Here is a 72089-nt window from a genome sequence, read left to right as displayed (position 1 = left end):
ATTATAAAAGTGTCAAGATAATGTTAAAGTCATTTAATATAGTAGCATGACTAATATCTGAATGCAATCATAATTCAGAGAAATCTGTGTTGAAGCATTGCTAATTCTTACTCAGGTAGTCTAATTGCATAAGCGAAAAGTAAATTGAATAGGTTAATTCGTGACGGAAGTCTAGGAGATTAATGTAGGTGGTAGTCTCCGTCATGAGTGCCTGACAGACGAGTCATTTGAAAACAGTGACGTGTTCATGAAAGAGGAAAATAGTAAAATACACCTCAATTTAGAGCAGTTCTTGCAAAAAAGAAGAGACTTTGAACAATACCAGATTTCTATTGACTGAAGGCATGAAAGTAACAAAATTCTTTCTTCATATGTATTAAAATTGTCTTCTGGCAGATATAAATTAAAATGTGATCTTAGTATTTCGAAGGAAATTTACATTTAAGTAAAACCTCTACATTCTAAATGTAATGTACATGAAACTATGATAACTTTAACAATGACTGTCTATGTAACACGTATTGGTGATAATTTCTGAAATTAGTGACAGAAGTACCTGACAGAGTATCTGTAATTTTTTAGTGTCACTGAAAAGTAACTTCGATGTGTAAATTTATATTTAATAAAATCTAAAACGACAGGTAACGTAGAGAAGTCACATAAACTCGTATTTCTTCAAATCCCTTGTTTACTAACAAATAATCAGCTCTTAAAATTTAAATGATATAAACGTACGTTACGTATTTAAATGCTACAAACCGTCTCTAACATATTCGATCGACCTTTTATAATGCTGCTACGGTGTAAACTTAACAATGTATGTTTGCAACAGATCCTGCTGTTTTCAAACATACTCTACAAAATTATAAATATTATAGAGGTATTATTCATATATCGAAATAATGTCACTATATTAATAGAAAAAAGAATTCCAAATTAAGTCTTATTGATGCGTATGTTGCAAAAAGCTTTTACAAAACATTGCAAGGTGTAATACTCATGGAAAGTCTGGAAGATTGTTACATAAATAATTAAAAATTTATTATACAATGTAACAACGTTGCTAAAATGTAAACTTCAAATATTAACAGTCCCATTTTCGTTTATCTCTAAATAATAAAATACTTTCCATTTTAATATCCGCGAACACTTGTACACATGCATAAGTAATTATACTATTACATACTCAAAGGATTATAATTTTCATTTTATTAATGTGCGTTACAAAATACAAAGTCCTTTGTGGTTATGCTTATCCTTGTTGTAAATTAGAACTCTACTTAAATAACTGGATGCTTACTACGTAGTTTTAGAAATTATTTTTAGAAATTACTTTTAACGAATTTCATCGAAATGACTTATGTTTGTCATTTTTATCGCAATACAACGCGTATGTCGCATGACACTGTTTAAATGCATAGTGATAATTTATCGTTGCATACGTTATTATTTACTAACCACCACAATCATATTAAACAATAAAATGTCAAGATATTAATGACAGACCAACTCGTTAACTTGATACTGGTTCCACCAACGAAGGACGTTTTCGCATAAACCATCGTAAAACATGTGCTATATCTTCCTAGAGAACATTTATTTTATGTCAAAAAAAATATTGAAAAGTGCAGTAATTGCCTCACCCTATGTATATATTTCCATTGTTTTACAAAGGTTTCGTCGATTTTTGCGTTTAAATCGTTGCTTTTGACTGAAACTTGGATAAAAATGTCATTTTGACCACGCAATATATTTTTTATATTCACCACTTATGTTCAATCATGTGCTAATGCCATTCTGATATCTACATGTGATCCTTTGTCTGTAATAATCTAACCATACGTTAATGTAAAATACGGAAGAAGTGGGGTGCTGTCTTAGGGAAGGAAGAACACCTTAACTGAAGAACTGTTTCATCCTAAACTACGAACATTAACAAATAGTCATTGTTTAATAATTTGCAACGAAGTAAAATTTATTCCATATAGAAGTTTATAAAACGATTCATTTCTTACAAATTTCTATATACCTCGATTTCTGTTCGTTATAACCAATAACAGTTTGCATTAAAAAACAGTTGTTAGAATGTTTAAGAACCTAAACCGAAAATGTTATTGTTATAAATATTTCATTGTCGAAAATATTTAATTTATTGTGAAATAATTTAGAATAAGCCAAATATTCTATGCTCAAAATTATAACAGTGATTGTCAAGGACCACAAACAATCAAACGTCGATCGAGGAATTCCCATTTTCGACAAATTTTTACGAATATGTCGCATGAAACTCTAAAAAGACACATTTAAATTAAATAACATTTAGTTAACAATCACCATAAACATTAAGACATAATTGTTGTTTAATAGTTTGCAGTGAAGTAAAAGTAATTACATGTAACATTACACTAAACGACTATACAATTCATATCTTACAAGTTTCTGTGTATCTCGATTCGTATTTGTTATCAACAATAACAATTTGCATTATAAAACAGCTGACAGATTGTTTAACAATATCCCCCAGAAAGGTAATTGTTATAACAATTACTATGTTAGATATAATAAATTAATCGAGAAATAGTCTTTTGTGTGCTCGATTTTCCACTGCGCTTGATTTTTATGCACCTGTCCGCGTACCTGTCCGCGCAAACTCGCGACCTCGCATTAGCCGCGAACCCGTAAATACAGGCGCGTAACGGAAAATCCTCAGTTTACTCGCGTCCGCGGACCTCGTCGGGGTCTTCCCACGTCTTCATCTCCGATTGCTGACCATTGGTGGACACTGGTCAAGAGGATTCAAGGGGTCTTCACTATTATCCGAACTCGACTAACAGGTTCGATTTTTTTTTTTATTATTCACGTTCACTGGTAGTCATTGGTGGCCAGTGGTCAGGTGATTTCCATTTTCTAATAAGTTCTAATCAACTTCTTTTAGCATCACCAACCATTGGCGGTCATTGGAGGTTGTAGGACAGAGGGTTTACGAGGCTATCTCTCTTATCCGAACTCGACGAATTTGTTCGCAACACCTTTTTCTTCATAGCTAATTTTAATTAATTGTTACTTATATTGTTTTTTTAAATTAATTATGTTTTATTTTGATTGGTTTTAATTACTTGTGTTTTACTTTGGTTTATTTTAATTAACTGTGTTTTACTTTGATTTATTCTAATTAATCGTGTTTCATTTTTTGATTTATTTTAATTAACTGTGATTTATTTTGAATTATTCTAATTATGTTATATTATCATTTATTTTAATTAATTACGTTTGACTATGATTTATTTTAACTCAATTTAATGATTTTAATTTGACACATTTTAACTACATAGGTTCATCGTCATCGAACGAAGATATCGCGTCCACCGTTGGACTTTACGTTTAAAATGTGGTTAGATTAAGTTTATTATGTTAGTTATAAGATATTGTCAAATAATTGTAATGTATACCGAGCAGTTATTAGATATTTTCGCTTCTTTTTTTCGCTTAGCCCGCTTCTTCCGGTCACTCTGCAATGTATGTGAGTGATCGGCCGTGTTGCAGGTCCAGAGCGATCGGTTCCACGATCCGGCGATCTGTTCGAGGGGGTGGTGGACACGCACTGTAGGGCGGTGTCTGTGCTTGCGCGGCCGTAATGTGGATTAAGGCTACATATACGATAGAAAATCTTTGTTTATTATAAGGATACGTAAAATAAAAATTTGTGTTTCCATTATTTTTTCGATAAATATTATGTGTGATAATGCAGAATAGAAGTATACTATTTGTATTTGAAAACGTATAAGCCTTTGTAGTCACTGTTAAACTGTTGTATGAACAATGGAAAAATATGTACTTCGATTAAATTTACATAATAATATTAGCGTGTTTATAATAGCAATAACAATCGTTATTAGTTTTTTGTACTCGAAAGAAAAAAATAATAGGTCTGGCAGGATTTGAACACAAAACCTCTTTCTAATACGTTCACTTTTCAGCGAATGAACAAAAGAATTTGCGATCATGGTTCCTTCGATGATTTTCGAAGATATTGAGCACTCAAAGTTACTGGACCATTTTTTATAATGCACGTATGATTAAATAGTACTTTTATTTATTCTTCTGTATTGAAAACAATGTAATCAATAGTGTGAATAAAATTGTACCATACAAAATGATTAATAACTAAATTTGCTTTGTTATCTTATTTATGTATACAAGTGTAGAAAAGCACGGGATAGTGATTTCAACAAATAATGTACTGGACGATAGAGTGGGGTGCGCGCACGTGGTTGAGAAATACGTGTGAGCGAAGGGTATTCCTATGCTACAATAAAATAGTCTGCAATAAACGAGCGCCTACTGTACGACGTCATACCTAACCTGTATGCAACAACATTATTTCAATTGCTCCTTGTTAATGTTGTTATTAAGATATCTGACCATTGAATGTTATAAAACAGATCAGGAGCAATTTTTTGGTATCATAATATTTGTATAAAAAGACCATTTACTATCTATTTTGCTGACAACAAATTTTTGCTTTTTCATATGTGCAGTTTCAGATTCCGAGGGAGCAAATTGGGAGCAATTTTTTAAGATAAAAATTGTTAAGAAATATCTACTAATATTCCACGCCCACTATTCTTCCGTGAGAGATTGCAACGTCGATAGGGTGGCGCCACCTTACAACATGCAGAACTAGATCAAGAAGTTCCAAATATAGTTCCACTTCCACTTTCCAGTACCTTAAATATTATTGCACTTATGTATAATAAGATTTGCATACATTCAGTAAATAATAAGATTAAACATTATTTGAATTTATAAATAGTTACAAAAAAACAAATTTATCCATCGCAAATAATTCGAATCCGAAAACTTGCGAATCTTCCATTTCATCTTCAAAGTTTCGTAAAGTTTTAGTATGTTTGTCGCCTCATTTTCCATTTCTGTCGGCATACGATAGATGTGTGAATAAATTTTAGTATTCCTCTGCAATATTCAGTCTGTCATGTAATAACCGCAACAATGATGGCAGTTTCTCCATACACATACTACTATGTAACTTCCTGTAATCAAAATTCATTCCACAACTCAGTGAAATTACTAACATCACAAGAACCATTTATTAAAAATTTAAATGACAATGAAACACACTCCTATCAGGTATATTCGTTATTCATTATATAAATATAACTGAATTATACCAATTAATTGATAAAGTAGCAATAACGTTACTTTTTCAAAATTATTTGTAAGTTATCTGGATTTCAATGTAACGACATGCTTTATTTTTGTCACAAAAGAAAGAAATAGTAGTTACCTTCGACTGATTCAATGTCAGGGAAGCGTTAAAGTTGTAGACAAACCAAGGTGTTCGACGTACTTACAGAAAGTGCTCGAAACTTAGGCGGATCACACGTTTAAATACATTTCCTTCTTCTGCAACTTTGAATTCTTCGAAGGTCACGTCACTGAACTTATTCTTCTCACATCTGTCTATTATATTAAAGCAATCATAATTTCGTTGAAAATATACATGTGAAGCATTACCATTAAAATAATTTGTCTCTATTACGATTTCAAACTCGTACACAGAAACAAGGCAAAAGAAATTTTAAATCCTTCTAGGTTCCAGATGACACATCAAAAGAATATTCTTCTCGTTTCATTACAATGAAACAGTAATCGTGAAGTCGGATTTTTTATACTTATTAGCCATTATAGGAGCTTGTGGTCCGTGATAATATTCAATTTTCTTCTGTAAAGATTGGAGGATATTATTTGGTCCCGTATATTATTGCTAGTAGCTCTTTTTCTGCAGTGGAGTAACGTTTCTCTGCCTTATTCAAATTCCTTGCTGCGAATGACATAGAACCATTCAAAGTTAAGATTCAAAGGTATCGTAAAATTTGGATATGCTAAAATAGGTGGATCACTTATTACATTTTTTGGTAATTATTTACTTTACCGACTCCTCACCGATGTTGATGACCTTGGAATATGTTATCATGGCTACATCGTAAAAATCTTAAAATCAAAGTAAAAGATTTTAGAAATATTTGACATGTACAGCAATGTCTCGATGAGTCCGACGTACTCGTGTCCACGTCGGAGCAATCATGGCAAGCCGGAAGAGTTTTCAGCCCCTTATAAATTTGTTTTCTGTCCAAAGCTGAGCCTCTGCTTAGCTTCTGTTTACTCCGTATTCATTGGTTCCACATGGAGACTCCTCCAGTAGTGCGAATAATGCTGTTGCTCATGTCGCATTCATCGAGGAATCACTGTAACTCGGAAACTAAGACCGAGCAACGGTATCATGTACAGGGAAAAATTTTTCAGAATGATGACTTTGGGAATATATTTCAAGGTCCTAGAAATTGGCGGCGAGTACTCTTTTGTAAATAATTACAAAGACAAAAAACATTTTTTGCGAATATCTCGAAAACTAGAGCCGAGCTGTTGTAACATGTAGAGAAAAAGTTGATCGGAATGATTACCTTGACAACATATGTATATCAAGGTCATCAAAATCGGTGAGGAATCGTTAAATTTACTTTAATTATTTTACTTAATAAAATAATTACCATTAATGGTTGAAAATGGATAAATTTAAGTAAAATATAATTAGTGTTTACAATACTGACATTTTTCATGTATAGTAACCTTTCCAAATCTTAAAAAATAAAAATTTTGCATGAAAGAATCTTAACATAAATGTTTTTTGCTCAAACTTTCTCTTTTCCGAATACAAATACCCGACAATCGCATAAACAAGTTTACTATGGTTAATTATGTTCTGGTATATAACGAAAGTGATCATTTAAAATAACTGCGTTTTAGTCGTTATCTGTTGTTTAGTGATAATAACAAGAATATTTCAAGAAATTCCAAAGTATCGGTACCATACTGATAAAAAAGACCTGCGTGAGTTCCCTTGAAGTTAATGTAAAAAATTATTATTCCTTCATTAATATTTGTTCCATAAAGTACGGAAGTGTATTTATTATATTTATATTACTAGGTATTACCGACTTGGTGTGTCCTACCAGTTTAATGAATTGTATCCCTTTACTTACGATTTGATGCATAAACATTGAAACTTAATTTTATGGTCATTATTTTAGAAAGAAGTAGAATTATAAAAACGCCTAGATAATGTTCTCGTTTCAACTCATCTCACATAGTATGTGGTATGACTAATATCTAAATGCTATCATCGGAGATATCTGTGCTGAAGTATTGCTTAATTCTCACGTACGCAGTTTAATTGCAATTTAAAGCAGTTTGTGCAAAACTAAACAGACTTTAATTAATAATAGATTTCTGTATTGAAAGTGAAACAAATATAATTCTTTCTTCGTATTGAAATTGACTATTGACAGACATAAATTAAAATGGGTTCTGAGTATCACAAAGGAAATTTAAATGTTAGAAAATTGTTACACTTTTGAATGGACATTTAAGACCTTTTCGTTTCAAATGTGAATATACCTACATACCGCTCGAAAGTATTCGAACACGCATTGATTTAAACACACAAAGTTCTTTTTATTCACCACACTAGTGGTCTTTTCTTTCATCTTGATGGTAATCCATAAGCTACACTTCGATAACTTTAGTTTATTTGCAATATCACTGATCAAATAGCCTTCACCACGAAGAACATACGCTGCAGAACGTTTTTCAATAGAAATTCATTGCAACTGTAGGCACTTTCAGCACATTAGAGCAAATCTTGGTTCGCCAAGGGACGAACAAGAAATGGTTAAGGAATGGGTGAAAATAGAACGTAACACATTTCTCTGGTACATTATGGTAAGTGAGTGCGAAATTACCGGAAAAACCGTTCACAGTAGTCACGAGACAGTATATTAGTATAACATTAACATTCTTGTTTTATTACACATTTATGAAAAGCATCTGATTAAAACGATACGCCCTGTTCCCTAAATAATACATATCATCGGCTAAGGCCCATCAAATTTATAACTGAATCTAAACATTGTCATAAACTCCAAAAATCATATCGACGTTAACTAGTGAAATTAGTGACAGAAGAACATGACAGAGCATCTGTGATTCTTAAGTGTCATGGGAACGTAACTGCGATGTGTCTCCTTATATTCAGTAAACCTAAAGGGACATAGAACAAATAAAATGAAGAAGTCACATAAACTCGTATTTCTTCAAATCCCTTGTTTATTAACAAGTAATTAGTTCTTAAAATTTGTAGAAAACATGTATTTAAACGCTGCAAACCATCTCTAACATATTCGATCGAGCTTTCATATTGCCATTAATGCTGCTACTGTGTAAAGTTAACAATGTATGTATGAAACGGGCCCTGCTGTTTTCAAACGTACTCTAAAAAATTGTAAATATTATAGAGGCATTATTCACAAATCGAAATAAGGTCACTGTATTAAAGGAAAGAATAATTCCAAATTAAATATTATTGATACATATGTTGCAAAAAACTTGTACAAAACATTGCAAGGTTGAATTCAATATCCACGGAAAGCTTGGAAGATTGTTCCATAAATAATTAAAAAGTTATTATAAAATATAACAACGTTGCTAAAATGTAAACGTCAAATATTAACAGTCCCATTTTCATTTATCTCTAAATAATAAAATACTTTCCATCTGAATATCCGCGAACACTTGTACATATGCATAAGTAATTATATTATTACATACTTAAAAAATTGTAATTTATATTCTATTAATGTGCGTTGTAAAACACGAAGCCTTTTGTGCTTATATTTATCCTCGTTATAAATTAGTACTCTTCTTAAATAATTAGATGTTTACTAATTAGCTTACGTATATGATTACTATGAATAATTCTAAGTTAAAATGCTAAAAAATACATCAACTTATATTATTTACAATACTGGAACGAACACTTAAATATGTCCTTTCATGTGCACGAAAGAGAAAAAGATATTCTACAATTCAAAGAAGTGATCTACAAATGCTTAGAGTATTAAAATTGTACAAAACGCTTCGTACACACTCCTGACATTACTTTAAATGACCTTCATCAAAATGACTTATTGTTGGACATTTTTCTCGCGATACAATGTGTATGTCGTATGAAAATTGTTATTATGTACTAACAATGATAGACACACTTCCATTCCTAAAATAACAATTTTAATTACACAATAAAATAATTTTTTATTCTGCTTATAGAATCGATTCAAATAATTCTTCAGTCCAAAAAGGATCATGAATATAAAATTTTATGCGCTGTCATTCGTCATGAATTAGTAAATGATTACAGGTTTTGTCAGCTCTGTTGAGATAAACATTGTTAGCATATAATCTGTGGAACTTTTGTAATTTATAACAATTGCTTGAAGAGCATTTCTATGATATTTACCGACATCTCAACTGCATCGGGCGATATTATTATTTACAGTTAGTGGTACACTAGTCGAAGTAATTTTCAAGTCAACGCAATATTACTTGTTTAATTAACTTCAAAATTAAGTTGGCTTCCCATGTTAGTCAGTTCATCAAGGACCAGACGACGATGCAAATTACTAACCGTGAAAGAGTAATAAATTACTAACTGAAACACAGTAATATAACAATTTCTTCTGTAATCTTTATTTAAAGGTAAATTAAGAGACTGCTTTTAATTGGCTACCGGTCAGTAAGATGATGAATTGGAGAGTAGACCTTAGGTCTGTTTTCACCGTTAAGTATTATTCGAGAGAGAAACTACGAGTAGTAGTACTGATCAGTCGACACTTGATATTTGAAAGGGTGTCTGATCTATGATTGGCTGATGCTCCTAGCTGTACATGCTTTTACTTACAATTAAGCTATCGACACTGCCATTATCTCTTCCAATAATTTTCTACACATACGAAAACTTAAATTTTCATTAGTCTTTCATTCTACGTATCGTGAATATCATCAAGACATGACATGTGAAAAAATCTGCCTAAAGCTTTTACAAAATTGGATTGCGGATATTTATGCATTTGTAGCAAACTTTAATAAAGAACTAAATTTTCATCTAATTTTCATGTTTATAAATTTTTGTTAAAAATTGTGAATTTACATAAATATCCGCAGTTTAATAATAAACTTCCACGATTATTATACGAAGATGCTATCGGTGAAGCAACCATGAAACTGTGTACTATATTCTTTTTAGTTTAGTATGTACTTCAGAATTTCTTTCCCAACTCTTCGTTGGAATTGTTTATAGACTATGGGTCATAAGGAGATTGCGCACTTCATACACGTGTAATACATGTTATCTTACTTCCTATCACAGTTCAATAAGAAAGAGTTGTTACATTATTTATACTTTATACGAGTCCTGTGATCAACGAAATAAGTTGGCATGAACGTTTTGTTACATATATTTTGTTTAATAAACTTATTCCGATGCTTTTACATGGAACTTCATGCATTTAATGTATATTTGTTGTAGTGGAACGAATGTCAACCTAATCATGTAGCGCATTGCGATTTTGAGACGACTGAAAGCGTTACAAATTTGTAAATTGTGTAGTTTACAATCGAAGTATAAAAACTGTGTTACATTAATACGTTGACTGCGATGGTAGTTACCGATGTTCGACGCTATTGTATGCAAAATATTCGATACCTGAACATTTATATATAGAATCGATGAATATACACATTAGTAAAGTAATAATTTAAACAATTAGTGTCTAAAATTAAACATGAATATTTACATTTTCTGACAGCATAAACTGACAGAGATGTGCTTTAATACGGTTTAATCCGAATAAACAAAATTTAAGCAGTCAACATGTTAAGACGAATATTTCAAATGAATTAATAAGCAACGTTCATATTAAATTGAATATAAAATGTATACTCAGATTTTTGCATCGTTATTACACACTAGTTTAGTTCCAAATTACTGGAGCCTTAGAAGATCTACAGTTCTGAATATTGTAGACAGTTGTATCAGGAACGCTATGCTCAAATACATACTGAGTTTTGGGACTAAACATTCTGTTTACATTAACGCTCAGTTACTACTTTATTTAGTAAATCTTATCTGTTATTCGGCGCAAGTGATTTCTATATAATTATTCTTAAATGCTTTCTAAGGTAAAAATTTTGGATTTTTAAAAACTACTTCTACTTGCTGACATTCACCGATTTTCAAATAAGATATGTATGTCACAATTTTAACAACTGATATTTTGCATATCTTGATTAAACAAACGTATTTAAAAGGTATTAAAATTAATTTTGTATCATCCAATAGAATTTAAATAACGTACTGCAGAAATTTAATATCATATATGTATATGTAATATAAACACCTATATGCTTGCTTTATTGTGGTAAGTAATAGTAATTCGAACTTTCAGTTTGCAACTAATATCAATAGAATATAATCAATTAGAATAAAATATCAATTGAATTGATTCGAGAAACGAGTTCTGAAAAATAGAAGCTTTTATGCGTACAAATGAAGTCGACCTAAAAACAATAGTTTCCACTGTACAATTACACTGTACTATACATTAAAATTAGTATGATTCTATAGGTCGTTTTATATAACTCTGTACACTAAATGCCTACACTGCTTATTAAATATGCTTAACAATATTCGGTATACTCGAAGATCTTTACTTCAGAAAAGCTTTAAACCTTGAACATATGCGGTATAAGTATCGTTCACTTTAGAGAAAGCTTCTTGTATTCTACAAGGTGTTTCAGAACCATGGTTTCATATTCAATCATTTAATAATATTCACAAAAACTCATCTGGTACTTTCTTAATGATTTCCAAGTAATGATTTTAATGACCAGAATTTCCAGAAAATTGCAATATACTCTGAATGATTGATGCTAGAAGGAACTTATATAAAATTGAAAGCGTGAGCATCTCGACAACGATTAGTCACCGAAAGTTTCCAGTGGTTTGTTAACATTTTCTCTATTACAATTCTACATTCTATTCATTCAGAAGCACCCTATTTATCAATACTATAACAAAGCGTGCAAAATAACCAACCGCGCCGTTTCTTACCATATCGACGTGCAAATGCAGTCCAGTGTTCTTCTTTTGGAAGAGTCAGTTTGAACATTGTTTTAAAACCACTATAATTTTCACAGGTGTTCATACTACTATAAATAACGGTTAACGTTCCTTACAACTCAATAAAAGTCATTGTGCTTCAATTCCTTTCGGTCGAAACAATCTAATCGACAGTTCTTCCTAATGTTTTTGAGTTATTCTTTCGATTAAAGTCTTATCGAACACATTTCAATTTGCAACCGTTCGTTATCGTGTGTAAAAAATAGTTCTCTTTAACGTGTAAAAGCGCACTCTTAACGCCGACACTATTCACTGTCCCCCTCGTAAAATGTGTCAGGCGTTAAGGAGGCCTCCTGCTAGTCTTCGTCCACGATTTCACAGCTGTGATACTTGCTCGAGGAATCGAGCCAGCTTTCTACACCGCTGGAGGCCAGATCGTCGCAGGAGGGCATTTCTGGCAGGGGTTCCATATTCGGTGCTCCTTTCTTCGAGAGATTGTTCACTGGACGATCTTTCATATTGGTGGATCCTGAAACAGATAACAGTGTTGTGCACATTTCTGTTTATAAAATTATAATTTATATATTAACTTTACAAATGCGCACGATACTATGCGCGACATCCAACATCTTAAATATTCGAGAGAATCGATTTAAATGATTTGTCCTATATATTTCCATTGTTTTACATAGCTTCGGTACATTTTTGTATGTAAACCGTTCTTTTCGACTGGAATTTTGATAAGATTGCTAGTCTTGGCAACTTTATATATGTATATATTGTATAAACTACCATTTTCAGTGGACATGGAGGTATCTTTTCTACGGATCAACGCCTGCCTGGACGCTCTTGGACTTCTGTATTCACCACTTATGTTCAATCCTGCGCTGATGCTAGGAAGTCTGATGTCCAGATGTGACCCTTTGTCTGTAACAATCTAACCACACGTTAATGTAAAAAACTGAGGAACTGTGGTGTTGTCTTAGGGAAGGAAGTTCGAAGAGGGCACTACTAAGACTGTAGAGGGTGTACCCAATAATAATTTTGTGTGCTTACGAAACGTATACCTTAACTTAACACATTCGCAGACGGTGGTTTTGAGGAAAAACACTTAGCTGAATACCGTGTACAATTTTCAAAAGTCTATAGCTGAATACCGCAGGGTTCTGCTACTTATAATGGATTACAATTCACGTTCTAAGACATTGAACAGCTTTAGCTAGTTAATATACGAAGAATAAATCAAACCTAACGAAAATTTAAAACCAAGGTAATAATCATCTTGCTAAAGAGAAACGAATCAACAATTCTGCAGATTTTAAAATGACGTAGGACTACGTTGGCAGTTACGAATGTGTTAAGAACTATTACATTCTAAAAAGTCACTAAAAGTCAATCGATTGTTCGAATTTCTGGGTATTTTGTAAAAAGTGATTCTTATCGATTACTCTATACTGTTATTTTGAAATCTTCTCAGACTCCAGTTACCTTCTGCACTTCTTTCAATTTTCATATGAGTTATGTATTAAAAATCAATATAAGGCAAATGTAATAAAGAAGTTGGAGTAACAGGGGAAAGCTTTACAATTGTTACCTTGTTATTCATTGCATACAGTTTGGTGGCTATGTCCCTAGCAACCAGCGTCGTTAAGACTGTGGCGAGATATGCTTCTTTAACAAGAAGGTATTCCAGCGCAGATCTTTGCCAATATAAGTACCTGCATGAGCTGGCCGCAACAATTGATACCTAAAGCAGACACAAATTTCACCTATTCTAACCACTGCTTTAAACCAAATACTCGTTCAAAAATGAACAGTACCTTCCGACTGAAAATGAACCAGGTGTATAATTCATTAAGAGATCGAATGGTACGAGATACTATGTTCTTACCTTAAATTTATCATCGACAGACGCTCTAGAGCTCTCGAATTCTGGCGAATCGAGAAACTCACAAGGCAATATAGGGTGCAAGAAATTTGAATCGCTGAGAACATTCACTTTCCCATTTAGTAACAGGCCTAATCTGTCGGTTCGGGTTAAATTTTGCATGGCGTACGCTTCTCCAGCATGAAGTGACATTATAGACGCAAATTCTGGAGACACGAGTCTTTTAAATTGCAGCCGAGACACCTGTTGCCATTGGACAGAATTAACAGGCTATTAAAGCAACGTATTTTTAAATGGATATTTAAACTAAATATTTAAAAGAAGTACTTTGAACCATATACACGTTTTCTTCAAATATTTATTACTATTTTCACGAGCAAACTGTATTTACCTGTGAAGTTTCAATATGAAAATATTTATTGATTCTTATTTACACGACGAATTATAGTAAAAAAAGTGGGCTATCTACGTATTTTTATGGAAAACTAACAAAATTTTATTAGCTTCAGAGACAGAAAATGTTATATTTCGAAAAAAATGTTTCCTGCCGAAACTGAACATATTCGTGATTGGAACTTCTTTCCAGTATTCGACTATACTCGAAACTTTTTTGTTCTTATGGGATATTACATTGCAAAAATAAAGATCTTCTTCATGTTGACAGTATAGAAATGCTTTAATACGCTTGTTGGCAAATTTTTTCGACTACTTACTTTAAAGGGGTAGAAAAGTGTATGGTACACCTCCTCCAATTCAGGATCGAATCGAACAGGTCTCATTTGATAGACAATGTAAACGAGTTGTCCAATGTTCAACACCAAGAAACTGAAGTTCCAGGAAAATATATCCGGTGCGCATATCACGTGCCATGCCCAACCAGAAAGCAACATGAACCCTTGAAGGAAAACATTATTCTACTAACACCAATGTATGCTCAAATCATGAAAGCTAAAATGTGTTTCTTTCTATGACTCTAACTTTCAGAAACTCAAAATACAAACATATACTACAATAAAAGTTTGCCACAGGAAATATAATTTTATAAAACCTCGTGTAATTATTATTAAACAAAATTTCATTTTGAATTTATCTCCAGCTACAAAACACTCCCAGGTATCAAAACAATATCTTTTAATAATTTTTAATAACGCAGACGAATAAATTAATTAATTAAACCGCGTCAAAATTATTTGATTATAACTGCCTTTACCAGGATTACACAGAAATTTTATTAAAAAAAAATTTTCAAAAGAAAGAAAACTACTTACAAGTGTAATATAACTTAGCATTGTCATCGCTAATAATCTTTGGTAGTTGATGTGATGTGAAAGAATGAAAAAAAATTGAGACAACATTCATTGGAACGTACACTGACGAATAAAAGTTTCGAACCAAAATAGTTTTTATCAACATCATATTTGTTACTCACATTTATGTACGAGTAATATGTCAATTTCATATATTTCATTGCATGCTCGCGGATTAGGATGTATACGTATCATACACATTAAGCGAATAAATATACATACGAATAATAAAAGAAAATATATACATTACATAGCCCTTAATCAATTATTTCTTCCGTAAATTTTACGAGTAAATGTATCTTTAAAGTTAGGAGAAGAAATTTATCCATCTAACGTGTCGTTTAATCCCACAGATAACAATCAGACTGAAATGACCGAACCAGTCCTATCTTACTGAAATAGGCTCACCAATTATCAGGACGGAGTGCATAAACAGTATTCCTTTTCTGGAGGATGGAGCCGAATAAGACAACGCGAAACAAAAATTCGCCAGCTGGAACAACATATGCTGCGGTTGCTGCCATAGGCACAGGGCTGTGTTTCCTGTAACGATAATATTAATCAAAGTTAAACACCTACGATGTACAGAGATGTATCAGAAATAGTGTCCAGACTTTACCTAATGCGGTGATATTGTATGAGGGAAGAGGGTCGTGTCCAAGACCGGGACTCATCTTCACTATCGGTGATTGGAGTTAAAGGGGGAGGAAGAACGACGCCTAAAACACTACTTAGGTGTCCATGCTCACTAGTTTGTTTTGGTCAAATTTGCAAGTATTCTCGTGACTTAGCAGGGGCGCGGTGTACGCCTCCCTTTGGAGCGCCTGCGCCGGCACCAGGGATCGATTGTTCTCCAGGTTGGTCGTGCAGAGTCGAAAACTACACTTCTTGGAACAGCAGTATCTACCGAAGGCATGAAAGTGTTTTGTCGGTCATTATATTGAGAGAAAGGTACAATACTTTTAGGTTACCACTGCAGGATACGATGTCCCGAAACTATGTCGGGTTGGATGAATTCAGGATTAACCCTCGAACAACTATGTCGTGTCCATTTTGACCTACCTTTCAGAGTGCTCCGTCGGACTCTTCAGCGTACGATGGCTGTTTTAGGTTGACGATTATGAGAGCCTATAAGGCGAGTCCGATGTCTCGAAGAAATTAATTCTTTCAGTTCTGAATCTCAAAGGGAAGACGTCTTCGTTCGGTATGGAAATATAGATTGAATTTGTTCTTTTCCAGTAAGATTTGTTCGAATGACATGAAAATGTGCATCAATTTCTATTTCTATTATTTATGCGACTTTTTGAATTCACAATGTCTAAAACACAATCAACAAGCTGTGAAATATTTAGAAATTTTGTAAGGACTAAGGTGGCATAATATCGGTATCAAAATCATACCAGTGTGGAGTCCCTGAAGTGAAGATAGTGCAGTGGCGAAATTTATATTTTGTTGTCTATTTACATTCTTTGGAAAAATAAACTTCGGAATTGGAAGGGTGATAAGAAAGAAGGGGGAGCGCGTGGGTCAATATTGACCCATTAGGGGCTTCTGAGAGGGTCGCCGAACCGTTGGCACTTACTGTTAGACGGTCAAAGGAGGCGTACACTTTGCCTGCGCACAATAAGTAAAGGAAGTACGGTAAAACGTCAGTTGTCGGAATATCCATCACTTCGACAATTCCGTTACTGGAACACAGAACGAGCCACGAGTGTTTCATAATAGAATTAATGCAAATGGTTGTATCTATACGTTACACTAAAGCGTAGGACCAAATACCAGTTCTAATCGGAAACGAGCTTGAATTAAATTTTTAACCAAATTGGACCAAATGAAGTAAATCTTATAGTCCGGTATTGAATTACCTGATATTCATGATACATACTATACATGATACACATTTAACCTGATTCCAGTGCTACATTTCGAACCACCGCAATTGTCCTAAATTCCTCCTACGCTATACCGTCAGTAGTACGGAAACGTTGACTTCGTTAAATTAAAGAGAAGTATCGTGGAGACTGCCAGATGATATTCAGTTAATGTGTCATCATAAATAAACCCTTTAGTAGCAAACTTAAATTTGAACTCAAAAACAAGTCGTGTTACAGGTGTATTCGTGCTTTCGGTTCAAATTGTGTTTTCAAAGTTTGCGAGATATTTGATTTTATCGATACATGTTTGCGCTTATATAGAATTGGTTTTGATTACGATTGATTGGTTTACGAGTGTAAAAATTCGGGGGATTATGTGTTCTGTGATTGGTATATGTAATGTGTGTGATCCTGGCGTAGTTTTTTGAGTTAGAATGGAAACGTGTTGTTATAAATCTAGTGCTATTGTTCATGAAAATCTGATGTGACGAAAGGGACTGTAAGGGGAAACGATCGTCACATAGTGCCCAAATGTTTTGTACGTACTAAGTGGAACATCGAGTGGTCATAAAATAATTAACCAGACTGTAAAAAGCTTTCTGATCGCTTTAGTCTTTCAAGTCATTAGAAATTGACGGGAAAAACGAGTGATTTCAATACTCTATTGTGCATCGTTCGCGGACGAATGCACGTGTTCCCTAGTTCAGTCTTTGGCACTGCACAACTATTATTAATATAATCTTCAGAAACACATAACAGGTAGGTACATGAATTGCAAATAGACCACTCATTAGGGGTTATAACAGAAATATACATATATGCAGAACACTTTCTTTTAAAGGTTTAGTATTCACTGTGAAAATTGTATACCGGAATACCGCTCAAAAATTCAAGCAGGTTACGTATACTTTGTATGCAATAATCGATTCAAGTTATTACTATTTAACAAATTCAGGGCTTCTAGGATAAAAGAAGAAGATATTTTTTATTTTTCAATTTTTGTTCGAACATTTATTACTTACAGGGTGCATCACACAAGAATAATTAGAACAAAAGAAAAACTAAAATACCTTCATGAACTGTAATGATATCAGAAAATGTCTAAGAAAAATAAACATCTTCCCATAGGGTAACTATTAAACCAATGGTAAAGTATGTTAAATACTATTACCTCGTAAAGATGTGAAATTTTTTAAAGTATTACTACTTTCTTTTATTTTCGTGAAATACCTGGTGCAAAGGTACAGATGTTGTTTCCTTGAAGCAAATATTCTCATATAAATCCGGGAAAATATCAAGGTGATTAAGAAAACTTCGATGGAGGGAGTTATAAACTTTAAGTTACGATGTTCTGGCCAGTATAAGCGGAGTTTATAAGGTATGCATAGTCCTAAAAGGTATGCTAGACCTAACCCTTCTAATCCCCTTTCGAACCTGCACCCAGCTTTGCATATAAGGATGGTCACTAAAGTAACGAAATTTACGAACTAATTTACACTAAACTGTACTAATAAACCAATTTCATTAATACTACATTGCGATAAATTGTATCTTTAAAAAGACTACGTCAAATTAAAATTTATTAAATTACATTCTAATACACCTGGATGGTCTTACAGCTACGTTAGGTCTCACCTGAACGTATTTGGGAACTTTCTGAGATCGCTGAGCTCTCCCAAATACGGCATTAGCATCGATCCTAACATGAGATTGTTTCGTTGGTAACATCATTCGAACCATTAGTTTCTTCTCGGGTTTTTCAACTATTTCCTCAGAATGAATGTTACTGAGAAAGTCTTCCAACATTTTCCTCTCGACGCGTCGCTTGTGGTGTCTGGCAGTACGTCTGAGGTTCCGATCAAACCTACACACGTTCAACCAGTTTCTTGACACCTGTGCAGCGCAAAAAAGAGATTCAGGATCCAACTTACGTAGAATTAACTGTGATACCTCCAGCGGCAGATCAGAAATGAAATCCACCTTAGCAGGCTCAAGCAATCCAATCACGCGAAGGAAAGATCTGAAGTACTCCATGTTGTCGTTGTACAAACACAGAGTTGAATGTCTAACATCTGAAAAATCAGAGCTTATATACCCATTATCACGGATGAGTGCACTTTCCGCATGAGTGAATTGGCCAATCACGTTCGAGAACGGATGGAGACGCCTCAGAACAGTTTTTCACACTATTTTCATAACGACATGGACAATGTATTTCTTCCGAGGTAATAATTTTACTTGTTAATAATTGTCAAATTTCAATTTTTATTTTGTAGCAATTGATGTGAGTCTACTTGAATTTATCATTCATACAATATAATAGTGAAGTACATATGTACTATGTTCACATGTATATGTTGTAATTGGAAAGTACAATAGAAACGCTGATGAGAAGTGGGATTGATCGCTGATTTTAGCTGAGTATTCTATCAATGTACAGTACGCAGAAAACATTAAGCTTATAAATTCGGAGCAACCGTTTAGGCTGTTTACTTGAGTTGTATTCGACTTTAGCTTCTATTTTCTATAGAGGTGTGAGTAAAAATGTTATCATTCCAATTGCTATTTTATAATTGCAACGCTTTATCAGTATATTTAGTCGTTTTAATGTGGTAGTTAAAGCGACTCTAAAATACCTCAATTGGTTCACGAAGTAGTTGATGAAAAAGATATGCACGTACAATATCAGGGAACGGTAGTAACAATTGATGAACTGTCTCATTTCTGAACGCAACCGAAGTGGCAGTTAACTATATCTATCACTATACAATGCCTAGAACAGGTCAAAGAGGAATGTCATATATTTACCTTAACGTGGTGGAAGATACACATGTTACCCTGAATATTCAACCAAATTGCAATGTTCATATTACACATTGTCTGTTGTTAATAGTAAAAGGAATGGTTAAAGTTATGAAGCTGTGTAATACTATATTTACAAACTTTCAATATTGTGCAAAGTAATATTGTATTCATTATAAATCCTTCGAGTCCGTGTACGTATGTATAGTAATATTGACTACCTATAAACTATAACTTTATTACTATTAAATTCAATAATTTAATTTATTAAGTATTTATTTTAATTATTTAATGTGTTGCTCAACTTATTATATTTATATAAGTTGCTTGTCGAAATTTATTAAATTACATTCTAATACATCTAGATGGTCTTACAGCTACATTAGATCTCACCTGAACGTATTTAGGAAGTTTTCGATGTCGCTGCACTCTCCCAAATAGAGCATTAACTTCGATCCTAACATGAGATTGTTGCCTTGGTATCATCATTCGAACGGGCAGCTTGTTCTCGGTTTTTACTACCTTTTCCTCGGAATGAACGTTTCCGAGGAAGTCTTCCATCATTTTCCTCTCGACGCGTTGCTTGTGATGTCTGGCAGTTCGTCTGAGGATCCGATCAGACCTGCAAACGTTCAACCAGTTTCTTGACACCTGTGCAGCGCAAAAAAGAGATTCAGGATCCAACGTACGTAGAATTAACTGTGAAACCTCTGGCGGAAGATCAGAAATGAAATCCACCTTAGCAGGCTCAAGCAATCCAATCACGCGAAGGAAAGATCTGAAATACTCCATCTTGTTGCTTTAACCACAAGGGTCTGAATGAAGGACTGCCGAAAAATACGGAGTATATATACCTCTCGTCACGGTTGATTTCACGTTCCGGATCATTAATTCGACCAATCACGTTTGTTGTGGTATAAACGTTTCGCGAGAATGAACTTAAGCTTGCAAATCATGCGATTGTTATGAACCTAAAAGATATCTGATGAAGTCAATATTATCTATGAAAACAGGAAACAGGTACATAACGATAGTTTTTCATTCAAGGATGGCATTCGATGAGAACTGATTTTGGTGTAGGTTGAAGAAATGGGCATTATTTAGTTGTGTATATTATTATGTATAAAGACTTGCATCATGTTTAACCCTTTGAGGAGTTCACAGTTTTTTACGAATGTAACTATCGTAAGCACTTTTCGTTTTGTTTTAGTAGAAATTTTCACATATGTTCCGAATATAGTGTTTTATTTTTAAACATTCCTCTAAAATTAACGAATATATGTAAGAGAATGCAAAACATGTTGAGCACAGTAAAGTACCTAGACGAGACCGGGGCAAAGTGGCCCTAAAAAAGTTTAAAGGAGAATAAAATGTTTTCTTTTCAATAAAAATGTGTACGCATAATTTTATAATGTAATTTAAACATTACTGTTGACAAATTACGAGCAGCCATACTTTGGACAAACTGGAAATATTTTAAAACTCTTGAAAACAACAAGCCAAAAGGCTCACTTTACCCCATGTATGCGGTAAAGGGAGCTATTATGTGGGGTAAAGTGAGCTGAAATAAAATATGATTTTTAACCCATAACCGGCGTCGTCCCATTTTTGTATCTTAAATAATTTGAAATCGTCAAGCCTACACTTATTTCTTATATATATTGGAGTTATATATCATGTTTAATTTTTAATATTTTTAGAACGGGACGGAAATCTATGTGGCCGATAGACCGTAGAAATAAGTGTGACAAAAAACAAACATTTTGGGGGAGTCGCCTAGACTCCACGACCCAGGTTACGGATTAATTAAGGTCATAATTATTGAATCAACTATATTAGAATTTTTTAATACAAATTTAACGTCACTAAATTTTAATTAGATAAACACATTTTCTTCTGAAATTAAATTAAAATTAATAAAAAAATCATAATTATTATTAATAAAAATTAATAAATTAAAAATTATAAATAATCATTAATAGAATCTTAATTATTACTTGAAATTACTAATGAAATTGAATCAAAATTTATAATATCTAATATTTAAGACGAAGTGTTACTTATAATACATTAATTAATGACGTAATGAAAAACAGGAATTTATATTACCTTGGAGATCTCTAGAAAATAAATAATTATCAGCGCAAGCTGCAACTGTCGTAGTTTCGCGTGGTTTCGCGCTAGTTAACGAGATTAAGCTATTGTTCTCTTCATTCGCGCACGCGCATCTTTTCTCGCACTCCAGGTAACTTTACTCCTGTCAGTTTACCCTAAATACATACTCAGTGGAAAATGGTTTATTTATTTAATCATGTTTGAGGTATTTATTTTCAAATGCATGCACATATATGTTTACAAGCTTTAGTATGTTTTTAGATTCATTTATCCAAAAAGCTAACCTGAAAAGAGTCATTCAAAAGTATCTAGAACTAATTCCTTAATTTCCTATATGAATTTACATCGTTTAGTAACCAAATATGCATAATTATCATTGTTATATTATATAAATTCAGCATGTTACAAAAATTTGTAAATATATTCTATTCTCAAATAAACAATTAAAAAAGCTTACTTTATCCCAAGGCTCATTTTGCCCCGGCCTCCCCTATTCTCGTCAAAATGGATATATAGACAATTTCATTAATATTACATTCTAATAAACAATCTGTATGTCTAAAAAGACTACGTCAAAATAAAATTTACTAAATTACATCCTAATACATCTAGATGGTCTTACAGCTACGTTAGGTCTCACCTGAACGTACTTGGGAACTTTCTGAAGTCGCTGCGCTCTCCCAAATACGGCATTAGCATCGATTCTACTATGAGGTAGATTCCTGGGCGCCATAATTGAAACTGGTAGTTTTCTCTGGATGTTCACTGTGGTTTGCACAGGAGGAACGTTTCCGAGAAAATTTACCACCCTCTTTCTCTCGATGCGCCGCTTGTGATGTCTGGCAGTTCGTCTGAGGATCCGATCAGACCTGCAAACGTTCAACCAGTTTCTTGACACCTGTGCAGCGCAAAAAAGAGATTCAGGATCCAACTTACGTAGAATTAAGTGTGATACTTCTGGCGGGAGATCAGAAATGAAATCCACCTTAGCAGGCTCAAGCAATCCAATCACGCGAAGGAAAGATCTGAAATACTCCATGTTATCGCTATAAACACAAGGGTCTGAATGATGGACTGTCGGAAAATACGGAGTATACATATATACCTCTCGTCACGGTTGATTTTACGTTCCGGATCATTAATTCGACCAATCACGTTCGATCTAGGATAAACGATCCGCGAGGTTGAATTTAAATTCAAACCACGTATGAGTGCCGTGATGCTAACAGGAGATTGGTGAAGTCAATATTATCTTTGTAAATCGGAAGCATGTAGTAACGAAAGTGCTTCTTTAAGGAAGCACGTTCTGCAAAAAGTAAGTACAGTGGAGGAAGTAGAATTAAACAGTATTGGGTTATATGTACGTCATTATCTTTAAACAATTATTTCTTGTTTATCCGTTTAACGGCGGACGTGGTTTTATTGGCGGCACCATAGTTGCAATAGTATGAAACAATAAACACGTGGTGATTTTGTAAATATAGTTATCAGAAGTTACTTTCATTTTCTTCCAGTTGGAATGAATACACATATTCAAAATTGATTGCTTTTTCTGAAAGAAACAGTAAACTTACATGGGAAATATGTAAAACGTACTTAAGTATTAATTTAAGTAAGGACCGCGATCGTGGTTTGTGATATCGTTTAATGATTCGTAAGGAATGTAAAAATGTTGGAACTATCTTATTATGGAAGAAATCAGAAGTGGGTAACTTTTGGTGTTTCAGAAAGACGTAATAAGATATCTGTACACACTTAGTTCTCAAGTATACATCTGAATACGAAATGTACCATGTTTCACACTTAAGAATGAAAACGACTATTCTGATAGAAATGGAAAAATGCAGAAACAGTAAGAATATGGAAGAATCATTGGAAAATGAATTACTTTTTATATTTTTAGAATATTATCTGGCTTAAGTATATTAAGCATGGTCTATGGTACGTGAAAATATAATTTTGGCCTTGTTGAAACTTTCATGTGCCGATAAACGGTTATACTATTATTAAGTGCAATATAGACTAAGCACTATCTTTTAACAATCGTCGGTCTAAAGTACACTAGATAAGTAAATTACTGTATATAATATTTATTACTATTATTACTGTGATAATTTCAATTTCTCCGAAAAAATTGTAATCACAACATGAACATATTAAATTTCGGAAAGAGCCAAAATGATACAAGGTTTTCACAAAATTTTTCATATGTTCTCCTAACAGAGAGGCTCGTGTAATGTAAAATATATAATTAATCTCGTCATAACGAAAGCAGTCGTAGGCGAAACTCGAACTTGTAACGTTTCAAGTGAAACTTAAATCATAATTGTTCCCCACACCACAGTTCAATTTGTAATGAAAAATAAATGCACATTATATTTATATAATATAATCTAACGTAGACGACAACAAAATTTATTTCAAACTATTACAATTTATTCACTTATAAATCATAGTTGTAGTTGTTCACCTTGTCCGTTAAGACAGTGGAGTCAAGAAATTGTCTCTGAATATATTTCTGTTTCCTCATACAATACTAGAATTCATTAAAACACTTGTCATAGCAAGCATATTACAACAAATTTCATCTTTAAAATAAATCTTAGTACATCTACTACGTCTTACAGTCAAGGCGCTCACTTCAGTGCGGTTTGGAAGATTCCGAGGAATTCTCTGAAACATGGCATTCAACCTCGAACCTCATATAAGACAGAATTTTGCACCTGTGCAGGATTAAGTAATTTCCCCGGGAAATCCGTCTTAGGTCCAGGGGTGGGTTATCTTACAATGTAGGCTAGCATTCTTCAGCAGTGACTGAAGAAGTACATCGTAGTCTGAAATTATTCCCAACCACAATCTTGAAACTGAGGATATTTCAATTATGTCGGTGCAAGATTGTTCCACTTGAAGTCTTTAAGTATTAACTTTATCCTCTTCGAAATTATTAGTTGCGATTATACTGATTTAAATATTATTTTTCAAGTATGACTATAAATATTAATAATCTTATGCTCGATGAATAAAGTTTATGAAGGATGGTTCGAACTGTCACTATCTGCAAATCTATAGAATTTAACGCGATCATAATGATGAGCCATAGAAACTATGCTGAATTTCCATTGTCTTCAACATGTACAACATACGTCTGGTGGACGGGAAAAGTAGTATAGTCGGAATTAAATATTCTACGTGTTTCCGTATAAAACTAATAAGACTTACACTCTTTTGCCCGTCCACCGGAAATATCATAGATACACTTCCGCTCATACGTGTTGGAACACTTACTGAATATATAGTAAATGTTAAAGGACCTTCCAAAATGGCTAAATGACTGAAATAAGTATTTTTTAGGTTATATTAAAGGTTAATGAACAACGTTTAAGCTACTATGAAATGTTAAACGTGACTTAATGTGTATAATCTTTACGAAACATGACATTTCATACATACAGATCGTATGTCCTAATACTTCTGACCGGTATTACATCTAGATACAATTCCTTATTATTCCAAACCTATACGCTTCGTGATATATGTATATTCGCTCAATAGGTACATACGACCAAATAAATATATAGTAGTATGGAGTAAAAGCAATTCCGTTCCTAAATGAAAACAGTGAATATATCAATATTATGTTGCTGTATATTGTAAAACTCGCTAAAGTAAATAAGTTATAAAAAATGTATTAAATTCCATTCTAATACATCTAGATGGTCTTATAGCTACATTTCATCTTACTCTAGAACGTCTCAGAATGATGAAAGGATGCTAAGTACTCCCAAAGATGACATCGGCTTTGAAGCTCGTATGAGGTAGACGCTTCGGTGCGTGTATCGGAATTGGGAGCTTTCTCAAGATTTCCATTCTGGCTTGCTCAGAAGGATGGTTTCCGAGAATAACTCCCAACCCTTTCGTCTGGACGCTTCGTTTGTTATATCTGACAGTCCGCCGCAGGCTCCTGATGGAGATATAGATATGCAACCAGCTCCTTGACACTAGCACGGCACAGAGTAGTGACTCGGGATCCAACTTGAAATTAACTGCGATACCGATGGCGGAAGTTCAGAAATGAAATCCACATTGGCAGGCTCGAGCAGGCCAACTACACGAAGGAATAATCTGAAGTACTCCATGTCATCGCTGTATAAAAGCAGATATGAATGTCTCACATCCGAAAGATCAGAGCTTATATAGACATTGTCACGGATGAGTGCACTTTCCGCATGAGTGAATTGGCCAATCATGTTAGAGATTAGGAAGTCAATGCGACTTTAAAATACTTCAACTGGTTCATAAAATAGTACATGAAAAAAAAATACACGTACATTATCAGGGGACGGTAGTAACAATCAATGAAGAGTGTAATTTCTGAACGCAACTGAGGTAGCAGTTAAATTTATCTATCACTATACAATGCCTAGAACACGTCAAACAGTAATGTTATATGTCATATATTTACCTTAACGTGGAGGTAGATACGCATGTTACCCTGAATATCCAACCACATGCACCGTTCGGATGCAACGAGTCTTCCTTTTTGTTCTGAACTCAATAAGATGCTTAAGAAGCACAATAAATTTCCACAATTGCTCCTGTCTTTATAAATTGCTTTAGAAACTTTTATTTACATAAAAATCTGCAGTCTACTAATGATGCTGGTAATCTATATAGAAGTCGTATTGCACAAAAACATTTGCAAAAGTAAGTATGTCAAAGTAAGCTTAATGAACCTTCGTTCTAATACATTTTGATTTTATTAAACTACATTCTAATACATCTAGATGACTTTATAGCTACATTGGGTCTTACCTGAGCGTATTTTTCGAGTTTCCGAGGTCGCAGTTTCAGAGAACTGTCTCATTTCTGAATGCAACCGAGGTGGCAGTTAACTATATCTATCACTACACAATGCCTAGAACAGGTCAAACAGTAATGTCATATATTTACCTTAACGTGGTAGAAGATACGCATGTTACCCAGAATATTCAAGCAAATGCAATGTTCAGATTACACATTGTCTGTTATTAATAATAAAAGGAATGGTCAAAAGTATGAAGCTGTGTATTACTATATTTAAAAACTTTTAACATTATGTACAGTAACAATGTATCCATTATACATCCTCCGAGTCCGCGTATATATGTATTATAATATTGACCACCAATAAACTATTACAACATTGTTTTTGTATTTATTTTAATTATTTAAATAATGTGTTGCTCAACATATTATATTGATATAAGTTGCTTGTCAAAATTTATTAAATTACATTCTAATACATCTAGATGGTCTTACATTTACATTAGGTCTCACCTGAACGTATTTAGGAAGTTTCCGCGGTCGCTCAATTCTCCCAAACATGGCGTTAGCTTCAATCCTACTATGAGGTAGAATCCTGGGCGCCATAATTGAAACTGGTATTTGTCTCTGGATGTTCACTGTGGTTTGCACAGGAGGAACGTTTCCGAGAAAGTTTACCACCCCCTTTCTCTCGATGCGCCGCTTGTGACGTCTGGCAGTTCGTCTGAGGTTCCGATCAGACCTACACACGTTCAACCAGATTCTTGACACCTGTGCAGCGCAAAAAAGAGATTCAGGATCCAACTTACGTAGAAGTAACTGTGATACTTCTGGCGGAAGATCAGAAATGAAATCTACCTTGGCAGGCTCAAGCAATCCAATCACGCGAAGGAAGGATCTGAAGTACTCCATGTTGTCGTTGTACAAACGCAGAGTTGAATGTCTGACATCTGAAAGATCAGAGTTTATATACCCATTATCACGGATGATTGCACTTTCCGCATGAGTGCATTAGCCAATCACGTTCGAGAACGGATGGATGCGTCTCAGAACAGAGTTTTTAACGCAGTATGTTCTTAATGAAATGGACAATACAATTTATTCCGTGGTAATAATTCTACTTTTTGATAACTGTCAAAATTAAAATATTTAGTTTAAAGCAATTAATTTGGGTGTACTTGAATTTGTCATTCATACAGATGAAAATGAGCTACATATACCATGTATGCATGTATACGTTGCAACTGGCAACGACAATAATAACGCTGACAAGAAGTGACATCGATCGCTGATTCTAGCTACGGGATCTATCAATGTACAGGACACAGAGCACACAACATTAAGCTTGGAGGAAGTTCTTATGCCGTTTACTTGAGTTTTATTAGACTTTACTTTCCACTTCATATAAACGAGTGAGTAAAAATTTTAATTTTTTTACTATTATATTCTAATTGTAACTGTGTATCATCAGATGTCGTTTTATTTACGTGGTAGTAAATGCGAGTCTAAAACATTTCAATTGGTTAACTAAGTAGTTTCTAGCTAAAAAATGTACATAAAATATGATGAGGCGATAGTAGCAATCGATGAAGCGAATTGAAACTGTGAAATACTATAATCACATATTTATAACATAATTCATAGTAACTTTATATCCACTATAAATTCTGCGAGTCCGTATATTTATTGTATGATAATATACATTACCGATAAAATATAAATATATTATTATTGTATTTATTCAAATTATTTAACTAATTTATTCCTCTAATTATATAATGTTTCCTGAGCTACTTGTCAAAATTTATTGATTACATTCTAATACATCTAGAAGGTCTTATAGCTACATTGGATCTCGCCTGAACGCATTTTCGAGGCGTCCCATAACGGGTGATTCTCCCGGAAATTGTGTCTGCTTCAAACCTAGCATGAACTACAATTCTCGGTGCTTGAACAGGTTTCGGAAGTTTTCTATGAATTTCCATCCTCACCTGTTCAGGACCGAGGAAATCTCTCATTCGCCGTTCGAAACGCTTTTTATGATGCCTGGCCGTTCGTCTGAGGTGTTTGTGGGACCTGCAGACATTTAACCATCTTCTTGACACCTGCATAGCACACACTAGGGATTTAGGATCCAACTTACCTAGAATTAACTGCGATACCTCGGGTGGAAGATCAGAAATGAAATCCACTTTCGCAGATTCGAGCAATCCAATTACGCGAAGGAAGGATCTGAAATACTCCATATTGTCTCTGTGTAATAGCAGACTTGAATGTCGGACATCTGAAAGGTGACAGCTTATATACCCATTATCACGGATGGGTGCACTTTCCGGATGAGTGAACCGGCCAATCACCTTCGAGAACCCATGGTGACGTCACACAACAGTTTTTCACAGAGTATGTACCTAACTACATGGACAATGTATTCCTTCTGATGAGATAATCTTACAAATTGATGATTGCTTTTGAAAAAAATGTACACGCAACTTTATAGATCTCAAGAAACGATATAACTTTTATTTCAACCATTTTTCTATATCTTTTGTTATTTACGACTTATAAGCACGTATAGTATACTTATTGAAAGGGCGGTTCGGATAAAAGGGTTGATATCTCTCTCAAAGTGAAAAACCGGCACGAACGAGTTACAGCTATCTCCTTAGATAAGTCTAATAATAGTCTAAGTTTTATCAAAATCGGCGTGTATCAGTTAGAGATGGGCAAACTTATTATCTAGATAAGAAATTTCGAATAACGAATAAAAACTAAATCAAGTATTTCGTCATTTTTCATTGTTTAAACATGGAAATTTAAATTGTTATAATATAATAATACTTCCTTACGAATGAATCAACATTTGTCGAATAATAATTTAATCTCATTAACTGTTTAAAGCTCAGAACGACACCCTTAGATACTGCTGCTTTTCACTGTGTATTATTCGAATAAAATTCTGCCTAACTCTAGTATCAGTCCGGGTAGACGTTAACGTACCACTGATGACGAGGATGAATGATTCCGCGTACGTTTACGGCTCGATCGAAATTCCGGCTCTCGTTTGGGCAGAAGATTCGCTGGCTCTTAGGGGTCGCTGGAGAGGATCGCTGCACTTGAGAGATATATGATCACCATGTCGAATGTTACACTTTGCAGGTTTGGAGTTTTACGAGAATCACCTGTCTGCTCGCGCGTAGACACGATGTCGCGTTGCCGAAGGTAGAGAGAATGTCGTAGAACCTCGAAATCGTACAGTTAAGTGACCGTTGCTCTTAGCTCGCCGCCGCGCGGTGATGATAATCGCAGAACCGAAAAGCGCGGCTACGAAAAAGAAAAGAAGTCTTGTGTTATTTTCCGTGGGCTTATATTGCCTCGATGACCGAACGAAATCGTGTAGAGATTTTTCCAGGTCGCCGGTGCGACGCATAACAAGGAATATCAATTAATTCCCTATCCAATGATTTTCGCGATTACCGATGGGTTAATGATCTCATTGAGTGTCGACATTTCTCGTCATGATTTTGGAGAAATGAAATTGGGATGTGAACGCCCTGAAAAGAGGCTTTGAAACTATGAGATAAAACACAGCGATTAATGTAGTTCTATTAAGTATTTTTATTAAATGTTTGTATTTTTTATAAACTTATATTACAATTAGATGTTTATGCATGGGAGCCCATTATATTCAGATGATTATTTCGAAAATAATGGGAAACTTTGACCGTGGTAGAAGAGTTTCAAATAAATAAAAATCCACTTTGTTAATTCTTATATGTCGGTCATACGTATACCGTGCACGTGTATACTATGCATATTTACATTATTGATTTTCTAACTTTAGATCATAGGGGACTGCTATGATAAGTATATTGTAGCATTGATAATGATAACAATGTAATTGTTTGTTTTTTGCTTATCAGCTGTTGATTTCCTAGGCATTATGTGATAATAATTTCCGCTTTGCATTTGACGGGTAAATACCCACGCTTTATCATCCACAAGGCGATAATGAGTTTGTAATGTCACATGTGGTGTTGCCAGTATATATTTTTTCTGGAGAATTTCAGTTATTCAACGTTTGTATATATTTTATCTCTGTGGGTGGAATGGAAGTCCCCTCACTAAATGCATAAAGAATGATTCTAATTATCATTTACAACCAAAATACGTACATTAACAGAATAAGTTCTTTACTATTAGATTCCCAAATAGCACAAAAACGTCCTATGTACGTCCGACGGACGTACGTTCTGGACGTTCTGTACATTCGGAGGATGTCCCGAAAAGGTCCATATGTTCTCGTTAGGTCCTCGTTAAGATCTTTAAACATCCTAGGAAGGTCCTACCTATTTACAAAGTGGAACGTCCTGAGGACGTCCTGTGTCAACATTCTCAGAACGTTTCCCGAATGTGTAAAAGTAACATTCCCTGTACGTTTTGGGAACGTTTAAAGAGATTTTAGAAACGCTATGGTAATGTCTTAAAAGACGTATAAGAAATGTTTCCCAAATGTTTAAAATTGCGGTTAGCGTTCATTCGGTGCAAGGTGACAGGAGTTAAGTTAGGTTGGTTTGTGTTTAACAAATAAAAGATTAACTTTTCTGCGATTTCCGCACTCAGTAGAAATTAGATCTAGTTAGTTTCTGTTAATAAATAAAAGGTTAAATTTCCTATAAGGAATTATAATGAAAATATAGGTCTGGGGATTATGATCTCCAAGTACATTGTGTTTATTTCTGTTTTCACAGCAAAACTCTGATTCGGTGTTGGTTAGAGACAGTTTAAGAAGAAACATGTTTTTTCAACTTTCTTGAGGCTTTTGCACAAAGCCACTAGTATCGTTACACTTCTCTATTGATTCTTTAAAGACTGACACTTTGTTCATGGGGTTCCATCACCTTACACGGTATGATATTGGCAACAATACTAAACGAAACCATCTAAAATTTAAGTTTTGAGAACATCCGTAGGACTTTTGGGACGAACGTTCCTAGAACATCCGAAATTTAAGTCTTACAAACGTCCTAGGGATGTCCAAAATGGACGTAGGACATTCGGATATAAACTGGACATGAAACGGACGTCCTTAGAATGTACGGTGCTATCTGGGTTACTTACATTGAAACAGATACTTTTCTTGACACAAGAGTTTCAAATTGATCTATTCTATGGAAAGTGTAGTATGGTGAAATAATCGAAAAATGAAATATTGTTCGCAAGACATTTAAAATAATTGTCTTTATTAGAGATGGTACTCAGACGCTCATTTAGTACGTGATCAATAACTTTGACTTACTTTTAGAACTTATATACTTTTAATATGATGAATAATTTTTTGTACAGTATATCGAAAGAAATTGATCTATCTAATAAGAATTTCTTTTCTAACATTTCTTTTTAAGTAAAACCAGATCATCCTATTATGGAATTATAACACAAAATACATGATTAGAGATCCATCATTTATATTTCCGACAACTCAATACTATATTTATTGTAAATACACATTATGATATATTCAAATCCCAAAGACCACAATTTCTGGTTCTTATATGTCATTTTGTATTCCGTACATTTTTATTTACTGCTTACAGAATTACACCGTTCTCGTATCGCTACGGCCAGGAATTATTGTATAAATTAAACGAAGGAAATGCTAATACAAATACCAGGTCTCATTATTATACTTTCGAAAGAAAAATACACGTTACTTCCATTATCAATGCCTTGTCAACTGGTGGGACATTTTGCACCTATCAAGGAATATTTTATACACTATATTTATGTTAATATATCCCGTCACCTTATGGTATATAAGTCTGTAATAAGTCGAACGATCCAGAGTTCTCCTATTTTTATACGAAGGGACGACTGTCGCTGATTGGCTACAAGTTGAGAACAATCACGATGAAACGACTATTATGGCTGCTATTTCTGGGATTCTGCGTAGCGAGCACTATCGCCGATTGTACAGTGGAAACGCATCTAGGCCTTATACAAGGTACAGAAATACAGTCCGATTCCGGTAAGGTGATTCGTGCATATAAAGGAATACCTTATGCGGAACCACCCGTTGGAAAACTGAGGTTTGTACCCTTATAGTTAAAAAATGTAAACCTACTCTTTAATACGTTTACTGCCACAGTTTTTATAGTTACGACAGTACCATATTTAAATAGACTGAAATAGTTGACTTAAAAACTTATGATTTTTGTTATTACTTTACTATTAATTATATTTACGAGATGGTAAAGCCTGATGTTTAGAAATTTAATATTTCGTCGTGTAAATTATGAGCTCCAGTCAACAGTGGCCACAATGATAGTCAATATGTTAACTATTAGGTTGGCGGCAATAAATTGCTCTTTCGAATCGCAAAATTCAGTACAGTATAACCTAGATCAGAATACCTTTTAGTACTCGACATATAATGTGTTAGTATCTACACATTTTCGCCAACGAGATACAATTCTGTTTATTCACGATAGAATGCTGAAGTTTAATGAAAGTCGATGAACTTGTCAAGGGCGTTGCATTAAAAAACAGCACTTTTGTTCCGAGCGCTAAGAATACTGCTGTTGGTTCGGTATAACGACAACGCTTTCAGGTTGATAACACAGAATAATGTAAGAAAAAACGAATTATTGTACAAAGTCCGGAGTTAACGTACAAAAGACAGAGTTCGCAAGGTACTTAGAGTTCAGTTTGTTAGTTCTAGTTGCAAGTTCAGTTTGTTCACACTTGGAAGTTCAGTTCAATTCTGTTTGGTGGGCCAGTTCATTTTATCCTGGAAGTTCAGGCAATTCACTTTGGCGATCCAATTCGTCCTGATCAGAAGTCCAGTTTCTTATGACTCTAGCTAAAATTCTACTTAAAAATTGTAAACCTAATTTATCTAATCCCTGTTCAACGAGACGTTAGGGGGATGAGTTCAGTGGTGGATGAAAAAAAGGACGAATCTTAATCCAGGACGATTTCCGAATTGTGCAACGTCTACTGACCCTGTGGTTTCCTTTTCTCGCGTGGACCACGCAGGACGTTGCGCAAAGGTTCCTTATTCATGGAAACCGGTTCATAAATCATGATCGTCTTTTCGATGCGTGTGGGCTTAAGATGTAAAAGTAGTCAAAACGAAACTGTTATTTTCCAGGTATATCCAAGTCCATAACAAAGAATCCGATGTGTCTCAAATAAGCTAATAAATATCTCAAAAATTGGCTGTGTCTATCTGAATCTCAAAGCAAACCCAGACAACTGTCTAGACATACCTAAACAATTCCAAACACGTTTATTTGCTGGCAATCTGACGAATGACTTTGTCGCAATGTGTACATCACAATACTGATGGACACCTGAGTTCACGTATACCCACAGCATCTGTATAAACACTTTAAATTGAAATTTTCTGATTAGTAGAGTTAATTTTAATTGCCTCTTCTTATGCCTAAAGTAGCATTGTCTGTAAGTTACTTCTCATTATCGTTGTCGAGTGGAATCAATATTACGTGGTACATTCATTTTGCATTTCCCTTCGACATCTATAAAAATACTTTTGCCCTCCATTTTGGTTGTTACATGGATGCGTAATTGAGTGTACCGAAATCGTTTTATAATTAGTTTGAATTATATATAATGTATTCTATAAATGAAATTAAGTGTGATAAAGATTACTGTGCTTAACAATAATTCTTAAAATTAACATCGATGAAAATATTCTACTGAGACTGTTTTAATTCTTTAACTCAAATTGAAGTTGACTTATGTAGAATTCTAAATTAATAAAAGAGGGGACATTATCTGGCGTAAAGAGCTCGAATAGAGCTACGGAACAGCAGTTTAAAAATAAAAGATATTTCTCATTTTCTAGATATTATTGAACTAGTAAATTATACTAGGTTACTAATATCTAGGAAATGAGAAATATTAACTGGTGGAATTAAAAAAAATTACTGGAAACCGGAAATATTTAGGTCTATAAAAATCAGTAGCTAATAATTTCTATTGGTACTTGCATTCATTCCACCGTCACCACAAAACATATCTAAACACTTTCAGCGAAGTTGTGCCCCAGAGTGTTGATTAGATATAGACATACTCAACGTTTCACAATATGGTTCTTGCAGAGTAGTTGATTTAGCCATCTATTTTTCAATTTTCTGTTAGTATAGCTATACAATATTATTTCATGTACATATAATTAGTCATTTAACTTTCTTCAATCATGTTCGTATCATTTATAATCAACAAAAAACACTATACATAAACGTTTTCATTTAGTTTCGAATATACAAAGGATAAAGCAATGCGTACCTTTTTCTAACACACGGATCAATATAATTTGTAGTTTTGTACGAAATAAAATTTGTAGAGAGTAACGACACATTCGGACATACGTCAATCATATGCTAACGCTGCTAAATCAACCAATTTCCAAAATTTCTTTGAAGAACATTACTTCAAGAAAGACACAAAGATTTTCACTATCAATAATACAGTTGTGAGACATTTTGACAACCGAGGCTTATTATCTAGTCTTTTCCTACGATAAAGTATTGCGAATAAGTAAGTTAATATTTTCTGAATAGGTTTCAGCCTCCAGTTCCAAAGAAACCATGGGACGATGTTCTGAACGCAAATAAAGACCATTGCCAGTGCCCACAGTTCGACCAAGGGAGGGTAAAAGGAAGTGAGGACTGCTTGTTCTTAAATGTGTACACTCCAGAGGTAATGACTGAGCTTTTTTAAATTAATGAACTCACAAAAGGTTGTGTAAATATTGGTGGTACATGTTATAGCTTCACGGGTGTAAGAACTTAAAGACAGTGGATAGATAATTGCATAACTTACATATACAGGATGTTAATAAATCGTGGGACATTTTCATAGGATGAATTCTACGTGGCAAACTAAGACGAGAATAAAGAACGACGAAATTGCTTTCGAGACTTTATTTTCAAGTTATTAATTGTTAAAAATAAGCGAATTTTTCTACTTGAGAGGTGCGCTCCTCGACTGTTCGACGAGATCGGTCGGTATCTGTCAGTGCCGTAGCCATCTAGAAAGATCTACTTACCGTCTAGACTCCTCGTGGAATTGCAATAATTTTTCTTAAATTTATTCCACTATTAAATTCATAATTGTTTTATTTTTTTACAATTTCATTAAATTTGCCAACTCTCTGAAATCCACAAGGGTTTATCGAATACCGCCGTATAGGACTTTGAAATACACATGGCTTTTACACAAATTCACTGATAATTGTCACGCACACGCGCATACAAGTATGCAATTAAATCAACACAAAGCATCATATATCACCACTTCAGTTGCAACGTACGTGGGTCTTTTTAGAGGTTACGACACTGAATTGACCGACCCCGTGTATCAACTGGGGCAGCGTCTGCTCGAGTAGTATAACTCGGTTGGTCAGACACATTTCACACATACTTTGCTAATATTTTTAGCAATTAATAAGTAAGAAACAAAACCTCGAACGTAATTTCATCATTCTTGATTTTTGTCTCAGTTTAGTACGTAGACTCCATCCTGTGAAATTGTCCCACAATTTTATTAACAACCTGTATAATATAAATTACTCATTCGGTGGATGGCTCTTATTAGCGGATTGCAGACTCATGTCAAATGTGCCATTCAAGGATTATCGATGATCCACTATAGTATAATTCAAAAACTACGGTGTCATGTGTTAAATGTTCATGGAACATCTTTTATTTATCATAACGTCTGTATTAATATTTACTGTATCATTACCATGAATTACTAAATTGTCCTATTCGGTTAAAAGTATCTGTACTATATTCACTCCAATACCAGTAATTTCGTATTTTGGTTTTGCTAAAAGCGACTATCAACTCACGGGTTCATATAACAAACGACTTTAGTCGATTTTTTTTTTATCAGTACAATAAAGTAATACTTTGGCATCTTTAATTTTTGTTCAATCAATTTCAATTTTCTTTTCGGAATAAATCAAGTCATAGGTCGTGTTTAATAGTATAGATTCCACCACATTGTGTATCCTGCTTCCGACCACTAGAATCTGTTTTCATAAAAACCGAAATATTTTGAGAATGTCGTTTTTGTTATGAGCACCTCAGTTCTCTCCTCGCTTTTCATTTCAGTCGGGGGATATTTGTCACTAAAAGCAATAAAATTTCGTACACTGACTTAATTTTACGTGTTCTGAATATTATAGAGATGACGAAAGAAATTTGTATAAGGAGATATGTTGCTGAAATGTACGCACGTTTCTTTACGTAAATTATGCTCCATTCATGAGCACTTGGTGTGAAAGTACAAATGAACCATCTATTAACATGTCGGTTCTTTGCACGATTTTTCGTGTTGCAGGATAAACCGGCGTCTCTGTTACCTGTTTTCGTGTTTATACACGGTGGCAATTTCGTGAGTGGAAATGCCAGTACACACTCCGTCGGACCAAAATACTTGCTCGACAAACCAATCGTGGTCGTGACTATCAATTATCGGTTGAACATCCTTGGATTTTCTAATTCCGGTGATAATGAGGCGCCTGGGAATTGCGGTTTGAAGGATCAACAGCTGGCGCTTCAGTGGGTAAAAGTTTTCGCCGAAATCACAAGGTATGTAACATCTACTCAATAATAACACAATATTCAGTATTTGTTTTTCTTTAGAGTAATGACTTTATTATTAATAAGTATTCATACATTTTTTGTATCGATGTAACATAATACTGATTATAAATATTTGCGCTGTCTAAAAAATAGAGTACATTGAGATCATACGCTTCTTTATCGACAACAATTCTAATGAAAGCTGTGGATGATAGTGTGGCAGAAAAAGGTGTTAGTACACCGATGATTTTTAGATTCATTTGATAATAATATTTTCATTTATTTATGTCAAGAATAAATTTTTAATATTTTAATTGCACAGTTCTACAGGGCGTAATAGACTATTGCATTTTCATTCAAACAATTTTTTTTATACCTATTATAGTTTTCCAGAGATACAGGAAAATAGAAAAATACATGTTTACCTTCAAAGATGTTTATACCCTGAAAAATCAAAAAGTAACAAAACAATTGCCTGGTACTTCTCTTTAAGTTTCTTAGAAACCTGGAACATATTGTAAAAAAAAATCTGAATATTCGATTCACCGAAGTTCCCTTGTTTTGATAATAAGCTCAGAAGATTTTCATATCTTTGTATTGGTGTGTAGACCTAATAGTCTAATAGTAAATTCAAATCAATTCTTTCGGTACACCGTATACATATATGATCCGAAATGACAGTTTGATTACTCCTCAATTTTATTTTTCAACCGCATCTACAAATGATTCTTAACATAAATTACGATTTAATTCAGCGTATAAATAACTGGAATCATTGAAACTTAATGTAACACTAAAGACCAGATACTAAATTACATGTTCAGTGTATTTCTATGATCGCTCAATTGCTGGACGATTTCATGAAAATGGAATAAACACACAACTAAAAATAAATTATTGGTAAACATCGAGGGATGTGTATATTGTTCATCTGCTTATCTGTATAAATTGATGTTAGTGGTTTCAACACCACAAAATACGAGTACTTCACAATATCACCATTATTGGGTGTACCAATGGGTACAATAATCCACTATATTTTGTCAAATTAAATACTGATTTTTTAGAAAGTCAGGTGGCTATAGTGTTTTAGTGACAATATGTCTTCTATCTTCAATTCTCACGACCATTCTGAAAGAAAATAAGGGTAAACAAATTTTTTTAGTTTAATTCTGAACTACCAGAGACTCATTTCAGGGATATGTCTGAAATTTTTATTTCACTATCGCAACTTGGTAGACAATTTTATAAAATCTACCGTTTGAGTACCTACCATTGACAGTAAGTGGCACACTATTTCCATCACAGTACTGAAAGTTAACGTTCAGTTGGTTATTAAAACTGTGGCAAAGTAGTCGTCAGACGACTCGTGTCTGAGACGAGCCGTCTGTAGTTAAAAATTGAAAAGCGTCAAGTCCGTGACAAAGAAATGATGACTTATTTATTGCACCTAATCCTTTAATCAACGAAGCACTTTCCCTTTCAATAGAAGAGTAATAGAAGTAAATTAATACGAATCATTTGTTGCAGACTTATTTAGATCTTGGATTGGGGAAAGTGGAAACGTTCTTTGTCCACAAGCTTTCAACGATGATCCATCGTACTATGAGCTTCCGAAGAAAGTTGCGAAAATTTGCAATTGCACGACAAGCAATAACCGCGAGATGGTCGAATGTCTTCAAAATGTAAATGTGTCGACATTATTAGAAGCATCGTTGTTGATCTTCGATGACATAGATATCGCGGCAGAGACGACATGGGCACCCAGTAAGGAAAAAGTTGCACCCGACGCGTTCATAACGGACACTCCAGAGAATTTGTTACGGAAACATAAGATGAAGTACAGCCCGGTGATACTCGGAAATGTCCAGGACGAGGGAACGTTCTTCACCAAAAGTAAGATCGGAAAATTCATTAAAAGAATTTCCAGGCTTTCCAGGAATGATTTATAATGGTTCAGAAATTGGCGTGTGAATTCAACCTTCCGATGAAAGATATTTTAATACTCTGTTTATCGATTGTTATACAATTTCTATAAATCAGCCTTGCGTAATTTTGGAATAAGTAAGTAATTGAGCACATGAATTTTCAGAGTTGCTAGATGATCAGAAATTATATGATCAGTGTGTAAAGGAGCCAGTGTCTGTAATAGCAAAATTGCTCCGTTCCTACTCGCCAGCGAGGGGAAAGAATCGTACTAAACTAGCTGTGGAGTTAAAGAATTTCTATCTGGGCGCTGAACTGCCGACCGACAAGGAAACTGTAAGTATATATATACGATATGGTAATGATAATCATGCAACTGCACATGTGTATCATAATGCAAATATTAGTTAATGGATTGATATCATTTGTATTCAAGAGTTGTCGACGAGCAGGTCTGGTCCCATATCATACAAAAACTTATATTCCTATCCGACAATTGCCAATTTATATACGCAGCATGGTATAAACATTGTTACACATTTTTGGATGGTCTTATAATATAATATACAGGCTGAGTCATTTAAATAGAGCCCCGCAAATACCTTCGAAGCTGCTGCTGGTACCGAAAAATATGTTAAATAAAAGTTTGATAATTTCAGAGGAGAAATAAATTGATGCAGGAAATTTTTTGTAGATGAACGAGTAGAGAACATATAAATCTCAAATTGTGTGTTTTTTACACATATATATTTTGTATGCTTTTGTTGATACAGCTAATCATTCGCTATAAAAGATTGTAGCTACTTATGCCGAAAAACTATTAGTTTAGGAGATATTGTAATTTCAAAATTGCGAAGGGGTACTACGTGTTACATCTGAGGACGTACTTTTGAACACAAATTTTAAGAAAGTAAACATCGTATTATTAGTACTATTTCGCAATTTTGAAATTAAAGGTTCTCCTAAACTAATAATTTTCCGGCATAAATAGTTTAACATGTTTTTACAGGGAATAACAAACTGTATCTTTAAATGCATTAAAAAGTTATGATTCCATTGAAAAAACAAATTCGACCTTCAGATGTCCCCTACAAAAGAACTGCTTACATTAAATTATTCCCTCCTCGGAACTATTTAATTTTTACTCGAAACATTTTTCGATATCATTAATGATTTCGAAGATATACGAGGGGGTAGTTGAACTGACTCTCCCTTTACAACAACTGTAATACCAACATTGTTATGTCCTTTTGGATTATGCAGACATATTTGGAATAATATTACATAGTTGCATATGAATTGTCGATTTTTTTTAGTGTAATTTCATACTTTATCTAATTACAAAGAATTTTAATAGTTACGTTCCACAATGGAATTCACGTGTATGTATGTCTTTACACTTATTATTGACATCCGCAAGTTCTTTCATAGAGATTTTTAAATTTGAAATTAATTTGTGGGCAACAGCATTAGTTGCAGTGGTCTTTTCAATGTTGCTTTGTTGAAAAATAATATGCACTGACACCATAAATAAAGTTTTATGTAGTTTACCTTTGAGTCTCACATGAAAATTTTAGATTGAATGGGTACAATGATTTCAACTGAGTTTCATTTTAAGCAATCATCTGTTACAATTGATTGCAAATACTTATATGTGGACCCCAGAGCCAGAGTGTATTAACTCTCACTTTTCAAACTTTAGAGTAGAGCAAATCAAAGGTGCGAAAACCTTGTAACTTTGGAACCGTTCAGTAAGAATTGAGGGAGCAATAATCGCTACCTTCGAATTATTCAATAGATTTAAGACAAGTTTCTATATCTATAAATGGTGAACTTTGCATTAATTCCCTTATGTGATGAACTTTACACTGTTTTAACAATATGAAACTAGACGACTTAGAACGGAATAATTTTTACCACCGGAGAGAATGAAATATTCGTTACCGGAATCATGTAAAATGTCATTGTTTTAAAAAGTGGACTTAATTCACTCTGGCTCTGGAATCCAGATATGTATAATAGTTTCGTTGGTAACATAACGCGTCGAAAAAACTACAAATCCTAAGTTAACATGCAAGAAAAAAGCCACTATTAATAATTTTCACTCACAAATATGTAATATAATGTAGCAATCAATGGAAACGATATTTCCTATACGACAACCTAATAATATTGTAATAAATAATAATATGTACGTAGTGTTTAACAAACCGAAACAGTAACCGCAATATTTATGTACAAGAAATCACATGACCACCAATGGTGGTCTATAAGCCTCCTGTCTGTTATGTCACGTTGCGTTATTGAACATTGTGGTTAACTGTGAATAGCATTAAATGAAAATCGTATTATACTCGTCCTGGATTAAATGTGCAGTACGCCATGTCCATTCCACAGCTCACAACCAAGGAAAGTAATTATTTTATAATTATCGAAGCTGTAACAATTATGAACATAGAAGAGATTTTTCTCACATTATTTTACGTTGCATCAACTACCAAAGTTACATTGCACTTGTATTGCAGATTCTTGTAGATCAGTTAAAGATATGGAAGTTTGTAATTTAGTAAAATTTTGGATATTATTCGTACAGTAAAGACTCGATTAGAGTGCGGTACGAAATTCCTCGTCAGAGTTTCTACTTCGTCCCCACCACTGGGGAGGAAAGAGGAAACGTGCCAAGCGCAGAATTTATACCCCACCCCCCTTGTGTTTATTGCCGAGGGTTGGGCTTCGGCCAAACAATAGATTTGCGAGGAGTTGATACAATTCGCGACGCACCGTGAAAGTTCTTAAGCGGAAGAGTGTTTCCAACTCTCACGGACTCTTTATTGTATTGTGAAAATAACATATTTTCTGCATATGAGGTTTAAAAATTGTTTTCTGGTTTGGTTATAGGTAATCAGAAAATACACGGAACTTGCGTCAGATCTCTTCTATTGGAATCCGTTACAGCAGTTGTTGAGATATCTCCGAAACATCAACGGGGAGTCACTGTACGCTTACAACTTCTGCTATCACGGAACTCTTACTGGAACTTTACCATTCGGAGGCGAATTGAGTAAAACTGGCGTCGCACATGGGGATGACCTGTTTTACGAACTCTCCATTTCCGGGGCATTCCTCGGCTCGCAGTACGCTAACTTGAAGCGGTCAGAAAATGATCTCAAAATCCGCGATATCTATATCGACTTGTGGATCAGCTTTGTTTCTTCCGGGTACGAACAATGAATACATTCGCTTATATTTGTTCTTATACAGATTCATATAAAAAACGATTATTACAATATAATTAACAACTTTTATTTTTAGTAAACCTACGTCACGTCGATTGGACGGTCCGAATGCATGGCAGCCACAAGGAAACAATACCGAGAGAAATCTTCAAATCGGAGATGGCACCAGCACAACGGTCACTATGAAAGAGAAATATCCCGGTAGATTCAAATTTTGGGACAAGAATATGCCGAAATATTGTTTGTAGTCGAATTAAGATGTGCAATATACGAAACCAACGTCTCCTCGAATTAGAAGCAACTGGCGGAATATACCTCTGAAGAATAATATTAACCATGCTTATTAAACCAAATTATATTTACAATAAAGGGGACATAATTATTAGCATATGACATGAGCGTGTTTCATTTATAACTTTGTTGAAGTATGTGTACTCTATATTGCAATAACAAAATTATTCTTCTCTTGTACTAATTTCCCTGAATGCGTACTAGGGGAGAGTTGCCAATAGTGTACAGGTCTCCTAAAGCGTGCCTCAGCAATTTCTTTATAATTAATAAATATAAGCAGCATCTAATGGTAAAAATATGCAAGAAATCAGTCGTGAGAAATAAAAACAAACTATTTCGTAGATAACACGTAGAGTTACAACTACCACTATTTAAAAAATGAGATTCGACCGATACATATAACCCAGGACTCAAGACGAATGCACTTTAGGTGGCAATAATCTAACAACACAGTTTAATTCTGTATTTTTTTATTTTCCTCAAAGTAATGTTTCTTGTAGAATATTATACATTCGCGTTATGTAGCTATGACAGCTATTATAAAGGTTCAATTGACATTTATAAATCAATTGATCACGTTTACTAAATGGTACCAACACAAGATTCTTTCAATCGTACCGATACGATTATGTCGTATTATTCTAAACTATTATACAGTACAAGAAAAATTAAAGCCAAATGTTTATTAAATGAAAATTTATTTGTTATATAATATCATTTAATATCTCATACAACTCAATAGTAATATTGTATTTCATATTACATGTTCAACGTCTCTTTATTCGTTCATAATAATTATAAATATATTAATAAGCAATCCTTGTTTTCCGTAATATCTTACTCATTACTTCCCTTTATAAATATGTATACTAATTCTAAAGAAGGTATAATGTGATATACAATAAAAACAAAACTTTAATTGGATCCGACGAGTTTTCCATTTTATTCTGAACTCAATAAGATGCTTAAGAAGGACAATAAACTTCCACAATTGCTCCTGTCTTTATAAATTCCATTAGACACTTTTATTTTGCATAAAAATCAGCACTCTACTAATGATGCAGGGTAATCTATATAAAACTCGTATTGCACAAAAACATTTGCAAAAGTAAGTATGTCAAAGTAAGCTTAATGAACCTTCGTTCTAATACATTTAGATTTTATTAAACTACATTCTAATACATCTAGATGATTTTATAGCTACATTGGGTCTTACTAGAGCGCATTTTTCGAGTATCCCAGGTCGCAGTTTCAGAGAACTGTCTCTTTTCTGAACGGAACCGAGGTGGCAGTTAACTTAAAAAAAAAAATCTATCTATCACCATACAATGCCTAGAACTCGTCAAACAGTAATGTCATATATTTACCTTAACGTGGAGGAAAATACGCATGTTACTCTGAATATTCAACCACATGCAAAGTTCACATCACACATTGTCTGGTATTAATAGTAAAATGAATGGTGAAAACTACAAAGCTGTGTATTACTATATTTCAAAACTTTCAACATTATTTTAAGGAACAATGTATCCATTATACATCCTCCGAGTCCGTGTATATATGTATAATAATATGCACTACCAATAAACTATAACAACATTGTTTTTGGATTTACTTTAATTATTTAAATAATGTGTTGCTCAACTTATTATATTTACATAAGATGCTTGTCAAAAATTTATTAAATTACATTCTAATACACCTACGTGGTCTTACAGCTACATTAAATCTCACCTGAACGAATTTAGGAAGTTTCCGAGGTCGCTCAATTCTCCCAAATATGGCGTTAGCTTCAATCCTACTATGAGGTAGAATCCTGGGCGCCATAATTGAAACTGGTAGTTTTCTCTGGATGTTCACTGTGTTTTGCATAGGAGGAACGTTTACAAGAAAGTTTACCACCCTCTTTCTCTCGATGCGCCGCTTGTGACGTCTGGCAGTTCGTCTGAGGTTCCGATCAGACCTGCACACGTCCAACCAGTTTCTTGACACCTGTGCAGCGCAAAAAAGAGATTCAAGATCCAACTTACGTAGAATGAACTGTGACACCTCTGGCGGAAGATCAGAAATGAAATCCACCTTGTCAGGCTCAAGCAATCCAATCACGCGAAGGAAGGATCTGAAGTACTCCATGTTGTCGTTGTACAAACGCAGAGTTGAATGTCTAACATCTGAAAGATCGGAGCTTATATATCCATTATCACGGATGAGTGCACTTTCCGCATGAGCGAATTGGCCAATCACGTTCGAGATTGGATCCAGACGCCTCAGAATACTTTTTCACACTGGTCTCTTAACGACGTGGACAATGTATTTCATCCGAGGTAATAATTTTACTTGTTAATAATTGTCAAATTTAAATTTTTATTTTGTAGCAATTAATGTGAGTTTACTTGAATTTATCATTCATACAATACGATAGCAAAGTACATATGTACTATGTTCACATGTATATGTCGTAATTGGAAAGGAACTTAGAAACGCTGACAAGAAGTGGGATCGATCGTTGATTTTAGCTGAGTGTTCTATGAATGTACAGTACGCAGAAAACATTAAGCTTACAAATTCGGAGTCACCTTTTGGGCTGTTTACTTGAGTTGTATTCGACTTTAGTTTCTATTTTATATAAAGGTGCGAGTAAAAATATTATCATTCCAATTGCTATTTTATAAGTGCAACGCTTTATCAGTATATTTAGTCCTATTACTGTGGTAGTTAAAGCGACTCTAAAATACTTCAATTGGTTCACGAAGTAGTTGATGAAAAAGAAATGCACGTACAATATCAGGGAACGGTAGTAACAATTAATGAACTGTCTCATTTCTGAACGCAACCGAGGTGGCAGTTAACTATATCTATCACTATACAATGCCTAGAACAGGTCAAACAGTAATGTCATATATTTACCTTAACGTGGAGGAAGATACGCATGTTACCCTGAATATTCAACCACATACAATGTTCAGATTACACATTGTCTATTATTAATAGTAAAAGGAGTGGTTAAAATGATGAAGCTGTATAACAATATAGTAAAGTAACATTGTATACACCATACATTCTCCGAGTCCGTGTACGTATGTATAATAATACTGACTACCTATAAACTATGACTACATTATTTTTGTATTCATTTTAATTATTTAAATAATGTGTTGCTCAACTTATTATATTTATATAAGTTGCTTGTCAAAATTTATTAAATTACATTCTAATACATCTAGATGGTCTTACATTTACATTAGGTCTCACCTGAACGTATTTAGGAAGTTTCCGAGGTTGCTGAATTCTCCCAAATATAGCATTAACTTCGATCCTAACATAAGATTGTTGCCTCGGTATCATCATTCGAACGGGCACCTTGTTCTCGATTTTTACTACCTTTTCTTCGGAATGAACGTTTCCAAGGAAGTCTTCCATCATTTTCCTTTCAACGCGTTGCTTGTGATGTCTGGCAGTTCGTCTGAGGTTTCGGTCAGACCTACAAACGTCCATCCAGTTTCTTGACACTTGTGCAGCGCAATGAAGAGATTTAGGATCCAACTTACGTAGAATTAACTGTGACACCTCTGGCGGAAGATCAGAAATGAAATCCACCTTGGCAGGCTCAAGCAATCCAATCACGCGAAGGAAAGATCTGAAGTACTCCATGTTCTTGCTATAAATACAATGGCCGAATGATGGTCTGTCGGAAAATGTGGAGTATATGTACCCCTCGTCACGCCTAAACGCTCGTTCCGGAACAGTGATTTAACTAATCGTATTTTTCGCTGCACCGTATTTTGCCTTTGACAATTTGTATGCTTGTGGGCTTCAATTCAAACCGAGTTGACGTGTCTGTAGTGGGTTCGCAGTTATATCGTTTATCGTTGTGGTATGATAACCTGATCGAAGTATTGGACATTCCAAGTTTATTATGAGTTTTGGTTACTGAGGACGACTTGTTAAATATCAATTAGCTTGATATAACAATGGATATGTTTTAAAGGATGAGGTGTAACAATCATTCTGATTCGTACTAAGAAATCTTCACTTTTTACGAATGCATTTGAAGTCATATATATAGAAGCATTTTTAATTCATTATAATTCATTTGATAAACACTGCAAGAAATTTTGGACACCGAGATTGTATACATGTGTGGGAAATATAAGAAGCATAGGAATCTTACAAACTGTAGTCATAAAATTGAAAATAGAATAAAATTTACAAGTGAAAGCAGCAAGAGTCACATAAACTTAACAATGCAGGTATTTTATTAATTATTGTCTACTTTACTCGTTGTAGGGAGATGGATGAGAAATTGCTACAACATTTCTCTTATTCTTCTGAATATTAAGTGTGTCTTAAGTTGTGTATTAATGGTGACTACTAATAATTACGTAGGACATTTGTGGGTATTATAAATTCGCCTATATTTAGTTTAGGTTTCTTGTAAAGTATTATAAATTCGCCTTATGTACCTATTACATTTATTATGAAGTTTCAATTGATACTTATGAATAAATTGATAACGTTTACTAAATCGTACCACTACAAGGTTCTTTAAATCGTACCAGTACGTTATGCGCCGTATAATTATAAACTATTAATATAGGATAAGAAAAATTGAAAAAGTTTTTATTACATAGAAATTTATTTGTTATTCATAAAATATAATTTAACATCTCATATGACTTAATAAGCATCGTATTTCTTACTACATATTCAACGTTTTTTTATTCATTCTTAATATGTATAAGTATATTAGTGAACAATTCCTGTTTTCCGACATGTCTTACTCACTACTTCTCTTTGTATATTTACCAATTTTCAAAATGTTACAAATTAGAAGACCGGTTACTTAAATCGTACTTTTATATTATGTCATAAAACGATTTATAACAATCTGATTTGTTCTCGATAAATGTGTGAAAGTGTATCTTAAACATCAAGCTACAATCCCCAATATTAATTTATGTACAAATATGAATTTATGTACAAATATCTTAAGTGTAACGATAGAGGCAACTCATCCCTAAGTATAAAATACCCTAATGATGCGGGCTATTTTACATGAGAGTAGTATTGTAGAAAAATAATTGCAAAAGCAAGGATGTCAAAGTAAACTTTATTATACTACATTTTAATATATTTAGATTTTACTAAACTACATTCTAATACATCTAGAAGATCTTATAGCTACATTGGGTCTTACCTGAGCGCATTTCGGCAGTTTGCGATGACGCTGGCCTCTCCCAAATACGGCGTCAGCATCGATTCTCCTATGAGGTACATTCCTCGGCACCATAACTGAAACTGGTAGTTTTCTCTGGATGATCACTGTGGTTTGCACAGGAGGAACGTTTCCGAGAAAGTCTACCACCCTCTTTCTCTCGATGCGCTGCGTGTGATGTCTGGCAGTTCGTCTGAGGTTTCGGTCAGACCTACAAACGTCCAACCAGTTTCTTGACACTTGTGCAGCGCAATGAAGAGATTTAGGATCCAACTTACGTAGAATTAACTGTGACACCTCTGGTGGAAGATCAGAAATGAAATCCACCTTGGTAGGTTCCAGTAGTCCCAGCACACGCAGAAAGGATTTGAAGTACTCCATGTTCTTGCTATAAACACAAGAGTCTGAATGATGGTCTGTCGAAAAATGTGGAGTATATATACCCCTCGTCACGCCTAAACGCTCGTTCCGGAACAGTGATTCGACCAATCACATTAGTTGCTGTATTGTATATTGAATCGATTAGCAGATGGCGCATGCAGGCCCAATGGAGCTACCACATTAGGGCCTAACAGATAAATTAGTTTAGCCTAATTCGGATCTATGCCTGCCTAACTGACATTCCTAGTCAGGAGATGATGAAGGCAAGTAGTATCCTATAGGAGCCAAAATTCTCAAATCATATTTCTACATCGACGATGTTTTAACGGTAGCAAATACTTACGAAGATGCTGTCTAACTTTGTGATCAGCTTATTCAATTAACCAAAAAGGGGATTCGAATTGAGACAGTGGTCATCAAACAACCAGCGATTATTACAATTAGTTGTCGGGAAGACTGAAAATACTTTTACGATCATCATCCCCGACGAACTCAGGAAAACGTTGGATTACAGTAAATTCTTGATGAGTGATCGAAGACTCTTCGGCATTAAACATTAAATATTTCATAAATTAGTGACCATGTGTGGCTGAAACTAATATCATTGGCTTCAAAATGTTAAGCTGTATCATTGTGCTAAACCTCATTAAAAAGTCAGTGTTCCACCTGTGAACCTCTCCTTGCCAGTGCCGAAGATCCTTCGAACACTTATCGAGGATTTACTGTATATTTTGACCAAGTATACGATACCCTCGGTTGCACGGTGAAAAATCACGAGCCACTGCGGCAGGTAACAAAGTGTACCAGTCTTTCCCGTGTCGCTCAGCTTTGAGACCCGTTATGTTTATTTCGATCTATTACTATAAACCCAACATTTTAATGCAGAAACAATGGCAATTAAAAGTCAATTGGGATGAATCGATTCCCGAAACATTACATTCGGAATAGAAAATTATTGAGTCACAATTACGTATTATTAAAGATTTATCCATACCACATAGTATCATTTGTGATCAACATACGTGTTTAAAATTTCATGGGTTCTGTGATGTCAGTGAAAAAGCATACTTATGGAGCATGTTTATACTCTATAGATATCTCTGGTAACTGTTTTACATCTTTAATTTATTCCAAAACCACAGTTACACCTTTTAAAGTTCAATCATTGCCGCGATTAGAATTACGTGCTACAGTTTTATTTACTAAATTGTTCAACGCTACAATAAATTTCCTCAAATTAAATATTTTTGACAGCTTCAATAATTGCATTACATTGGATTAATACTTCTTTACACACATTCAAGATTTTTGTAGCTAACTGTGTTAACGAAATTCAATAATCAACCGACAAGCTTCAGTGGTGTCATATGCCATCACAAGGCAACACGGTTTATTGTTTGCAACAAGGTGTGGATTCAACGGAATTTCTACGCAACGGTTTTTGATTTACCGATCCGCAATGGTTACGACAATTCGAGGACAAATGGCCGTTTGTTGAATTGTTACCTGTCGACGTGCCAGAGTGTCGAATCGTAGTATCACCTGCCACGTTAATTGTTACGGTTGACACTTTTATTGAGAGATTTTCGTTAATAGGACGGTTAGAACGTACAATTACCTATTGCCTTCGATTTCAGTATAATACCACTAATAAGCCAAAACGAACAGGGTTGCTTACCGGAGAAGAATTGCAAATCGCAAGACGACTCATAAAATTCTTACAAAAAAATGAGTTTGTTGACGACTCAAACTTCTATCGAATCCAAAACGATATTGCAACGGTAAATTACGCATGTTAAACTATTTCATTGATGAGACTAGTATTTTACGCATCGGTAGACGAATCAGGCAATAAGAATCTTGTAAAGTGAACAATGCAGGTATGTCATTAATTATTAGCTACTTTATTCTTTCTGGGGAGATGGATAAGAAATTGCTACAAGATTCCCCCTTATTCTTCAGAAAATTAACTGACATAAGTTTCGTTTATTGTAAGTGTTAATAAATACGTAGGTCCATCAGTACTTATAATTTCATTTACATTAATTAATCCTATAATTTGTTATATTTTTGTTGCAAATGTGGCCAAAAGTGCCATATTTTAATAGACATTTGTTATATTTTGTATCTATACATATAATGTGCGTTCTCAGCAAGACGCAAAAACAAGAGGGGCACTTCACTTTGATGTGATTCATCGATGTCATCGTACTATCCAATAAACGTAGCTCTAATATTTGGTTAGAGTTTGTGTTAGAGAAGGTATAATAATAAAATATTCATTTTAAATAAAATCATTTTTTAAGGATCATTATTTTATTTTATGAACATAAAAAATATTTTTTAAGGATCATTGTTTTATTTTATGAACATAAAAAATATTTTTTAATTTTTATTTTCACAAAATGAAACAAAGATCCTTAAATACTGATTTTATTTAAAATAATTGTTTTATTCCACGAATAAGTACGAAACTCACGCATAATGTTTCTAATAGTCATGCTGTGGTTGATAAATAGCGACTATTAATTACCTACAGGAATTTAATCCATTAAATATGGCTGAATGTCATATGTTATTTTAGGCTGTCCATAAAGAGAGGTCCTTCCAGTAGGTACATATACGAGTAGTGTTACAAAGATTACATATGCAATTAATTTGATTAAATTCTGTCAGTCCAAAATGTTTATAAGTATTAAAAAACTTTTGACTATTATTCTTACCAGTTTAAGTTTCACATACAATAAACGATCTGCGGCCACACCTGAGTTTGGCGGCCCAGGTGCGGGGGCACCTTTTGCACCCCCACCAGGAACGGCCCTGCTTATAGAGACGTAACCAATCAAACTCACGGATCCTTAGCTGGACTTCTTCTGAGCAACCGATTTTACCTACGTAGAAAATAGTAATCATTACTTAGTATCATTAATTCTGAGGTTGTTGACAGATATTTCGTCTTTCCTATCTGGTCTTATTCATCATTTATATTACAAAAATAGAAGAATCATAGGCCTCGATTTTACAGATAACAACACTAATTTCAATTAGAATCCTCACAAAAGCAAGCGGTTCAAAATAAAATTTATTAAAGGAATGGTTAAAATTATGAAAAAATTAAAACTGTGAAATACTAAACCCACATATTTTGAACATTATTTAAAGTAACTATGTAAGTCACTATAAATCTTGCGAGTCCGTGCACGTATGTATAGTAATATTGACTACCTATAAACTATAACTACATTATTATTGTATTTATTTTAATTATTTAAATAACTTATTCTATTTATATAAGCTGCTGGTCAAAATTTATTAAATTACATTCTGATACATCTAGATGGTCTTACAGCTACATTAGGTCTGACCTGAACGTATTTAGGAAGTTTCCGAGGTCGCTGAAGTCTCCCAAATACGGCGTTAGCTTCGATCCTAACATGAGATTGCTTCCTGGGTATCATCATTCTAAACGGGAGATTTTTCTCCGTTTTTTCTAACATTTCCTCAGAACGAACGTTTCCAAGGAAACCTTCCATCATTTCCCTCTCGACACGTCGATTGTGATGTCTGGCAGTTCGTCTGAGGTTCCGATCGGAACTACAGACACTCAGCCAGTTTCTCGACACTTGCGCAGCACAAAGTAGAGATTCAGGATCCAACTTACGTAGAATTAACTGTGATACCTCCGGCGGAAGTTCAGAAATGAAATCCACCTTGGTAGGTTCCAACAGTCCAATTACACGTAGGAAAGCTCTGAAGTACTCCATGTTGTCGCTATAAACACAAGGGTCTGAATGATGGACTGTCGAAAAATACGGAGTATATATACCGCTCGTCATGGTTGATTTCACGTTCCGGATCATTAATTCGACCAATCACGTTCGATATAGGATAAACGTTCCACGAGAATGAACTTAAATACAAATAACGCAGAATTGTCGAGATGCTAACAAAAACTTGGCGAAGACAATATTATCTTTGTAAATCAGATACGAGTAGTAACGAAAGTTTCTCTTTAGGGAAGCTCATTTTGTGAAAACTAATTATAATATGGGAAGTGGAATTAGACATTATTTAAATATGCATGTCATTATATTTAAACAATTGTGTTGTTTAACAGGTTGTCTCTGGGTGTCGTTTTATTGGCAGCGACAAAGTTGAAACAGTATGAAAATATAAGTGCCCCGTCATTTTGTCAATATAGATGTCGCAAGCTATTTTTACGTTATTAAAACTGAATGCTTTTTCTAAAAGTAGCATTAATTTGAAGAAATATATTAAATTAAGCAACGATCAAATTAATCACGATTTATGATAACGTTTAACGATTCTAAAGGAATACAAAAATGTTGGAACTCGACCATCGTGGATGAAATCAGGAGTAGGTGACTCTTTGTGTTTCAAAAATACATAATAAACTGTCTATGTGCATTTAATTCTTATATACACACTTGTATAAGAAACATACCATGTTCCAATCTTTCGAATAAAAACGACTAGTCTTGTGAAAATGGACAAACGTAGAAGCAGAACGAATGGGGAAGCAGCATTGGAAAACGAAATACTCTTCTCATGTAACATATTATTCTACTTAGATTAAGCATTGACAGTGGAACGTCAACGTAGGATATTCGCCTCTTTAAAGCTTTCATTTGCTGATAAACGGTTACATAATCTTTAAGTATAATGTAGACTGTTTAAAAATTATCGCTGCAGTTGACCTTAAAGCTGTTATCACGATAACTACAGGATTAACACTAGGTTTACGAGCATTTATCGTGTACGCATCTCCACGGCACGCGTCAACGAACCCTCAGATTTTCTTTAAAAAACAACTTATTTTATATAATACACAATTTATGATCTCTGAAATTAATGCATAGCTATAGAGATAGGTATACCACATAGAGAATTTCGAGGTTAGAAAGCATTTGAAATGCGTCAAAATGACGCGTCCTGTAAACCTAGTGTTAACGAGCCTGAGCGTAAAGTACGACGAATGAAAGAAATTAATACATATGTATAAATAAGGATTCATTGTAGTTTAAACACAAATTCGTAATCCTAGCCTAAGTATATTAAATTTCGAGAAGTCGAAAAGTAAGACATATTTTCAATAAAATTCTCCATACTTTATCATTCGGAAAACGATGCTCAAATTATGTTCAAATGTAGGTAATTTATTTCGGTACAACGAAAGCAGTGACACACAAAACTCGATAAGTTTAACAGTACCTACAGGTGAAGTTTGAATTATGTTCTGTTTCTCATTCCATACTTATTTTTGTGAAGAAATACAGTTAGACACAACTTTCATATAACATTATGTAATACAGATGACAAGGAAATCGATTTCAAAAGTAAAATCTATTAACATACTAATCATAGTTACAACTGTTCGTCTTGGTCGTCAAATCTGTCAAGTCAAGAATACATATTTGACTATATTTCCAAATCACTATAATTTACCAAAATTAATTAAAATGCTTGCTATGGCAAGTATGGTACAATAACACTTTTTATTAAACTGCACTTTGATACGTCTGGTACGTCTTACTGCTGAGGCATTCACCTGAGTGCAGTTTGGAATTCTCCGCAACACAGTATTCAACCTCGGCCCTCATATGCGACAGAATTTCGCACCCATGCAGTATTCAGTATCTTCCTCCGGACTTCCATCTAACGGTTAACAATGGCTTATTCAAGAAAATTGTTCAACATTTTTCGACGATGGTGGAAGTGATATCATGGAGCCTGAAATTGTTTCCATTCAGAACGTTGAGTCCTCCAATATTCAGGCCCGTCAGCGAAAGCATATTGCAGTTCGAGTCTTTAAGAATAAACTTAATCCTATTTTAAGCCCTCAGCTGCGATTTGCACCGATTTAAATTTACATTCTTCACATGATTGTGCATATTTAAAATCTTATACACCGCGAACGAAACTTAATAAAAATCGTTCTGTCATTATTTGTTTTGTATATTTTTAGGTTATACTTGAATTTGTCCTATTTGCAAATTTTAGTCGACGTAAACATTGTGATGTACTTCTACTCTTTACCACATGTATAACATATCATAGATACACTCTCACTCATAAGTATTAGGACACTTATCGAAAATTCATAAAATTACAAGCCATAAAGAAATAGATGAACATTTGAAATGAATTCTGTTTAGAGTAGATTAAAGGCCAAAGGAAAATGCTAATGCTACTATGCAGTAATAAACGTCGCGTAAAACATTTTTACAAGGTGTTACATCTTCTTCATACAGAGGAGGGTTCCTGGAACTAATGAGCATTATTACGACACTAAAACACTTCAATTTGTTCAGAAAATACTTGATGACAAAAACATATACGCACAATAGGATGGAATGATAGTAACTATTGAGGAAGCGTCTAAATTCTGAACGCAACTGAGGCTTCAGTTAAATGTGTCAATCAGTATACAATGCCTAGAAACTTCAAACTGTAATCTGATATATCTAACCTGACATGAAGGAAGATACGCATGTTACCCTAAATATTTAGTCATGAGCAGTGTTTACAACTATACATTGTCCCTTAATATTAAAAGAATGGATAAAATTATGAAAAAATAAAAACTAAGTAATATTATCTTAATAAATTTATAATATTATTTAAGTAAACAATATAACCATTATATATTCTGCACGTTCGTGCATGTATAGTAGAGTAATATTCGTTATATAAAAATATATTTAATTGCTGTAATTATAAAATGTTCATAAGCTACTCATAAAAATTTATTAAATTACATTCTAATACATCTAGATGATCTTATAGCTACATTGGATCTCGCCTGAACCCATTTTGGTGGCGTCCCATAACGTGGGACTTTTCCGAACATGGTGTCTGCTTTATACCTAGCATGAGCTATATATGCTATAATTCTCTGTGCCTGAACAGGTTTTGGATGTTTTCTATGGATTTCCATCCTCACCTGTCCAGACTGCGCGGGACCGAGGAAATCTCTCATTCGCGGTTCGAAACGTTTCTTATGATGCGTGGCCGTTCGTCTTAGGTTTTTGTCAGACCTGCAGACATTCGACCAGCTTCTTGACACCTGCATAGCACACACTAGAGATTTAGGATCCAACTTACCTAGAATTAATTGCGATACCTCGGGTGGAAGATCTGAAATGAAATCCACTTTTGCAGGTTCGAGCAATCCAATTACACGAAGGAAGGATCTGAAGTACTCCATGTTGTCGCTGTGAATACAGAGATTCGAATGGTGCATCTTCGAAGATTCGGAGGATATATTCGCCTTGTCACGCTTGGGTACATGTTCCGGATCGGTGATTCCACCAATCACGTACGATCAGGTGGTTTATGATTTCTCCACTTTTTTCTACTTAGAGATTTGTACCTTTTCATTAGTGTTTTTATTCATTTGTAGACTTATACTAATGTTTCGTTTCAATAGTGAAATTTCATTTCAATTAGGGACAAACTGTTCATTTATAGTTTTACCCTACACAAGAGTATACGTATATTCAACGCAATCATTTTGGTCAGTTGTTGCTTAAATGTAAATTCTTATTAATATTATTAGTAAAAAGAAAATTGAATCGTAGGTTTTACAATTGAGATATTATTTTTCTTCTTAGTAATTAAAGCAACAACAATACCTTTATTAGATGCTAAATTGCAATGACACTAGGAAATTAATTTTTATACTGTTTAATTAGTTCTGTTCGGGTCTGGATATTGTCATTTTTGGAAAATAAACTTAATTCGATAATACGGCCAAAGAAGGGAATCAAATGAGAGGAAGTCAAATAAATGAAATGATGATAGCGTAACAGAATTTGTACGCCGTCAGGCAAACTTATTAAGAGAAAGGAAATATGGACATGAAAAATTCATTTCTCTGAATGAGTTCCGTTTTTGGGCTCGACTGAGTCTGTCTGACCCAACATACGATACTCTTTTAATCGGAGCAATGTTTTCGATAGCCGCTCATTCTGCCTTGTAAGCACTTCTATTTTTTCACGATTCGTTATTAATTGTTGCGACATGTCCGCAATAGGATCCATTTCTTTCCCTTTGAAGGCCTTGCAAGAATTATTATCATTGATATTCTTCATCTTCTCAGCATCTTTTTGATTTTCCATCGTCATACGCAGCACCTCGATCTCTTGTTGCAGTTTTCCGACTTCCCTTTTATGTTCCTCCTTCAACTGAGAAAAATGTTACAGAATATTTCTCTAATTTTATACGTAAGATGCTCAATAATTAATTACTGATAATTAATTACTATAATTGAAAAACAAGGTTTTTGCTTGCTGCAACTACAATTCTCGTTCACATGCTAGAAATACATATTTGAAATGAAATAAATCCGATATCTGCTTGTTTTCTTTCTATAACATGTGGTTCAAGAAAGTATTAATCCACTAATTTAACGCCACCCGTTGCATAGAAAATGTTTTTCTCGGTAATGAAGTGAAACAGATCCATAGTATGTGTCATACTTTTTATTCAGAATGGCTTGTTGAATAGCTGATCAATTTTTGTTGAACAAATTTCATACGTAATTTCGTGGTTCGGAAACAAAGTTACAACGTTATAATAACACCATGAACAATCTCAAGAACCAACGTTAGTGTCGACAAGGAATAGATGAAAGAAATTGATGAGGTTTTGTCTACACGGCAGAAAACTTTCCAGTTTTTGAAGCCACACAGAGAACCAGAAAGTTTCTAAAGGTAAGCAACCTCATATGTTAGAACTGCGGCCCACGTCGAGTTAAGTCGATTTACACTATTCCCATGCGTATGCCTCTGAAAGTTCTCGCAGCTATTGAAAACTTACAATACATCCCCAGGTGAAAGAAATTGAACAATTAACTCGGCGACTCTCTACTGGGGAAACGTAACATGGTCTATGTGGTAAGTTCCTACTCTTATCAATTTTTCTTTAAATTTGTATTCTGTATATGTTATTGTGCAGTACAAAAGAACACATTAAATATCTTCTTTCTTTTAATAATTTTTTCATGAGAAGTGTTTAACCCTCTTAAGACGGTTTTTTTTAACGATGAACTTATTACAATATTATGGGCTACAATACACCCGAATGTTAAAAAACGAAATAGATTGGACCTACTTTTAAAAATGGGATATACAGCCCTATTAGTCCTTTGCAATGGGATAATGTGTCCCAATAGGTCTCATTGTTAGTGATGACAGAAAAAATTATAACAAGCTAAGAAATAAGTTTGTTTACTAAAATGTCTTACAAAATGATTAACAAAGGCAACCGCTTGACAGGACAGGGTTGTTCGTTATAATATGAACAGTAGGAGTGTAAAATATTTAATGCAAAGTCCAACTCTACAGTTTGAACATACAGTTCTGAATCCATTTTTCTACTTTGACTGCTGAACATCCAATACACCATTTTCTATAATAAAAACTAAAAGGTGCATTTAGGTACATATTGTATTTACTGAGGAAAATGTCCCTAAGAGTATCTTAACTTTTTCGGCCGTCAATGTAGATTGACACCTTAACAATACTTTAAGGGTATGAAATACCTCACCCCTTCGAGTTGATTCAGTATAGAAATTCCACCTGCCTTACAAGTGGAATCAGTTGTTCATTCCGGATACAACGTTTTCAATAATTGCCGATAGCGGACGATCGTAAATTCACCTGAATTCGCATAAGTTAATTTAATCGGGTAGCGTGTTAATTCATGAGGCCACGATCGCTCGTACATAGAAGCGATAGCTTAAACACCAGGTAATTTCTATCGTCGGTGCATCGTTAACACGCTGTTCGGAGCAGCTAGTTAATTCCTTTAATTAATCATCGGCCAGGTGGAGCAAATAGGTAAAACGAATGCGCGGATGGGTCTTGGGTAAATTAAGTTGTCTAGACCGACAGTGACTCCAACTGTATTATTGATTCAGATAATATTTCTGCCAATTTCGTTTGTTTGATCTAAGTAACTAGGATCAACAAAATCAATCTCAAATATAAAAGTTTTAGATCTGTGCACATTCTTCTTTCTGTAGATTCAGTCTCTTATATTACTAGCATACAGTCCCATTCCTACGTATTGAGTCATTTGTCGAATGTGACGTAAATATAACAAGGCATTGCAAAATTACTGAAGATCGAAAATAAATATTGTTTAGAAGATACTGAATTATTACTAATATAAGGTAGTAGGTGGCACGGGGTATGTAATTTCTTTGAAATGTCATATTTTCTTCTTACAGAAGAGATGTACATATACTAACACTTATGAACGGCAATGTGTGTGTGTGTGTGTGTATTTGTTATTCTGCTTCAGCGCAAATATGTGACGTATCAAGCGAAATAAAAATTGGAAGAATATTCACATACCCGGGTACCCATTTCTAAATTTCCTTTCACAATTTTTTATGTTCTTGTCTAAAACAGCACTTGGTATATTATAGGAAGGGAAAATTAAGAGTTTCGGAGAAGTATGAAAGTAAAATTATCTATGTTTATCAACATAGTGTTATACATGTTATACATGTTATAACCGTGAATATTTTGGTTGCCCGCACAAGGGTTAAACCGTCAAAACGTGATAGTAATATAACTTAAAACATTTTACAGATTTGCAGTTTCTGAAAGCTTAAGAATATTATTTACAAAATAATTGCATATTAATCAGGAATCAAATTCATTGTCTCTATAAAATAATTTCAAAAAATAGAAGAGATTTTAAAGTTCTGTTGGCTCTAAGTGGTTTAATTGTTTGAACACCTTCAAATCGTAGGAGATCTCCAGGAAATCTATAACAACTATTATAATCTCGACGCCATTCGGTCCACAGTGATTTGCTTACAACGGCTATTTTGATGTTACACCGCAAGGTTTGGCATGTACTGGCAAATTTGATGTGTACAATTACTAATTAATTCCTACAAAGACAATTATTTCACCTTTATACCATCCCATTTTGTTCTCCTTCCATGGTTTTTAAGCTATGACAGGTAGTAGATGCAATAGTTGAATTAAAACGTTGCACTACAGTAAATCCTCGATGAGTGTTTGAAAGCTTCTCGGCACTTACAAGGAGAGGTCCCCATGTGTAACACTGACTTTTTAATAAACTTGACCACAGATAGAGTTTAGAATTATGAAGTCAATATTGTTTCAACCGCATATAGCTATTAGTTAAGGAAATATTTAAGGTTCAATGCCGAGGAGCCTTCGAATACTCATCGAGGATTTATTATATTTACTTCAAACTCGCCTAAAATTTTTCTCGCCTAAATAATTCTTTTATGTAACATTTGTGACTCGATCTGTGGTACGACAATCAGTGTTTGAACTTGTCAAAGTTTTGTTAATCGACACTATATTGTAATAACTACCGCCTGACAAGTCTAAATAATTAAGGAGATTGCATAATTCATATCGTTTCTTCTGAATTTACCAACAATGGAAGTGTCTATTCGTACAATTTGCCTTGCAATATGAGAAATCGTAGCCGGACATTTTACACGGATGCAAGATGAACTCACCGAATCGTTTTCCTTCCTCGTTTCGTCGAGGAGCATTTGGAAACGTCGTTCTGTCTCGAGGTACGCATCACGGGTGTCGACGGCTTCCTTTCGAAGTCTGATCACGGTCTTCTCCAGTTCCAATTTGCTCTCGGCCAGCGTACCGGTCTGACTTTGCAAAATGTTATTTCCGTCTGCTGCAACGAACGTCCGAAGATAAGGTCATTTTGATTGTAGGGTCTTCGACTCCCACTTGCCTCTATCGTGTGTAACGCGTCTTGCATGGTTCCATGTGAAAATTTCGCACTTTAGTGAAGGAATGATTACTCTGATACGAAGTATAATAATAATAGTAAGAATAATAATAATAATAACAGCAATGCGTTTACTGCACAATAGAAATAATAAATGTACAATGAAAAAGAAAACAAAAAAAGAGATCAAATTAATTTTAGTGCAAGGGAAGTTTAACTTTCATTTATTTCTTTTTTAAATGTTCGTTTGCTTACTCAGAAGCACTACCAGTTTACGTGTAGATTCTAGGGTCCGTTCCAGTTCTTCGTTTTCGCGGTTTCGAGTAATGTTCTCTTCGTTCGTCCTTTCAAGCTCCTCGTTCACTGTAAATCAATATGTGAACTAAATAAATACTCGATTCGTTGAGAATATAATGCATCTTCGGATTCTTTACCAGAAAGTTGTAAAAGCTTGTAAAAATAAATCATTAATGTAAAAAACATGTTAATTTTATACATAATATAGTACTGTTCAAATATTTGTAACTCTTATGGATTTGAAGTTTAGCTTACTTATAATTTAAAAAAAAAACTATGAATTGATATCTGATCACAGGATGAAACACATTGGCAACACTGAGTGTATGAAATGTTATATAATATGATTATAATAATTTAGTATTGCTCACGTTTTTGACAGTGTATTATTTTTAAAAGTGGTATACTTCTATTAGCGATTAAAAAGAAACACTGTTTTACTCTGAGAATATTTATAAAACTGTTCACCCAATAAAAATAAATAAGTATGGAGTCTTAAAAGCATCAAAAAAGCTTATTAGCGTTCATCGATACTTTTGAATTTATTAAATTGGAAAACACTAAACATCTAGAAATAAAGGAAAGTGATATCCTAACATTTCAAAAAGAAAAGCGACCCATATGGATCGAGTGTCACATTATTATTATGCGAATACCTTTGTTCCTCGCTTAATACACTTTCGCAATATATCCCCGTGTTCCACGGCAAAAGAGACAAAAGAACGACAGGCCGATCGAACCATAGCATCCCCGTCCATCGACTATCTGTTAGCCGGACATTCATAAATCGTACCCCATCGATTACAAGTCACATCTGCCAAACTCACGGGCAACGGTGGCTACGGCTCGCGGATAAAAATTTCTCAGTCGAATTTCCCGCCCGTTGTTTGACCGCGATCGTTCCCATATGTACGTTCCACTCGAGCCGACGTTATGTATCGATTTGCTTAACCCGAAACTTCATACCTACCACCGGTGCGACGGGAGTTTCCAACCAAGTCCCCGAGCTCTTTAAGGTTTGATCGATAAAGAAAGTTCCGTCACGGAACAGTCGGTCACGATTCAAGCTATTAAAAGCATGGAAGAGAAAGCGAAGAGGAAAAGTAACCCTAGAAGAGTAAAGAGAAGAGGATGATGGTGGAAGATGAAAGAAAAGGGTAAGAATGAATCGGGATGCCGTCGCGATGGTGATGGACAGCTCTCAGAAAGGAATAACCACGCCAGGAAACCTGCCAGTTTCTAGTGCGTCCTCCAGTTCGGAGTTTTTCGCCTGCAAAGCGTCCGTCCGTTTCTCTTGTCGCGTCAAGCCAGCCCGCAGATCTCGAATCGCCTCCTCGTGGTGTTGTCTAGTGGCTTCTGTTTTCAGATTGCACTCCCGCATACTCGCCAAAGCTGTTCCAACATCCGTCTCTATGCCTTTTGTCAGTCTGCTCATCACGGCCCATTGGGTCCTTTCGTAAATATCTTCGCGGGATTTGTCCCTGCGCGGAAAACCCTGACTTTTATCGAAAATCAGAAAAAGTGAAATTTTACTATGATGTCTATATATTCAGACATAAAAGCTGGAATATTGGACATTTCGGATTCAGAACGTATTTTTTCCAGACTAGAATGAAAATACAGTGCCTATACACTATCGCTCATAAGTATTGAGGCACCTGATCTGTATGAAGAAAACGTCACGCTTCGTGAAAATCATACATTTGTGGTGGACGAACTGTGCGTAATGGATGATGAGCGAAGTGTACGATTGGCCGTAAACGCGTAAAGACAAGATATAAGACGTTTAAGAAGTCAGAAGACGAAGTATTAATCGTAATTAGTTTACAAGTTTTATAGATTACAGGCTGAGGCACATAACTTGATCACCTAAAATAACTTCTATACAAAGCGTTCTTTAGAAAACTATTTCTACAGATGTTATATGGTAGCAAGGGGGACATTATGTGGTGTACATGACTCCTCTTAGAGAGAGCGTAAGGTAGAGGCGTTTAGGAAATTTGAAGGTCGACTTTGTTTTTTTTTTAAATGGAATGCCATTCCTTTTTTACAACAGTTCGAAAGAACATTAATTTCCAAATAAAAAAGTATTAAAGATTGTCTGTCCTAATGTTAATAATTAACGAGGTATTAAGAAAAGTTTGATCCTAATGTCAGCGAGTGATTCGCGAAGACGACGGTGTTTATCTGATAATGTTTATCAACAAATCAAGTGCTCTTACTTCAATGTTGTCGTCTACAATGTCCGTGATAGAATTGCTGATACATAAGGTGCAATAAGATCAATAAGGGCTAAAATTATTAATGTTGAATATTTTAATCTTTATCAAGTATTTTATATTAGATACTCAGAATGGTTTCCGTTAACACGAATACAGTAATTTGGGAGAACAGGCACCATTTTGAGCATCTACTATAAAATGCTTGATAAAGATTAAAATGGTCAACATAAACAATTTTTTTTCAGGGACATCGTGGACTACAGCATTGAAGTAAGAGTACGTGACATGTCGATAATCATTATCAGATAAACACCGTCGACTACACGAATCACTCTCTGACATTAGGATCAAACTTTTCTTAATATCTCGTTAATTATTAACATTCGGACAGACAATCTTTAATACTTTTTTACTTGGAAATTAATACTCTTTCGAACTGCCGTAAAAAAGATAGGGCATTCCATTTAAAAAAACAAAGTTGAGTTTCAAATCTCCTGAACGTCTCTACTTATGAAGGAGTCACATGATGTCCTCCTTGATACCATGTAACGTCTGTAGAAATAATTCTCTATACAACGCATCATTTTGAAGTTATTCGAGCTAATCAAGTTACGTGCCTCACCCTGTATACATGTACATATGTATCCTCAACCATATCTTTATCATACAGGATTAATCATATTTAGTTAATAAATGTTATATAAATATACTATATTCATATCAACAATCATTTATTTATCCAACATACTTAAAGCCACGTTTGTTACTTCAAAGTAGCATAAGCGTTCCCCATCGAGCTTTAGTATTCCCTAAACGATATTTCTTTTAGAATTTCAACAATTTCTCGATGCCTTGTAACACTTACTGTATATTCAACAAGTGTCCTAATATTTATGAGCGGGAGTGTACATAGGAAATTGTATGATAGGTTTAGATGGTCTATGGAGTTCCTCCCTTCCTATATTATGTTGCATTATTGGCTGAAATTCTAAACCACGAATAATATTGAACAATCCTGCTAATTCTGGCACTGTTTTTTTTGTTTCTCTACTATTACTAATATATCTTAGAATTAGTGGTCATAGTCTTCCTTGATTGAGCTATACCTTTTTAAGTGTGCACTTTTCACCCTGTATTATACAAATTATTTCAAACATTGATTATACGATAACTAATTGAAACGAAAATGCATTGAAGTTTATAAAAACAGTGTTGAATATAATTTCAATAAAGTAATTCTCATTAATTTTAATTAATCCAATTGTTCATTACTCGTGTGAGAAGTTCTTATCCGTTATTAATAATTTCTTATTCACGTTTACTACCTAGAAAGAGAATTAGTTATTATACTAATGTTATTGTATATATTATAAAGTTTAGAAAAATATCCAACCATAAAAAAATATTCAGTAGTTACAGTACATCAATATCGTCATCTCCACCAATAAAAATACTATTTACTTTTGCCAGAATAACAAGTATTTCAAAATAAAAAAGACTTTCTAATGATATTATCGAGAAAAGAGACGTAAATAACACAATTTAATTAATTCTTATCACTACGATTTATTAATATTTGCCTTTGCTTGAAGAAGATAAAAAATATAAAGGATGTTTGCATTATACACATAAAATAGGAATCGTAATCTACTAAATATTATATATTGTTTTCGTCCTATCTTTCAGAATTTTTTTCGTTATTTATGCATCAAACATTTATTTGAATAATGCATGATCATTGATCAAAAAAACTTCACTCGTACAAGATACTTTATACGCAGACGAAATAAATTATTTATTATTTTTAAATAGCAATTACATTGTCGTCACTTTTCATTCACTTTTCATAAAGTTGTAACGCATGCGTGCTTCGGTGTGATTGAGATGTAACAAACTGGGAATTGAAGTTTTAAACGCTAATTGCTAACACGTATGAATTGAAACTTTCAGAAGAGTGAATGACAATTTTGGCTTCTCTCAGCAACCACGATGTATCTATTTGTTTCAAGTAGACCTACAGTTCAAATACATCCTACGTATGCATGTGTGTATATACCTTTCTGTAACAGCGGCGGAAATTAATTTGTTCTCGGTGAACACTCGCTCGAGTGCGTTTATCGCTTGGAGGACAGCCTCGCCAGCTAGCGTACAGCTCTCGCAATAGTTCATGCTGGTCTCTGCTTGAGAACTTCGGGACACTTTGTGCGTGGAGCAATTCCGTGACTTTTCATCCTCTCTATCCTTCACCTGTTGACGCGCCGCTATTTTTCGGGAGCTCCCTCCGGTCGGGAAAGAAATGTTTACGTTCATGCTGTCACACGCACGATTTCAGAATCCCGTGCACGTCATTTTTCCGCCCTTTTTCTCTCATTTCGCACTTTCCCCATCCCCTCGTATGTTCGACTGTTTATCTCCCAATATTCACACTTCGCCTTATCGCTTCATCTTTACGTTTTCAATACTATATGTATATCCTACACGTTACTCGATTTCAACGTTTCTCTGGCGTTCCTTGTACAATAACTCACTTTAAATATCCGCCCATTCCATACGTATAGCAAATTTTAAGTATTCAATTAATGGATATACCGCCTTATAAACCTAAAATAATAGGTAGATTTGACATTCTTTTGTGAAGTAATTATTGTGTAAAATATTTCGATCATTTTAAGGAACCTTGGGCAACAATTTAACTTTATTTTCATACATTAGTTATTATTAAAGTTACGAAATGGCCGAGGTATACGACATTGTTTACCGTCATGCCTGGTAGGGTACTGTCAGCTAGCATCCAGCAGATCATCGAAGTTATTCATTCGATTAACTTCAAATTTTGACACATTATCTTTATAAAATGATCTACGATGTAGCGTACGATTTTTTTGATATCTTAATTAGTTACATTTTTGTGAAATTTCAAAATTGATATTTTTCAGTGTAAAAGATTTTTTTTCCAATAAACCTGTCACGTCCTCATTTGTTAAAATAAATTAAAAAATAATTCGCCCAAATTTTAAGTTAATCGGATGAATAGTTTCGGACATCTGTTGAGTGCCTGCTGACAATATCTTGCCAGACATGAAGGTAGACAATGCTGTATAACTCTGCCATTTGTTAATTTTAAACAATAACCAGTATATGAAACAAAAGTTAAAATGTTGCCTATCATCCTTTAAAAAGATTGCACTATTTTAACCAATAATCACCGCAGAAAAAAATGTCAAATTCACCTGTTCTTTTAGTTTATAGTAAATTCACCTACAAGATGGTGTACTTCTACGGAATGAAGAGTAATTATTTATGCAGTATGAAAATTGATTAATACATTCTAAATTCGGATGTTTCCAACTGAGAAATTATATACAGATCACCTCACAAAGTATAATTAACTCTGAAAGTAGCAAAAAACGCACACATCAAATTTCATAAAAACCTGACTTAGTCTATGCTGAACAAATTAAAGCTTTCACTAAATAAACAAATGACTCGCGAGATTATCTGATCAAGTATTAGTCTACTGTAAATAAATTTGTTTAAAATAAATGTTGATTTGGGTGGATACCTTTGTACACACTTTTTCATTACTCGCACTAACAATAATACCTTTTTAATTAAACTACTACATGTATAATTTCTCAATTGAATGCATCGTCATTAACTTCAACGTCGATTACGTATGTAAAATTTGTTTTAAGAATGAGACGGGCAAATGCTTCTGTGAGGAACAGTATGTAGAATGTCAATTAATTAGTGGAAAGGTCTGTCGAGATAGGATAAACTTTGGTGTAGATATTTCCAAATATTAAAATCAAACAGAAATTTTTTACATTATTTTAACATTGACTAATGTAAAACAGTTTGTCTCATGTATACAGAATTCGTTTCATAAAGTAATAATAAAATCGCGTAAAAATGCGAACACAATATCTATCTGTTTTTAATTGACATATATCGATTACAATTAATGAATCATTACCTAGTATTTGTTAATTATTATTACTGTTATCAATGCAGTTACAGATCGACTTATTCCAAATATACTTGCTCCATTATTCAGAATTTCATTGTACGCTAGTTCGTATTACGAATACAGGTTATCGAAAAAATGTATGACTCTATGGTATTGGAAATTAATTAACAAGGCTGCATGGGATTTGTGAATTCTATCAAAAGCGGCCACAAGGGATTCCAGTCGTGTGTCAAGCGTTACAAAGAGAATTTCTTAGGTGGCATAGTTCGAGACTTAATTTGCCTGGGCGCCATGGAAGCGTTTTGTAATTAGCGTAACTTCGTTCTACAGCCATGTCAACTTCCCCGTATAAAGCCAAGTTTACCAAAGTTAACTTCAACTTCTTTCACAGGATTAATCTTTTCATTAACAGTTTTCTCCCTGTTTTAAACGATTTCGAAACTTCACTTGCTATAAGAACGCCCACCTTGTTGATCACGTTAATCTATGGAATTTTTTTATAAAAAGTGATTCTAAACTATGCACGCGCAATTTACAAGCGTATTAATCACCACGAATTTATAACAAATATATAATAAAATAATCACTTTCATCTAACTTTTAACACTTTGATCGCTATGTTACCCATATACAGGTGACACAATTTTTTGGTTTCCAATTCACAATTAATCTTCATAGGAGGATACCGAATGAAACATTTCTTAATCAGAGATTTGCTGACCAATTAAAAATTTCTTTTGATTGGTATGCAATGAACAGGAACATGAACAAGTTCCAATATAATAGTGGAGCACCACGCGGTACACGCCAGTATCAGTGTGACATTCGATCCCCTGATGAAGCTGGCTGTAATGATTGCCAAAAGCGTTGGGAAAATAATTCCACCAGGACACAGGTTACACCCGAAAGTCTCAGCATTAATAACTGTATGAAACAAATTCTGTGATAGTCTATGCAATTCAATAAAGTTGAAAGAATAGATAGGTACCCACTCTGAGAAATCTTGATTTACAAGCAGTTGTATCATTAAAAGAATTGCTTTTACCTTGTGGACTTCTCATGGGCGTTACTTTAGCACTCAACGTGTAAAAGTAATTATTTATTTAATTTGATAATGCATGACTACCTTTAATCTTGCTTCTTTAAATCTTTAATTTTTTTGTTCTCTAAATCGGCTTGACGCTGATTTCATTTAAAAATCACTATTCAATTATTTGAGATTATGCATTATATCCGGCAAATTTTTGAAAATTTGTAATATAAAACATGTCATAAACTTTCAGTAATTTCAAATCAAATTTCTATGCGAAAATCAAATATTTAATAATATTTCTTTCGTTACAAAAGTTATGGTTATCTCAAAAACAATTGTTATCGTTAAAAGTAACGTAATAGTAAATACTACCATAATTTTGGTAAATCAGTTTACAATCACCCGAGGAAAAAAGTATTCTGTTACGTAATCGTTTCAAAATATACATTTACTCACCAGGTGACGGGAAATCGAATCGGGCATAGTTTTCAGGCGATCCCAGACAAGTCGCAGCAGACTGGCTAACGATATCTGACTCGATCGATTGACGCAAGTTACTTCTTTGAAGAGATCATCCACAGAAGGATACTTGTCCATGAACTCTACTATCAATCGTAGAACGAATTGCACTCTGCGAATTCCAGTGGAATAAACTTCATTCATAGCCAGATACTTCGGTTTTAATATTATTTGTCTAATATTATTCTGATACAGATACTTCGAAATTAATAGAAACCCGGAGACAAATATAATAACTTAAGTTGTGTTCGTCTAATAAGTACAGAGATTTTCGGTAATTCGAAAATTCCGAATTTTTTTAAACGTCGCAGATTTGTAGGGGACCTTAATAAAAGTGTCATTCAATTTTTTTCAATTCCGACTTTTTGGTTATTCAACGCGAAAACACCTCATAAAGGTTAATGAGTGTTTCCCTATGTCCCTGCCTATCCTGAAAACTACACGTAGGACATATAATAAAATTGTTAAAATAAAAATTTTCATTGTATTTTATGTTGTACAAAGCTGCGCAATAAAACTGTTAAAAATTTGTTCTTACACTAATTAAACAATTAATAATTAATAATTAATAATTTGTTGTTACAGTAATAAATAAACAAATTTTTAACACTCTCCTTACACAGTTTTATAGAGCATAAAATGCTATTTTTTCATTGTAACAATTCCTTCATGTCTATTATAGTATTCAAGATATACAGGGAAACAGGAAATATTTACATACAAAGTTCTTCATCCTGAAGAACCAAATGTGGTAAAAAGAAAAAATTGCTAGCGAATTCTAGTGAAATCCCCTAAAAACTGCAAAGTTTAACATTGTGACGAACGGAACGAACGAAATCCAAAACCGGACAACGAAACATTTTCGGTTTACTGAAGGTCCCTTGCTAAAAGGACGGAAATTGTGGCTAAAACAACCTCGGAGAAGAGTGTGCAGGTGCCATTTCGATGAGAAGCAGTTAGCGCTACTGAAATAGGTCACTGGAGATATAGTCGAAGAGATGATGTTTTAAAAATGAAGCGCTACTTGCTTTCACTCTAGCGATTCTTATTACTAACAAATAAATAACTGTGTGATACATTTCAAGCAAGATGAAAAAAAAATAAAAATTTAATGCTATACACGATACCTCCTTTTTCTCCGAAAGTAATTTCCTCAAGAATGGCACGCTTGAGGATTCTTTTTTCGAATTTCGACAAAAGGTGGGAAGGAAGGAAATTGCACACTACTGGGTTGTAAACACGATTATCACTCGGGAAAAAAATCGAACAAAGCACCTTTGCCATTGAAAGATTTGCCACGTGTTATAAATTAACCTGCATAGATCAAAGAAATAGAGTACAGTACAACCTCAATTATCGGAACTAATAGGCAGGCAAATGTGTTCGGGTAATAGAATTTTTGGACGATAGAACGACAACTTTTATCGTGTGAAAGATTTAATTAAAAAGAAAGATTTCATGAATATCTTAAGCATTATGATAAAAATGAACAAAGAATGGGCGTGTTATAAAAAATTTTTTCATTTTACGTTCCCTATTTTTGATCCCATTGATCGTAGCTTTCCCAACACCATATTTTGCTGTTAACTCTGTCCCATTGCCACCACTTTTGAATCTTTTATGAATGATTCGATGCGTTGTTTTAACTGATAACACCACAAGTTACGGTTCTGAAGACATTATAACAGCGCTGTGTTCATGTGGAATGTAATTGTCATACTGAATTATCGTGTAGATGTGCCTAAGCGTAGCTAACTAGATTATCACTTGGTGGGGGGGGGGGCAAAATTTATCTTCAGGTAAACTTCATAGAATTATTTCTCTCCTCGGAAGAGGAGAGTGTGGGGAACGAGCAAAATCCAACTTTTTCCCACTAGGTTACAGCAAAGGCCACTTTCTTCCCCCAAGGGGTGCAAGTGCCGCCCCAGCCGCCTGGCTACATCCATGAAGACATTTTGTTTTGATCATTACAGGCATATACAGGGTGTCCCAAAGTATTAATTTTTGTTATTATGTATACCAATAAGTAACGCACCATTTTTTTCAATTTCGAATCGGTACATTTTACCTTAAAAATATCTTCCCGGCCACTCATTGAATAAAAATGGTGTAGGATATTGAAAAAAACATTATGAATGCAAAAAAGCACACTGTAAATTAGTGTATATCTTTGAGTTTCACTAATTGTGAGACTAATGTCGTCGAGTACTAGTGAATTATTTATAACTACAACTAATACCAAAGGGAACTGTCCAAAAAATATCGGCGACAATATTTTTAGTCTACATTTCTCATCGCGTATACTCAAACATTTGAGCAGTACAAGTGTTTATGCAAAGGGGTAAAACGAAAATCAGTCTACGTTACGATTTCCTTTGACGACCGTTCCTTTGGTTGCGTAACATTCGCGCGCCTAATTGAATATTTTCTGCATTCACAGCAGCCAGCGTGCCATTTCGATAAAATGTTTTCATGGAAGGGTTTGCGGAACGGACCGTTGTTCCGTGTCTTCAGGAAAATTTATGCAAACACACGGCGGCGCGATCGAAAAAGGGTTAAACAACCTGTCGTATGCCAGCTCCAAGAGAAGAATATAGAACTCCCCGGCGGTGCCGTTATGTTCCTTCACAAGTTCCATGGCATTTATGTCCTTCGCGGTCTTCGTTGGGAATTTCCATGACAGATGTTCGATATCGCCGACCCAAGAATATATCTCGTTCGCCACCCACACACACTCCCTAATATCTGCGATGATTGACGTTACCAGGTACTTGTTCAGTTTTGGCATAATAATGCAGCGAATTGTCGCGCAACAGTGTTCGCAGGTTATGAACGACGATGACAGTGACCGGTGACTGGGGCTACGAGAACTTGGATCGGATCGATTGCTACCTTGTTAATCGAGATTATTTTTTCAGGACGTTTCACCACCGACTAGGTACAGAATAGACCTATCATCCAATGCTTCTTTCTGTCCCACGTTCATAGGGCTACGTAGCCATGTTACCATTTTAGTGTCAATATTCGACGTTACCGATAAAACATGAATTCTGAGTATTATTAGCACAAATGAAGTGTTATATATTCCATTCATATTACGTGTATCTATATGATTTCATGAGAATAAAAATATCCGATGCTTCAGTTTAAGGTTAAGGGATAAATATAACAGTCATGAAACATGAAACGGAAAAGTATATATTTTTTCACTTAACTACAAGACAATTTATTCTAAATGCATCGTTAATGGACATTTTACTAATGTTACTTTTTACATGTTCTTGTTTTATTCGTTTTTATATCTTGCTTTACATTTGTATATTTGTAACAGATAAATTCAGAATAAATGTAGTTTCATAAATAATTTATTAAATCTACCTTTTGGCCGGCGGCTTACAATTTCCCTTGCTGGAAGCCTTACCATAATGAGCCATCTCGTAGCCGCGGGATTCCGGGAATCGGGTGACGTCACGGCGTGCCAGCGAGAGTCTATGGGGGGAAGTGTGCGAGCGAGAGAGTACGGTAGAGCGTGCCGCGATATCGGTGCTCTCTGTCGGTCCAACGCGCTAGTGACGTTACGTACCTGGCTGTACCATCCGGTGTTTGGGTCGTTCAAGGAAGGTCGTTCAAGCCGGCAAAAACACTAACAAGGATAAGCCAGAAGAACATGGTTAGTATACGTATCAATGTTATATCATTATTTGTGCCAAGAAACTTTCGATTAATTTTCAAGACATATGATCCTACAGAGTTTATCTATTCGCTGTTTCGTGCATGCTAAAAGTTAATAT

The 72089-nt window shown here is 34.3% G+C and overlaps 3 protein-coding genes across 3 annotated transcripts; 1 reads left to right on the top strand and 2 right to left on the bottom strand.

Annotated features, from left to right (window-relative positions):
- Nucleotides 1–12390: 12390 nt before the first annotated feature.
- Nucleotides 12391–16024, bottom strand: LOC107188358 (popeye domain-containing protein 3-like). The gene is made up of 7 exons (XM_015576673.1): nucleotides 15849–16024; nucleotides 15638–15772; nucleotides 14636–14817; nucleotides 13926–14165; nucleotides 13629–13781; nucleotides 12827–12971; nucleotides 12391–12563 (listed from the first exon to the last, which is right to left on the bottom strand). Exons 1-7 carry the CDS (start codon nucleotides 15901–15903, stop codon nucleotides 12391–12393), a joined length of 1083 nt encoding a protein of 360 aa, XP_015432159.1. The 5' UTR covers nucleotides 15904–16024.
- Nucleotides 16025–32730: 16706 nt separating this feature from the next.
- On the top strand, nucleotides 32731–42994 carry LOC107195188 (venom carboxylesterase-6-like). Its single transcript, XM_015585021.1, has 8 exons — nucleotides 32731–32909; nucleotides 35409–35547; nucleotides 37195–37445; nucleotides 38398–38459; nucleotides 38970–39335; nucleotides 39532–39701; nucleotides 42264–42583; nucleotides 42678–42994. The coding sequence occupies exons 1-8, from the start codon at nucleotides 32731–32733 to the stop codon at nucleotides 42847–42849; spliced, it is 1659 nt and encodes a 552-aa protein (XP_015440507.1). The 3' UTR covers nucleotides 42850–42994.
- A 13383-nt stretch (nucleotides 42995–56377) lies between these two features.
- Nucleotides 56378–65086, bottom strand: LOC107195096 (paramyosin-like). The gene is made up of 5 exons (XM_015584910.1): nucleotides 64833–65086; nucleotides 61788–62035; nucleotides 60513–60620; nucleotides 60025–60200; nucleotides 56378–56695 (listed from the first exon to the last, which is right to left on the bottom strand). The coding sequence occupies exons 1-5, from the start codon at nucleotides 65084–65086 to the stop codon at nucleotides 56378–56380; spliced, it is 1104 nt and encodes a 367-aa protein (XP_015440396.1).
- Between the last annotated feature and the right edge of the window lie 7003 nt (nucleotides 65087–72089).

Source organism: Dufourea novaeangliae, unplaced genomic scaffold (assembly GCF_001272555.1).
Source record: "Dufourea novaeangliae isolate 0120121106 unplaced genomic scaffold, ASM127255v1 scaffold2, whole genome shotgun sequence".
NCBI classification, from domain to species: Eukaryota; Metazoa; Arthropoda; class Insecta; order Hymenoptera; family Halictidae; genus Dufourea; species Dufourea novaeangliae.
This window is presented reverse-complemented; position numbering and strand designations above follow the sequence as displayed.

Excerpts from the sequence above, each read along its gene's own strand:
- LOC107188358 (XM_015576673.1), bottom strand. The coding sequence starts at position 15,903 with ATGAGTCCCGGTCTTGGACACGACCCTCTTCCCTCATACAATATCACC. Across the intron at positions 14,166-14,635 it reads CACTTTTCTACCCCTTTAAA|GTGTCTCGGCTGCAATTTAA; the intron begins GTAAGTAGTCGA and ends CAATGGCAACAG. Across the intron at positions 12,972-13,628 it reads TGTATGCAATGAATAACAAG|ATTGTTACAGACAAAGGGTC; the intron begins GTAACAATTGTA and ends ACGTGTGGTTAG.
- LOC107195188 (XM_015585021.1), top strand. The coding sequence starts at position 32,731 with ATGAAACGACTATTATGGCTGCTATTTCTGGGATTCTGCGTAGCGAGC. Across the intron at positions 37,446-38,397 it reads GTTTTCGCCGAAATCACAAG|TGGTTTCAACACCACAAAAT; the intron begins GTATGTAACATC and ends AATTGATGTTAG. Across the intron at positions 42,584-42,677 it reads ATCAGCTTTGTTTCTTCCGG|TAAACCTACGTCACGTCGAT; the intron begins GTACGAACAATG and ends TTTTATTTTTAG.
- LOC107195096 (XM_015584910.1), bottom strand. The coding sequence starts at position 65,086 with ATGAACGTAAACATTTCTTTCCCGACCGGAGGGAGCTCCCGAAAAATA. Across the intron at positions 62,036-64,832 it reads TCCGCCGCTGTTACAGAAAG|GGACAAATCCCGCGAAGATA; the intron begins GTATATACACAC and ends TTTTCCGCGCAG. Across the intron at positions 56,696-60,024 it reads CGAGGAAGGAAAACGATTCG|TTGAAGGAGGAACATAAAAG; the intron begins GTGAGTTCATCT and ends CATTTTTCTCAG.